The 72,089-nt window shown below is 33.8% G+C and overlaps 5 protein-coding genes across 5 annotated transcripts in view; 3 read left to right on the top strand and 2 right to left on the bottom strand.

The window, feature by feature from the left end:
• Positions 1–10,470, bottom strand: part of itcha (itchy E3 ubiquitin protein ligase a) — a 28,912-nt gene extending 18,442 nt beyond the window's left edge. Inside the window, exons 1-4 of the mRNA XM_062038094.1 lie at positions 10,319–10,470; positions 5,373–5,426; positions 5,136–5,277; positions 2,602–2,726 (exon numbers count right to left, since the gene is read on the bottom strand). Of these exons, the coding sequence (XP_061894078.1) occupies positions 2,602–2,726; positions 5,136–5,277; positions 5,373–5,397 (292 nt within the window). The 5' untranslated portion in view covers positions 5,398–5,426; positions 10,319–10,470. The remainder of the gene's footprint in view (positions 1–2,601; positions 2,727–5,135; positions 5,278–5,372; positions 5,427–10,318) is intronic.
• Positions 10,471–15,536: 5,066 nt separating this feature from the next.
• On the top strand, positions 15,537–21,262 carry bloc1s1 (biogenesis of lysosomal organelles complex-1, subunit 1). The gene is made up of 4 exons (XM_062038308.1): positions 15,537–15,743; positions 17,128–17,200; positions 17,314–17,446; positions 20,825–21,262. Exons 1-4 carry the CDS (start codon positions 15,683–15,685, stop codon positions 20,933–20,935), a joined length of 378 nt encoding a protein of 125 aa, XP_061894292.1. The 5' UTR covers positions 15,537–15,682; the 3' UTR covers positions 20,936–21,262.
• A 2,492-nt stretch (positions 21,263–23,754) lies between these two features.
• Positions 23,755–44,283, top strand: rdh5 (retinol dehydrogenase 5 (11-cis/9-cis)). Its single transcript, XM_062038260.1, has 6 exons — positions 23,755–23,916; positions 24,556–24,624; positions 33,423–33,745; positions 40,156–40,414; positions 41,468–41,631; positions 43,835–44,283. Exons 2-6 carry the CDS (start codon positions 24,599–24,601, stop codon positions 44,053–44,055), a joined length of 993 nt encoding a protein of 330 aa, XP_061894244.1. The 5' UTR covers positions 23,755–23,916; positions 24,556–24,598; the 3' UTR covers positions 44,056–44,283.
• Positions 44,284–46,618: 2,335 nt separating this feature from the next.
• On the bottom strand, positions 46,619–58,731 carry LOC133643123 (elastase-1-like). Its single transcript, XM_062037534.1, has 8 exons — positions 58,601–58,731; positions 58,408–58,511; positions 53,724–53,824; positions 51,883–52,008; positions 51,640–51,776; positions 47,183–47,325; positions 46,815–46,964; positions 46,619–46,676 (listed from the first exon to the last, which is right to left on the bottom strand). Exons 1-8 carry the CDS (start codon positions 58,674–58,676, stop codon positions 46,665–46,667), a joined length of 849 nt encoding a protein of 282 aa, XP_061893518.1. The 5' UTR covers positions 58,677–58,731; the 3' UTR covers positions 46,619–46,664.
• A 3,232-nt stretch (positions 58,732–61,963) lies between these two features.
• LOC133643375 (actin-related protein 2/3 complex subunit 4) overlaps positions 61,964–72,089 on the top strand; it is a 10,986-nt gene continuing 860 nt past the window's right edge. The window contains exons 1-4 of the mRNA XM_062037894.1: positions 61,964–62,066; positions 67,560–67,678; positions 67,753–67,864; positions 67,946–68,041. Of these exons, the coding sequence (XP_061893878.1) occupies positions 62,064–62,066; positions 67,560–67,678; positions 67,753–67,864; positions 67,946–68,041 (330 nt within the window). The 5' untranslated portion in view covers positions 61,964–62,063. The remainder of the gene's footprint in view (positions 62,067–67,559; positions 67,679–67,752; positions 67,865–67,945; positions 68,042–72,089) is intronic.

The raw sequence follows: 72,089 nt of genomic DNA, 5'->3' as shown, positions 1-72,089 counted from the left end.
TAATTCCATATTTACTTGTGGAAAACTTAGTTAAAAAAAATTGACAGTGGGAAGTTAATCATTTTTTCCCCACACTGTTCATCCACTGGAAAATAAATTAACTGGTCTACGATTTTAATGGAAAGTTACAAAAACAATGCAAAGAATCCTAATGACAATCTAGAGAAATAAAATAAACAGTTGTTTTGGCAATCTTGAGGAAATCCTGACATTACAAAAAAAAAAGCTATTTCTAATGTGAATGCAGTCTGACCCGCATGCGGACATGACGTCTGCTCGCTATTTCGAGTTTGTGGCTCAACAGCAACTGACGCCATTACATTTCCCCCACGCTACAGAAGGGCCCGAGGGTCAAAAAGGTGCTATCGTAATGTAACGGCGCTGTCTGTGTTAGTATTATTAATTTATGATGGCATTCTGTTTGTATTGGATAAGTTTCACAAATTCCTCAGTAAACTCACCAAGACGTCACCGTGGAGTTATTCGGTCTGTTTAGCTGATTGGATAGCCAGCTTCTGCAGCTGGTGGGTCCATGGCGAAGACTTCAATTTTGTTTGATCTGCCTTTTTACTGCGGTTTTACAGGCACCGTTTGGAAACAATTAAGGTATGTAAAACAATTACAGAATGTTTCTATGTAAATAATTCATTTCGCAACGTACATATTTGCGGCTTAGAGTCTGGTGCAGGTAATATATACAAAAATATTGTTTTCTTCTAAAATTTAGTAGGTGTATCTTATGGTGCGCTTTATAATCCGGAAAAATTGGTATACCATTTTTTTCTGATTATAAATCGCTCCGGAGTATAAATCGCACAGGCCGAATATGCATAATAAAGAAGGAAAAAACATATATAAGTCGCACTAGAGTATAAGTCGCATTTTTGGGGAAATTTATTTGATAAAATCCAACACCAAGAATAGACATTTGAAAGGCAATTTAAAATAAATAAAGAATAGTGAACAACAGGCTGAATAAGTGTACGTTATATGATGCATAAATAACCAACTGAGAACGTGCCTGGTATGTTAACGTAACATATTAAGGTAAGAGTCATTCAAATAACTATAACATATAGAACATGCTATACGTTTACCAAACAATCTGTCACTCCTAATCGCTAAATCCCATGAAATCTTCTTCCTCGGTGTCGCTTCTAAACAACTCTGCCAACTCCAAAGGTAAACAATGCGCCGCTTCCTCTTCTATCGGTACGTCTAGTCTCTTACGTGAATGAGATAAATACAATTATTTGATATTTTACGGTAATGTGTTAATAATTTCACACATAAGTCGCACTATCAAACAGTCAAACAATGAAAAAAACTGCGATTCATAATCCGAAAAATACAAACATACAGTTTATACTGTATATACGTACACACACCTTCACACAAACATACAGGTAAAAGCCAGTAAATTAGAATATTTTAAAAAACTTGATTTATTTCAGTAATTGCATTCAAAAGGTGTAACTTGTACATTATATTTATTCATTGCACACAGACTGATGCATCCAAATGTTTATTTCATTTAATTTTTTGCCTCAATTACTGCGTTAATGCGGCGTGGCATGGAGTCGATGAGGCAAAAGGAGCTCCAACCAAGTATTGAGTATTGTACATGCTCATATTTTTCATTTTCATACTTTTCAGTTGGCCAACATTTCTAAAAATCCCTTTTTTGTATTAGCCTTAAGTAATATTCTAATTTTGTGACACACGGAATTTTGGATTTTCATTTGTTGCCACTTCAAATCATCAAAATTAAATGAAATAAACATTTGGATGCATCAGTCTGTGTGCAATGAATAAATATAATGTACAAGTTACACCTTTTGAATGCAATTACTGAAATAAATAAAGTTTTTCAAAATATTCTAATTTACTGGCTTTTACCTGTATATACATATAGTACTTGTATGGCATTTAGCGTTCACCTTGCTATGAACCCATAATAAAGAAGTAATGGTTAGCTTGACTTTTCTAGCTGGATGTTCAAGAACAGAGACTGTCTGTTCCTCTCTTTGAAAGTACTCCTACGCAGGATGCGGATAGATCTTTATTAACTCATGACTTTAAACTCTGGAAAAACATTTTTGCTTGCACCTGGCTCTTTTTCCGTTTTTGTATGACGTGTCCATGTCCAACTCTTGCGGTATGGATCCCATTGCTCTGTATTCTGCCAATTGTCTTTTTGTGCAGATTGGAATACACAAAAATACTTTATATTTGTCTCTAAACAGTTGTATTCCTTCTTTCTATCTTGTGTTGACAAAATGTCCCACAACAACAAAAAACAAAGACATGTGTAGACACATTTACTGGATGAGTTATCTCAGGGTAATTATATCAGCATAATAAAACACTGCCTTAACTAACAGAGGACTCTTACATAAAAAGTGTGCGCCGTCACATATGGCAAAGAGCAAAGGATAAGCTGCTGATAGACACAGTGGTGAGAAAGTGCCAGCCAGTGGGATGACACAAAACTTAAGTCTAAGCGTGTTCCTTTCACCTCTGTGGGAATGTGTGACACGTGGAATATTCCCTCAAACACAGAGAAACAGATACGGTGTAATAATAGAGCATGACACTAACATTTCAAGTCGTTAGCCTTCAGCGTCTCCTGGATCTCCAGAGTGGCCATTCCTAACAGGATGTCTGCCTTCAGCGTCTGGTAGCTCCAAACACGGAATATCAGCTTGCTGAGAGGAGTCACGATCCTGTGGGCAAAGAAACGTGTCAATCAGACTATAGCATCATTAGCTTTATAAAGACAGATTGTTTGTCGTATTGGATCGACCAAATATTGTTAATGGCAAACAAATGTATATTAAGGGATGTCCCGATTACCATTTTTCCAATTTTCCAGCCCAGATTCCATTCGATACTTTGACAATAGATTATAGAACTGAAAATGTTGTATAGCAATTAACCAAAGTAAAGACATATTTATAAAGCAAATCTTATTACATTTAGAATTTGCTAGTATTGTTGTAAATCAGATTATGTAAAAAACAAATGTGTGGCATTAAATGCTACATACAATTGTTTTAACCAAATAAAGTGATTAGTGCACAGTAAATAAACAAAAGCAAACAGAGATATTGTCTCCAATTTGAATGCCCTCAAAGCCTTCCTGTATCCGGGCACTTATTCCCTGAGTTTGCAAACAAGAACAACTTTTTTTTTTTTTATAATTAAAACAAGAAAAATAAAAAATATTTATCTAATCACTTTAGTATCGTTTATATACTGATACTACCATAAGTATCGACATTTATGTCGATCACCCCTACTTTACATTGAACCTTTAGCGGTTAGCTTCTTGTCTTGTCTTGAGTATAACATTCTAAGCCATTCATTTTCCTCTATTCCTCCAGTGATAAAGACACTTGTAAAGAAACTGAGTTTAGTTTCTCTGCCCTTGTGGTGAGGATTAGTATCTTAGAAGTGGATTTGCACTGTGGATAGACTTGCAGTTGGCTCGCAAATTCGAGCCGGTGTTCTAGCAAGACATGCACCCTCCTGGAATTCATGCAACTAAAGGAATGCGTAAATGTAATTGTGTCTGCCTGAGCGTGCATCCCTTTTGAAGGAATCTTTCACAAGAGTACAATCTTTAGCTAGGTACACACTAGCACACAGCTGTGGTAAAGATCGGCTGGGCTCGGCAACTGATCACCAATCAGTTAAAAAAGGAAACTGTTATGCCCTGATCTGATCCAATGATTGGGATCAGGACAGCTCTAATATTAATGCAAATAAAGTCATCCAATGAAATTTAAAAACTGTACATATCCAGTCTTTTACAGAGATTAGTAAAGGTGGGAATCTGTGGGTATCTCACCATTTAACTACGATTCAGGGGCTACAATTCGATTATAAATTAATCATTATACATACAGACCAAAAGTTTGGGCACACCTTCTCATTCAATGTGTTTTCTTTATTTTCATGACTATTCACATTGTAGATGGTCACTGAAGGCATCAAAACTATGAATGAAGACGTGGAGTTATGTACTTAACATAAAAAGGTGAAATAACCGAAAACATGTTTTATATTCTAGTTTCTTCAAAATAGCCACCCTTTGCTCTGATTACTGCTTTGCACACTCTTGGCATTCTCTCGATGAGCTTCAAGAGGTAGTCACCTGAAATGCTTTTCACTTCACAGGTGTCATAGTTTTGATGCCTTCAGTGACAATCCACAATGTAAATAGTCATGAAAATAAAGAAAACGCATTGAAATGAGAAGGTGTGTCTAAACGTTTGGCCTGTACTGTATATAATTATCAAATTGTATTTTGTTATTAAAATATTGTACATTGTTAATAGATCATATATATAATGACGGCGTGGCGAAGTTGGTAGAGTGGCCGTGCCAGCAATCGGAGAGTTGCTGGTTACTGGGGTTCAATCCCCACCTTCTACCATCATAGTCACGTCCGTTGTGTCCTTGGGCAAGACACTTCACCCTTGCTCCTGATGAGTGCTGGTTAGCGCCTTGCATGGCAGCTCCCGCCATCAGTGTGTGAATGTGTGTGTGAATGGGTGAATGTGGAAATAGTGTCAAAGCGCTTTGAGTACCTTGAAGGTAGAAAAGCGCTATACAAGTATAACCCATTTATCATTTATTATATATTCTAAATGTATTACATCTCATTTAAAAATGTTTTAATAATATAGCTATAAAACTCATTCTTTGGCTACTGACGTATGCGGTATTGCGTAATTTTGCAAAAAGCATGAAAACCGTAGTAGCCTTCTAAATGAACAAATAAATAAAAAGTCCCTACTTGGGGAGCAGACATCCTTGATTTAATTGTTGTGCCTTCTAAAACAACAGAATGTTCAGAAAATGTGGCCCCGGTCGACATAAACTCGCAGCTCAAAGACGTGTGTCGTCTATCTCATATTGTAACATTCCAAGGAATGGAGGCTCACCCCTGATTTCCACAGTGCCCATCACGCCCACGTTGCATTATAATCATCAATTGATGTTTGGACATTTATTCATGAATCGCCCACATTCTAATCACGATGCATCGGAGAGTCGATTATTTTTCCCACCTCTAGAGATTCGAGTGCACCAAAAAGGCAGCAATCAGGTTGAACATGTGTACTTACACGGTGAGCGCCTGCTTCCATTTTGGACTGTGTGTGTTGTTGCACTTCTCGGTCCGCTTTGACTGGCCATCCACGGCTACTTCCACATATGGACTGGGGCCGAACCAGTTCTTTTTGTTTTCCTTCAGCTTGGCTGAAAGCACTGGAGGAGATACACATATAAACAAAACATATTAGCAAAACACCACGTTAAAATAACAGTTTGGTAAATAGCAATTATGTACTATGTGATTTTACCTGTGACTTGTAATTGGGCCTTCATGGTTCATCCATAACACTGCCAAGAACCACCTAGTTAAAACAATTGGGGAAACAAAAGAAGCACAATTTAATCTAAATTATGAAAACTACAATATGTCTATTACAGGCATGTTAACACAGAAAATAATGTGTGTGTTGTGTGTGATAAAAAGGTAAAAGTAATGTTTAATGTTCATTTATCCATTTAATTCGTCATGTATACAGCGCAGCCGAAAAGTATTCATGGCGCTTACCTTTTTCCACATGCTATGTTACAGCCTTTTTCCAAAATGGAATACATTTATTTTTGCCCTCAAAATTCTACACACAATAAATAAGGTGAAAGGGTTTTTTTTATATATTTTTTGCAAATGTAAAAAAAAACAAAGAAACAAATCCCGCCTTTGTTCAATACTTTGTTGATGCACCTTTGGCAGCAAGTTAAGTTAAAGTTAAAGTACCAATGATTGTCACACACACACTAGGTGTGGCGAAATTATTCTCTGCATTTGACCCATCACCCTTGATCACCCCCTGGGAGGTGAGGGGAGCAGTGGGCAGCAGCGGTGGCCGCGCCCGGAAACATTTTTGGTGATTTAACCCCCAATTCCAACCCTTGATGCTAAATGCCAAGCAGGGAGGTAATGGGTCCCATTTTTGATAGTCTTTGGTATGACTCGGCCGGGGTTTGAACTCACAACCTACCGATCTCAGGGCGGACACTCTAACCACTAGGCCACTGAGTAAGTACAACCTCAGGTTTTTTTTAATACGATGCCACAAGTTTGCCACACCTATATTTAGGCAGATTCGCCCATTCCCTCTTTGCATCACCTTTCAAGCTCCATCAGGTTGGATGGGAAGCACATTTTCAGATCTCTCCCGAGAAGTTCATAGTCTGGGCTACGGCCACTCAAGACATTTACAGAGTTGTCCTGAAGCCATTCCTTTGATATATTGGCTGTGTGCTTAGGGTCGTTGTCCTGCTGAAAGATGAACCGTCGCACCAGTCTGATTTCAGGTGTGCTCTGGAGCAGGTTTTCCTCCAATAAGTTCTCTGTACATTGCTGCATTCATCTTACTCTCTATCCCGACTAGTCTCCCAGTTCCTGCCGCTGGAAAACATCCCCGCAGCATGATGCTGCCACACCATGCCGTGCCTGGTTTCCTCCAAACATGACTCCTGGCATTCATGCCAAAGAGTTTAATCTTTGTCTCATCACACCAGATATTTTTTTTTCTCATGGTCTGAGATTCTTTAAGGGGTATTTTGCCAAACTTTACAAAGGAATGGCTTTTGTCTGGCCACTATACCATACACGATTGCTGCAGAGGTAAATGGTTGTCCTTCTGGAAAGCTATCCTCTCTCCACAGAGGAATACTGTAGCTCTGGCAAAGTGACTATCGGGTTCTTGGTCACCTCCCTTCTTCCGCGATGGCTCAGTTTGGACAGCCGGTCAGCTGTAGGAAGAGTCCTAGTTTTTCCAAACGTCTTCCATTTACGGAGGCTACCGTGCTCATTGGGGCTTCTTCTTCTTCTTCTGTACGCTTCCCCAGATTTGTGCCTCGAGACAATACTGTCTCAGAGGTCTGCAGACCATTCCTTCGACTTCATGCTTGGTTTGTGCTCTGCCATGCACTGTCAAGTGTGGGACCTTGTTTATACTGTAGACAGGTGTGTGCCTTTCCAAATCATGTCCAACTAACTTAATTTGCCACAGGTGGACTCCAATTAAACTGTTGGAACATCTCAAAGATCCATCCATCCCTCCATCTTCAACCGGGACGCGGGCATCTCAAAGATGATTAGTAGAAACAGGATGCAAATGAGCTCACATTTTAGCTTCATGGCAAAGGCTGCGAATTCTTATGTACATGTGATTTTTTTTTTTCCAGCTTTAATACATTTGCAAACATTTTTAAGGAAAAAAAACGTTTTCACATTGCCATTATGGGGTATCGTGTGTAGAATTTTGAGGACAAAAATGAATGTATTCCATTTTGGAATAAGGCTTTAACATAAAATGTGAAGCGCTGTGAGTACGTTCCAGATGCACTGTATGCATTTTACATTGTTTTATGCATTTAAAACTATAATTATTCCGTGTAAAATGTGTTTTGTGGTTATATTTTTGGGCGTCTGGAAGAGATTAATTGGATATACATTATTTATTTTGGGAAAAATGGCATAATTTTTTGTACGATTCGTGTGTTGGCCCTGCCTTGCCCAGGTTGTACTCTGCCTTCCGCCCGAGTGCAGCTGGGATAGGCTCCAGCCACCCCGCGACCCAAAGAGGGACAAGCAGTAGAACATGGGTGGATGGATGGACGGTTTTCAGCTGACTTTTTGGAACCCATTAATAACAAAAAAACTACCACTGTATTCACAATGGCATTGTACTGTATACACGTGTGCCATTCAAATTAAATTACTTGTGTAGGAGTGTTTATTTTGTTTTGTATTTTCAGTTTTACTGGCCATGACCAAAACAAGTAAACAAGTAAAAGGGACGGTAAAAATATGCGTGTCACTAATGCACATCAAACCACACTATTATCTTCTTTCCAGAAAACAAACTCCAGGTATAGTAAGCCAATATTGATTTAATGTGCACAGTGATTACGTTTGATGTTTGGCTTTTTTTATGTTCAGCAATAGCATTATATAACACTAAACCGCCGGTCCATGAGCATAAAACGGCCGGTACCACTTTTTAAAAATAACAAAAGTGATTAGTGACTACAACCCCCATAGAACACAAAGCAACAGAGCTAATGGACTCGCTATTTGGCAAGCCAATTGCTGTTTTGTGTCAACACCAATGCATAAACAATTTTCAAACCCTTGGGCACCCATTGGAAGTTGGTGCCTGTTTATTCAACCAAACGGTCTCTCTTCAGACTTAAAACTTAGACTTCCTTTTATTGTCATTCAAATTTGAACTTTACAGTACAGATAAGAACAAAATTTCGTTGCATTAGCTCGTTGTAGTGCAGGATAAAAGAGCAATAAGGTGCAGATATAAATAAATAGACAACTGTATAGTAAAATGTATTGCACTTTTGCATATGCATCAATACAGACGTATTTATTTAAAGACAAAACTTTGTGTAAGCTTTGCGTTGTAGGCAAGTATATTATCATTAATAATTAGTGTCAAAATTGCATCTTTTTCACATTGCATTACATCTTTTTTCTTATATTTTTACGAATTTTCCTGTAGGAAAATAATAATGGTAATGATAATAACAATAGTAATAACATTACGATTAACGTTGTTACCCTAGGGTAAACTGGGTAACACATGGCACACTGACAAAGCTTAACCTATTGTTCCTATAACAATCTACAAGGTTAATATAGCTGGCTTCTCTTTCTTCCCCTCCATTTTTCTGCTTTCTTTTGTATCTCTAGTTATCATTACGTATATGTATTGTTGCATTTGAACAACAATTATTGGTATTATTCATTATCAATAGCGCTATTTCTATTGGTATTTGTATTGCTCCATTTGTAGTGTAATAATATTCATTGTCATTTCTGTATTATTATTTATTTCACTAACTGCTTCTTTGCTATCACTTTTACCATCATATTTGCACATATCCTATTTGCTGATGTTGTTCTATTGTTGTTGTTATTGCCATTGTTGTGTTTGCTGTTGTTGTTTTTGTCTCTCTGTCTTATCCCCGAAATTTCCCCCTCTGTCTTCCTTTTTTTCTCTTTCTATGCCCTCCTGCTCCGGCCCGGCTGCACCAAATGATAATATAAATACATTTTAATAAAGTCAAATAAAAATAAGGCAACAAGAGAAGTATCCCACACTTCTCTTTTGTAAAGTAAATGTGTACAGCCGATATGGGCATCCACATCAACTATATGATTTGCCTGAGAAGCTGGACAGGACAAAAAAATAATAATAATAATATTACGATTGTGTAATTGCACAACCCCCGGTGGCTTTAAAAATGCTGCTTTACTTAAATATTAGTGTTCAGTTATACTTTTAACAGTGTTTCTTATTGTAGGTATGTACAATTGCTGTACATATCCGACCAAGTCAGTCCTACACTGTTTCAATGTCCATTTCTCTGATGATGCAATTGTTGATGACTGAAGTGTTGATATCAACCAAACCTAACCCCCACCCCTCCACATCCCACACCCCGGATTGTAAATAATTCAAAGTATATACTCTGATGATTATCTTGTGTGATGACTGTATTATGATGATGATATATATATATAATATATATAGTATATGTACTGTACTGTGCAATCTACTAATAAAAGAATCAATCAATCAATCAGGTGTAGTAATCTTTCAAATTCACCAGTTAATAGTGTTGTTTTGTTTATTTTATTTTTGTGAAGGGGTTCCATTACATTTTCTATGGGATTTCAGCGGGCAGGTGTTCCAAATACATTGACCTTTTTTTTCCACATTGTCCTCATAGGAGGTTTTTTTTCTAGGTTACGTAAGTAGGTAGTTAATCTTGGGCTATTTCAAGAAGGTAGCCTCTACAACAGAGAAAATCCCAACCTGGGTGGAAATTCTAATCTGGCCTACAGATTCTATTTAAACAGCAGTTTTCAGGGAATGTGTTTATTTGGTCTTCCCTTATTGTTTATATATTCCTAAACGTAACCAATATGGTAACTACATGTTTCTATAATAATCTATTAAGTAATGTATTTATTTATTAAGCTACACCGATCCAACACTACATACTGGGTCAATTTTAACCTAAATACACTGCACTTGTGACAATACTGTTGCTATTAGCGAACCCGTGAACGCAACTTGATTAATACACTGCGCTACCGACAAACTGTTGCCTTTAGCGAACCTTTGAACGCAACATGAATGCTAACGTCAACCGGCTCCCCGCGTACGTCGCAGCTTCCACCGTCAAAGGAAAAGTCACCGCAGGACTGTACCTGACATTGACTGACGATAAAAGGACACAGCGGCTGCTTTCCTCCTAACGCTGTGGCGACGTTGTTGTCACGTAATAATTAATAACACCGCCTGACATCATAGCCAAGCTGGCCCGACATACTAGCTAGCGAGGGCCACCATGGAGGCTGTTCCGGTGGGAGGATTTTCACAGTAAGAGCCGCATGTTCGTCACATAGAGTGCATAGAAAGGGGTGTCCTAACTTTTTCCTCAACAAATCAAAGTATGCAGGGCCCTGATTATGATGTTTTTATTTGAAAAACTACAGACGTAATTATTTAAAGACACAACTTTGGGTTATAGGTGAGTATATTATCATTAATAATTAGTGTCAAAATTGCATATTTTTCACATCTTTTTGCTCTATTTTCTTAGATTTTCCCCTAGCAATATAGTATGGGCCTTTTTCCTGTAGGAAAATAATGGTAACGATAATAACAATAGTAATAGTATTACGATTGTGTAATTGCACATTCTTTGGTAGCTTTAAAACATGTTGCTTTACGAAAATATTTGTTGATATATATATATATATATATATATATATATATATATATATATATATATATATATATATATATATATATATATATATATATATATATATATATATGTTTTCTTTATTTTATTTTTTAAGTGACTACTTTTTAATTACGAGAGCTTTTAATATTTTGGATCAGGGGTGTCCAAACTTTTTGTAAAATATTTTAATTAATAATTAGTGTCAAAATTGCATCGTTTTCACATTGCATGACATCTTTTTGTTCTTTTTATTTTTATTTTTACGGGGGTTTTCCCAGCAGTATAGTGTGGGACTTTTCCTGTAGGAAAATAATAATGGTAATGATAATAACAATAGTAATAATATTACGATTGTGTAATTGTAATTTTGTAGCTTTAAAAATGCTGCTTTACGAAAATAATTAGTGTTCCGTTATACTTTTAACAGTGTTTCTTATTGTAGATGTTATAATTTTTCAAATTCATCAGTTAACAGTGTTTTGTTTATTTTATTTTTTAAGTGACTACTTAGTTTATATTTTTATTTCATTTTTTATTTCCATCCATCCATCCATTTTCTACTGCTTGTCCAGTTCGGGATCGCGAGAGCTTTTAATATTTTGGATCAGGGGTGTCCAAACTTTTTGTAAAATATTATCATTAATAATTAGTGTCAAAATTGCATCTTTTTCACATTGCATGACATCTTTTTGCTTTTTTATCTTAAATTTTTACACATTTTTTGCAGCAATATAAAGTGGGCCTTTTCCTGTAGGAAAATAATAGTAATGATAATAACAATAGTAATAATATTACGATTGTGTAATTGCACATTCTTTGGTAGCTTTAAAACATGTTGCTTTACGAAAATATTAGTGTTGTTATAATTTTAACAGTGTTTGTTATTGTAGATGTTGTAATTTTTCAAATTCATCAGTTAATCGTGTTTTGTTTATTTTATTTTTTTAAGTGACGACTTAATTTATATTTGTATTTATTTTATTTTGAGAGCTTTTAATATTTTGGATCAGGGGTGTCCAAACTTTTTGTAAAATATTATCATTAATAATTAGTGTCAAAATTGCATCGTTTTCACATTACATGTGAAAACGTTGTTTTGCTCTTTTTTCTTACATTTTTACAGGTTTTTTCCCAGCAATATAGTGTGGGCCTTTTCCTGTAGGAAATTAATAATGGTAACGATAATAACAATAGTAATAATATTACGATTGTGTAATTGCACAACCTCTGGTAGCTATAAAACATGTTGCTTTACGAAAATATTAGTGTTCAGTTATACTTTTAACAGTGTTTCTTATTGTAGATGTTGTAATTTTTCAAATTCATCAGTTAATAGTGTTTTGTTTATTAAATTTTTTAAGTGACGACTTAGTTTATATTTTTATTTCATTTTTTATTTCGAGAGCTTTTAATATTTTGGATCAAGGGTGTCCAAACTTTTTGTAAAATATTATCATTAATAATTACTGTCAAAATTGCATCGTTTTCACATTGCATGACATCTTTTTGTTCTTTTTATTTTTATTTTTACGGGTTTTTTCCCAGCAATATAGCTTAGGCCTTTTCCTGTAGGAAAATATTAATGGTAATGATAATAACAATAGTAATAATATTACAATTTTGTAATTGCACAACCTCTGGTAGCTTTAAAACATGTTGCTCTACGAAAATATTAGTGTTCAGTTATACTTTTAACAGTGTTTCTTATTGTAGATGTTGTAATTTTTCAAATTCATCAGTTAATAGTGTTTTGTTTATTCTATTTTTTAAGTGACTACTTAGTTCATATTTTATATTTCATTTTTTATTTCGAGAGCTTTTTATATTTTGGATCAGGGGTGTCCAAACTTTTTGTAAAATATTATCATTAATAATTAGTATCAAAATTGCATCGTTTTCACATTGCATGACATAGTTTTGCTCTTTTTTCTTACATTTTTACAGGTTTTTTCCCAGCAATATAGCGTGGGCCTTTTCCTGTAGGAAAATAATAATGGTAATGATAATAACAATAGTAATAATATTACGATTGTGTAATTGCACAACCTCTGGTAGCTTTAAAACATGTTGCTTTACGAAAATATTAGTGTTCAGTTATACTTTTAACAGTGTTTCTTATTGTAGATGTTGTTATTTTTCAAACTAATCAGTTAATAGTGTTTTGTTTATTTTATTTTTTAAGTGACTACTTAGTTTATATTTTTATTTCATTTTTTATTTCGGGAGCTTTTAATATTTTGGATGAGGAGTGTCCAAACTTTTTGTAAAATATTATTGTTAATAATTAGTGTCAAAATTGCATCGTTTTCACATTGCATGATATCTTTTTGCTTTTTTCCCAGCAATATGACGTGGGACTTTTCCTGTAGGAAAATAATAATGGTAATGATAATAACAATAGTAATAATATTACGATTGTGTAATTGCACAACCTCCGGTAGCTTTAAAACATGTTGCTTTACAAAAATATTAGTGTTCAGTTATACTTTTAACAGTGTTTCTTACTATAGATGTTATAATTTTTTTAATTTATCAGTTAATCGTGTTTTGTTTATTTTATTTTTTAAGTGACTACTTAGTTTATATTTTTATTTCATTTTTTATTTCGAGAGCTTTTAATATTTTGGATCAGGGGTGTCCAAACTTTTTGTAAAATACTATCATTAATAATTAGTGTCAAAATTGCATATTTTTCACATTGCATGACATCTTTTTGTTTTTTTATTTTAAATTTTTACGCGTTTTTTGCAGCAATATAAAGTGGGCCTTTCTGTAGGAAAATAATAGTAATGATAATAATAATAGTAATAATATTACAATTGTGTAATTGCACATCCTTTGGTAGCTTTAAAACATGTTGCTTTACGAAAATATTAGTGTTCAGTTATAATTTTAACAGTGTTTGTTATTGTAGATGTTGTAATTTTTCAAATTCATCAGTTAATAGTGTTTTGTTTATTTTATTTTTTTAAGTGACGACTTAATTTATATTTGTATTTATTTTGTTTCGAGAGCTTTTAATATTTTGGATCAGGGGTGTCCAAACTTTTTGTAAAATATTATCATTAATAATTAGTGTCAAAATTGCATCGTTTTCACATTACATGTGAAAACGTTGTTTTGCTCTTTTTTCTTACATTTTTACAGGTTTTTTCCCAGCAATATAGTGTGGGCCTTTTCCTGTAGGAAATTAATAATGGTAACGATAATAACAATAGTCTGTAATGAGGTGGCGACTTGTCCAGGGTGTACACTGCCTTCCGCCCGAATGCAGCTGAGATAGGCTCCAGCACCCCCCCATGACCCCAAAAGGCACAAGCGGTAGAAAAAGGATGGATGTAATAACAATAGTAATAATATTACGATTGTGTAATTGCACAACCTCCGGTAGCTTTAAAACATGTTGCTTTACGAAAATATTAGTGTTCAGTTATACTTTTAACTGTGTTTCTTATTGTAGATGTTGTAATTTTTCAAATTCATCAGTTAATAGTGTTGTTTTGTTTATTTTATTTTTTAAGTGACGACTCAGTTTATATTTTTATTTCGAGAGGTTTTAATACTTTGGATCATGGGTGTCCAAACTTTTTGTAAATAATTATCATTAATAATTAGTGTCAAAATTGCATCTTTTTCACATTGCATGACATCTTTTTGCTTTTTTTTCTTACATTTTTACTGTTTTTTTTCCCAGCAATATATTGTGGATAATCTCCCAGACTATCTAACGACACACTAATGTGTCGCGGCACAGTGGTTGAAAAACACTGATTTATAGTATGCAACATTTACATACAATCAAGAAATAACAATAATCAAAACAAGTTCAGATCTGTACAAAACGGTACAAAACAGCGGCAGGGGGTTGTAGACTCAATAAAGTAACTAAAATAGAATGCAAAATATGTATATATATATATATATATATATGTATATATATATATATATATATATATATATATATATATATATATATATATGTATATATATATATATATATGTATATATATATATATATGTATATATATATATATATGTATATATATATATATATATATATGTATATATATATATATATATATATATATATATATATATATATATATATATATATATATATATATATATATATATATATATATATATATATATATATATATATATATATATATATATATATATATATATATATATATATATATATATATATATATATATTGCCGCATGTCTCAACAGCAAGCGAGGACGACAACGTCACTACCGGAAAAAGGTAGGACTTCAAAATAAAATGAAAAATGCTCCCAAAACGAACTATTTGCTGCAAAAATAAAAAAATAAAAGTGACAATGAATAACAATAGAGCAATAAAATAAAACGTGGGGGAATTTTGATGGAATGCATACAATATATCTTATATAGCTGCTACATAAACACTAATCAGAAGTTATAATAACGGATATTATAGAAGAAGACGTCATTGTTTACATCCAGAGCAGCCATCTTTGAAACAAACTCCGGGGTGGTGAAGGCAGCCATGATTCGTGCGGTACAAACAAAAACACACACATATAAATAAATTACATGACATGACTAAAATTGGCACAAAAATCAATTGTGATATCATTTAATCATATAAAAAGAAAAAATACAAAAATTGACTTATTTCAGCGTCAGCGTGGACGCGCCCATTTATGACGTCATCACACCGAACCTCGTGACAGGTTGTCATTTGTGAGCGTCCGTGTTTGTTCTATTGTGTTACGACGTTTTTGTTCTCGTTAATGCGAGCTTTCGAACACTCCCGACGGCCAGCTGAGTGAAGATGTTGTCTCGCCTGCTGAAGGAGCACCAAGCGAAGCAAAACGAGCGAAAGGAGCAACAGGGTAAGCGAGCGAGACGAGGCGCCGGGTAGCCGTTATGCTAGCTAATGGTAATGCTAAAAACACAAAGTTAACATGGAGCATTTTGAAACGTAAATGCATGATTTGATTAAACCTGAGTACCTGTTACTCCAAATATTAAGATTATTTGACATATTTGGTAGATATGTCCGATAATGGCTTTTTTGCCAATATCCCGATATTGTCCAACTCTTAGTTACCGATTCCGATATCAACCGATACCGATATATACAGTCGTGGAATTAACACATTATTATGCCTAATTTGGACAACCAGGTATGGTGAAGATAAGGTCCTTTTTTTTTAAAAATTAATAAAATAAAATAAGATAAATAAATTAAAAACATTTTCTTGAATAAAAAAGAAAGTAAAACAATATAAAAACAGTTACATAGAAACTAGTAATTAATGAAAATGAGTCAAATTAACTGTTAAAGGTTAGTACTATTAGTGGACCAGCAGCACGCACAATCATGTGTGCTGACGGACTGTATCCCTTGCAGACTGTATTGATATATAATGTAGGAACCAGAATATTAATAACAGAAAGAAACAACCCTTTTGTGTGAATGAGTGTGAATGAGTGTAAATGGGGGAGGGAGTTTTTTGGGGTTGGTGCACTAATTGTAAGTGTATCTTGTGTTTTTTATGTTGATCCAGTGATGCCCCGCTGGATGCATTAAACAATGTAACAAGGTTTTCCAAAATAAATCAACTCAAATTATGGGAAAACGTGCCAACATGGCACTGCCATATTTATTATTGAAGTCACAAAGTGCATTTTTTTTTTTTAACATGCCTCAAAACAGCATCTTGGAATTTGGGGACATGCTCTCCCTGAGAGAGCATTAGGAGGTTGAGGGGGGGGCAGAGGTAGTGTGCTGCAAGGGGTTCTGGGTATTTGTTCTGTTGTGTTTATGTTGTGTTACGGTGCGGATGTTCTTCCCAAATGTTTTTGTCATTCTTGTTTGGTGTGAGTTCACAGTGTGGCGCATATTTGTAACAGTGTTAATGTTGTTTATACGGCCACCCTCAGTGTGATCTGTATGGCTGTTGACCAAGTATGCTTGGCATTCACTTGTGTGTGTGTGTGTGTGTGAAAAGCCGTAGATATTAAGTGACTGGGCCGGCACGCAAAGGAAGTGCCTTTAAGGTTTATTGGCGCTCTGTACCGCTCCCTACGTCCATGTACACAGCGGCGGATAATAAGTCATAAATTTTACTTTTTGAAGCCGATAACGATAATTTTGAAACCGATACCGATAATTTCCGATATTACATTTTAAAGCATTTATCAGCCGATATTATCGGACATCACTAATATTTGGGTGTAGGTTTAATTTGGCATATCTCTTGCTTTTTACAGAGCGGCGCAGGCGTGAAGCAATTTCCGCAGCCACCTGTCTTACGGAAGCCCTGGTGGACCATCTCAACGTCGGGTATGAATCTCCTCATTGTGTTACATCTTACACAGAACCTAACCGTCTCCAAACGATCAATGCATTTAGTTAGTTTGATCTACTGTACAATCAATCATATTTCTCGTTTTCAGAGTTGCACAGGCGTATGTAAACCAGCGCAAGCTTGACCATGAGGTGAAAACACTCCAAGTGCAGGCTGGTCAGTTTTCCAAGCAAACTGCACAATGGATCAGCATGGTGGAGGGTTTCAATCAGGCCCTGAAGGTGAGACGTGTTCGCACAGGTGTGAAAGGCACCCTGAAAACCCTCTTTATTTTATTGTATGTTAAATACATTTACATATCTAATAAAATTGAATACAATTATTTCTTACAATTTACAAATATTGTTGTGCTAAAATAAATAATTTATAAGTAAATCAATAATAGAGAAAACCAACAATAATCATCATATACAGTTGTGCTCATAAGTTTACATACCCTGGGAGAATTTATGATTTCTAGGCCATTCTTCAGAGAATATGAATGATAACACAAAAACCTTTCTTCCATTCATGCTTAATGGTTGTGTGAAGCTATTTATTGGCCAAAAAGTTCAATTTTGGTCTCATCCCTCCAAATTACTTCGTTCCAGAAGTTTTGAGGCTTGTCTCTGTGCTGTTTGGCGTAATGTAAGCGGGATACTTTGTGACATTTGCGCAGAAATGGCTTTTTTCTGGCGGCTCGACCATGCAGCCCATTTTTCTTTAAGTGCCTCCTTATTGTGCATCTTGAAACAGCCACACCACAATTTTTCAGAGAGTCCTGTATTTCAGCTGAAGTTATTTGTGGATTTTTCTTTGCATCTCGAACAATTTTCCTGGCAGTTGTGGCTGAAATCTTTGCTGGTCTACCTGAATCCCTCATTTTCCGCTTCTTAATCAGCGTTTGAACACTGCTGATTGGCATTCTCAATTCCTTGGATATCTTTTTATACCCCTTTCCTGTTTTATGCAGTTCAATGACCTTTTCTCGCAGATCCTTTGACAATTCTTGTGCCTTCCCATGACTCAGAATCCAGAAACATCTGTGCTGCACTGGATGAAAGATGCAATGGTCTGTCAGAAGCCCAGAAACCCACTGACCTTTTATACACACATTAATTACAAACAAACAGGTCACAGGTGAGGATTGGAACCTTGATTAGCCATTCAAACCTGTTTGTGTCAACTTTTGTGCATGTTATCAGATCAAAGTCACTAGGGTATGTAAACTTTTGATCAGGGTCATTTGGGTACGTTCTTTTGTCATTTTGATTTAAAAAGAGTAAACACAGTTGTTTGCCAATAAATAGCTTCACACAACCATTAAGCATGAGTGGAAGAAAGGTTTTTGTGTTATCATTCATATTCTCTGAAGAATGGCCAAGAAATCATAAATTCTCCCAGGGTATGTAAACTTATGAGCAAGACTGTATCATCGATAATCTTGTCATATGTTTCTTAAATAAACTGTCAATAAAATAAAAGTGCAAATTAAAATACAACTTCACCACTTAAGTCATCATTTTTGCGCTTAAGAAACTTCTAAATGACATTCGCGCCAAACTTCTTCTGTTTGCTTGATACTGTCATTACCGCCACAATTGGTGAAAAAGTGTATTACAACTAGGTACCACTGCGGCCTGTACGGATCACAGCTGAGAAACAGATATTACTTGGCGGCCCAATAATGGTCCTATGGTTAAGAAACACTGATCTCGAGCTCCGGTGTGAGAAGGCAGCTCACCAGCCGATGATGTCAACACAGCAGCAACAAGCTAAGTAGCGCTCTTGTGACAATGCGCCGCTAAAAATAGTTTGTCTGCGTCAGCGCCTGCAATAACAAAATCACTAATACTTGGTGAAAATTCAGGTCGTGAAATGTAAATGGAGTATTGTTGCCGCTTTTTGGATGTTTTTTAGAGGGCTTTATGAGCGGGGAAAAGGACCTCTCATTGACTCTGTTGTAAGCAGACTTTAATTTACGAGTTAGAGTGCATTAAAAAGATATATATACATCCGTCTTCTTGTTTCTCATTATGATTGTAACGATAGGCAAAATATAAAAAAAACAGGAACAAAGTACTTATTTACCCATGGGTGCACTAGTGAGAGTAATAAAGACGTGTCTTACAAGCAGAGGTGGGTAGAGTTTGGACAGGTTGGAAAACTAGGTGGGGATCTCAGGCACAGTTTTAAGCTGGTTCAAGTCATATCTACAAGGTAGGAACTATTTTGTTTCCATTGGTGACTTTGTATCAGAACCAACCAACGTAACGTGTGGAGTCCCCCGAGGTTCAATCTTGGGGCCGACTTTATTTAACATCTATATGCTCCCACTAGGACAAATCATGCAAAATAATAACATTGACCATCATTGCTATGCCGATGACACCCAAATCTATGTAGGGCTATCACCAAATGACTATCGCCCCATAGATCTTCTGTGCCAGTGCATTGAGCAAGTCAAACACTGGATGTGCCAACATTTCCTACAACTAAATGAAGATAAAACTGAGATAATTGTTTTTGGTGCTAAAAAAGAAAGGTTTACAGTCGTCCAACACCTTCAATCACTGTCCCTGAAAACCTCAAATAAAGCCAGAAATCTTGGGGTTATTTTAGATTCTGATTTACATTTCGACAGTCACATCAAATCAGTAACAAAATCGGCCTACTATCAGCTCAAAAATGTAAAAAAACTTGTACATGCCTTTATTACCAGTAGGCTAGACTATTGTAATGGTCTCCTTGCAGGTCTTCCCAAAAAAACTGTCAGGCAGCTACAGCTTGTTCAGAACGCTGCTGCTAGAGTTCTAACAAAGACCAAAAAATGTGAGCACATTACACCAATTCTTAAATCCTTACATTGGCTCCCTGTACATCAGAGAATTGATTTCAAAATCCTCCTGCTCACATATAAATCCCTACATGGTCTAGGGCCGAATTATATTACTGATATGCTCCCACTATATAAGCCCTCTAGATCACTAAGATCTTCTGAGACCAATCTGTTAGCGGTTCCCAGAGTAAACTCAAATCAAGGGAGAGCATCATTCAGTCACTATGCAACAAATAGCTGGAATAAACTTCCTGAAGATGTCAGACTTTCCCCAACTCTGACTACTTTTAAAACTAGACTGAAGACTTTTATGTTCACCTTAGCTTTCAGCTAAATCTTTTAACGTCTGCACTGTTTTTATTTTTATTGTCTGCATTTTAATTTTGCTTTTATTTTCTTTCATTTCACTTTGTTGTCTGTGAAGCACTTTGAGTCTGCCTTGTGTATGAAAAGCGCTATACAAATAAAGTTGCCTTGCCTTGCCTTGCCTAGAGTAGCCAGAAATTGTACTCAAATAAGGGTACTGTTACTTTAGAGATTTATTACTCAAGTAAAAGTAAGGAGTAGTCACCCAAATATTTACTTGAGTAAAAGTAAAAAGTATGTTGTGAAAAAACTACTCAAGTACTGAGTAACTGATGAGTAACCTGTTCGTTTAATGATGACGTGTGTAAATGGGTGAATGTGATGAATCATGTAAAGCGCTTGGGGTATCTTTCCAGGCACAATAAAGGGCTGCATGAATACAAACCAGTTACCATTTTACCTTGTTTTGCAACAGGAAATTGGCGATGTGGAGAACTGGGCCCGCAGTATTGAGATGGACATGAGGACCATCGCTACAGCTCTGGAGTACGTACACAAGGGTCAGCTTCAGCCGGCTACCTCATAGACGCTTTTGGAGATGTCCTTTGGAAGAGTTGGATTGACTCAAAGAACTGTAAAACAGGAAAGCGCCGAGGGGTCTGCAGAGAAATATCGTAGTGTGAACACAAAATGTGGTGAGGATACCTGCTTATTTATAAATATAACTGAAAAACCGCACTAACTATTGTGTCTGCTTATGCTTTAAATACATCTACTCCGGAATCATGGTTATCAGTATTAAGGAATTGTTAATGTATAATATCAGTTGTAAAGTTTGTGCTGTGATTATTATGTTTTAATTTTAGAAAAAGAAAATAGCGAAAATAAATTTGGCTTTGTTACTCAACTAAAATGTGTTCATTTCATTAAAATCTTATTCACAGAAGCTAAAAAAGCTTAGTCGTCAATTTGTGGAATGTGCAGAAAAAAGTTTACTGCACACAAAGCTGTTGAGTTGCCTGAGTGAGAGGTATTTGTGTGGCTGTAAGACTTGATGTATTCTTACATCTTACTCAGAACTTATAATTGACTGTGGGTTATAGAAAATTTTTTTTAACTTTACATACACTACCGTTCAAAAGTTTGGGGTCACCCAAACAATTTTGTGGAATAGCCTTCATTTCTAAGAACAACAATAGACTGTCGAGTTTCAGATGAAAGTTCTCTTTTTCTGGCCATTTTGAGTGTTTAATTGACCCCACAAATGTGATGCTCCAGAAACTCAATCTGCTCAAAGGAAGGTCAGTTTTGTAGCTTCTGTAACGAGCTAAACTGTTTTCAGATGTGTGAACATGATTGCACAAGGGTTTTCTAATCATCAATTAGCTTTCTGAGCCAATGAGCAAACACATTGTACCATTAGAACACTGGAGTGATAGTTGCTGGAAATGGGCCTCTATACACCTATGTAGATATTGCACCAAAAAGCAGACATTTGCAGCTAGAATAGTCATTTACCACATTAGCAATGTATAGAGTATTTCTTTAAAGTTAAGACTAGTTTAAAGTTATCTTCATTGAAAAGTACAGTGCTTTTCCTTCAAAAATAAGGACATTTCAATGTGACCCCAAACTTTTGAACGGTAGTGTACTTGAAAATTAGTTGGTTAGTTTTTTTTAAATGCTGTGGAGACACTCTAGAGCATGGGGGTCAAACGTACGGCCTGAGGGCCGGATCAGGCCCGCAAACAGGTTTTATCCGGCCCGCGGGATGAGTTTGCTAGTATAAAGATGAGCCGAAATTTTTGAACCGCTGTTCTTAATGTGTCCAGTAGATGTCGCAATAGCAATCCTTTGTATCTTTGTAGATCAGACCTGGGCAAATTAAGGCCCGGGGGCCACATGCGGCCTGTTAAGCTTTTCAATCAGGCCCGCCGGACATTCCCCCAAAAAATTTTTCCGATCTTTAAGATGGAAAGTGTAGCTGCCATTATGATGTGCAGTCATGTTTTCAAATGACCGTAAGTCTTGAACTATACAAAGTATTTCAATGGTTGAAATCTGCACTTTTGCATGATATTCTACTTACTATGGTAATCTAAGTCACAGCAGGCACCAAGCAGTGTGGGTGGAGGAGCGTTTCCACAGAGTGTTTCCAGAGTGTCAGCCTGAAATGCACGTGTCAGGGACAGACGCGGAAGGAGATTTTCACAACAAAGTTTTAAAGCTTAGTTATATATCAGATAGTAGGTGGGTTTATTTGTACCCCTTCGCGTTCATATTTCGCTGTTTTGTTGCATTTCGCTTGATTGTAAAATACGTCGACAGAGAGTGGGTGTGACGTTCATATGTTGTCAATATTCAGTGTTTTATCGTTCATAGTTAATATTGTAACGATATATTGTACATTCTTTATTTTCATGTACATTCTGGGTGTCTCATTCAGTAAAAAAATTTAAAATTCCATTCCTTTTTTTAAGGCGGTCTGTCATAACGTTTTTAGCATTCAATCAGACATTATTGTTCCTATTATAGTGTTCCTAAAAATAGATATACCGGCCCCCAGTCACATTTTTTTTCTCTAAATTTGGCCCCTGAGCCCTGAGTCAAAATAATTGCCAAAGCCTGTTGTAGATTATGCTACATATGTAAAAAAAAAACACATGATGTTAGTGCACCAGTTGAGGAAAATGAGAAAACTACATAAATAACATCCTGTAATTTGATTTTGATATTTTTTTATCTTGATAGATTGAAAATTAACACCAATGAGTTGACTGAACGTTATAACATAATTTATTCAGAAAGTATAAATAACGACAAATAGAGATAGAATACTATTAACCGCAACATTATGATTTGTACATTTTCAGAATGTGCTTGTTCTATTTTTAAACAAAGAAAACAATCTGAAGTTGTCTTTATTTTTAAGTTATCGTGCCGTGATTTTACCACTTGGGAGTAGATTTTTCTCCATGTGGCCCCTGATCTAAAATGAGTTTGACACCCCTGCTTTAGAGGAAAAAGACAGTATTACTATCCAAATATTTACAGTACAGGTGTGCTTAGTTTTTAGTAGGATTTCCTACAAAACTACTGGGATTGAATTTTTGAAAACTAAATTCAGCCATCGTTATTTATAGAATAATTGCAAACAAACTGCAATAATATCCCCTCTTTACATCAGGCTTAAGAATTAATCCTTTATAAAAGGCTTTATTAACACGTAGGATTACATTAAGTTTGTTTTATCAAAAAGCCTTATTGTGTTTGTTCACATAAAAAGAAAACTTTACTGAGCCCGCAGTTATTTAAAAGTAATGCAACGCAGTGAGAAGTTGGCTTATCTTGCTCATTCTCACTTTTCTTTTTCTCAAGGTGCACACGTGCACAAACCAAATGCTTATGGATTTGGGATTACTAATTGCGGACTTGTCCTAAGGGATAAAGCGCGGCCAGCGGGAGTGAAAGCCTCTTTTTTCAGCGGCCTCCTTTGAGCAAGGACCCAAGGAAAACCGCAGTGGGAAAGGCAACATAAAAACGTCCAACTTCAAGTAGATGAAAAAGGTAGGATGAAATTATTACTCATACACTTGCTAATGTTATTTGTTGGACTTTTTGCTTATTGACCACCTTGATTCAAAATATTACACATTACCTGTAATTAAATGAAGTCATTAATTTATTTTAAAAAACACAAAACATTTTCTTCATTTTTTTTCCCAATGTTTTTAAGTAATTTTAACCATTATTTACAATGATATAGAATAAGTAAAATCCAGTTAAAGTGGGCTAAAATAGTACAGCATAATAAGACTCAATCGATCAATTAAATACTAACCAGAGCCTATAAAATGAAAGTTTTTCTCTGAATAATAAAGGCTGGAAAGTAATCGGTTTCCAGCAGCATGTACTGTAAGCAGCTCCGTCACGGGCATTAATTATGTTTATACTTGCCAACAATGCAGGCCCCCATCTCCCTGGCTCTCCATCCCTCACAAATGCCTTTCTGTCTTTCCTAATAGTATTAGGCAAATATTTCTCATGTGGCCCAAGCTGAAATGTACAACTACGATCCTCCACTAAGAGGACTGGCTTCTGTGCAACGTCACAAAATCAATCAAGACTATGATTAACTCATTGATTTATTGCAGTTTTTCCCAACTCATTTCTGATTTGGCAACTTCTTTTTTCCCCCACTAACAGTCCTCCAGGTGACCGCACGTCTACTTCAGACCCTGGAGGCAACATGGAGTTTGTTTATGATCTTTTAGGGTAAGAAACGTTGAATATAATAAAGGGAATATTTTGCAGTGGCTAAACTGGAGCAGTACCTTACCAAATCCAGTAGATGGTGCTGTGGTGAAAAAAAAAATAAGGAAACATATTTTACATGTAATACTGAGTAATGTTTCAACGATGCCTTACATTTTTTATAATATTTGTAGACATGTTTCTGGATAGACTACAAACTGTAATGCAGAGTGAGTCAACTAAACCAGTGTCTTTTAACCATAGGGCCTGGGCCCATTGTTGGGCCCAAGCGCCCCCTCGAGGGCGGCCAAAAAATATCTGTTTCTCAGCTGTGATCCGTATGGGACGCAGTGGTACTTAGTTGTAATACACTTTTTCACCATTTGTGGCAGTAATGACAGTATCAAGCAAACAGAAGAAGTTTAGCGCTAAAGTCATGTAGAAGTTTCTTAAGCGCAAAAAATTATGACTAAAGTGGTCAAGCTGTGTTTTCATTTGCACTTTAATTTTATTGACAGTTTATTTAGGAACATTTATCATGATTATTATTATCTATTATTAATTTTGTTAGAACTTATTTATTTTAGCAAAACATAATTTGTCAATTGTAATAATCATATTCAATTTAACAGATATGTCAATTAATTTTTAAGCAGTTTCAATGAGTTTGTATGATTATGTTTATTTAAGAAACATATATCATGGTTATCATTATTATCTATTATTAATTTAGTTAGAATTTATTGATTTTAGCACAACATAATTTGTAAATTGTAATAATCGTATTCAATTTGAACACATGTCGATTTATTATTCATCGGTTTCAATGAGTTTATATAATGATGTTTATTTAAGAAACATCATAATTATTAGTATTTTTATCTAATATTAATTTAGTTAGAATTTATTGATTTTAGCACAACATGATTTGTAAATTGTACTAATTGTATTAAATTTTGATATGTCATTTTATTTTTCATCAGTTTCATTGAGTTTATATGATCATGTTTATTTAAGAAACACATATCATTATTATCTATTATTAGTTTAGTTAGAATTTATTGATTTTAGCTCAACATAATTTGTAAATTGTAATAATCGTATTAAATTTAACAGATACGTCAATTTATTTTTCATCGGTTTCAATGAGTTTATATGATAACGTTTATTTAAGGATCACACCATGATTATCATTATTATCTATTATTAATTTAGTTAGAATTTATTGATTGTAGCACAACATAATTTGTAAATTGTAATAATTGTGTTAAATTTTAATAGATATGTATTTTTTTCCCATCAGTTTTAATGAGTACATATGCTGATGTTTATTTAAGAAACATATAATATTATTTATTATTAATTTAGTTAGAATTTATTTAGTTAAGCACTGTGTCATTGTGTGTAAATTTATATTTCATCAGTTTTTATAAATCCCTTCTTTTGCTGTATAGTTGATGGGTATTTATTTTGTAATCAGCCTGACCTAAGCCTTGATAATTAACACATGATTTTATATCATTTGACAAGGTTGTAAACTGTAAGTAAGCTAGATATGATTATTGAATACAATTTTGAGTTAATATTTGTTTGGGCTTCTGTAGTAGAAAAGTTGGGCCCCAAGGTCAAAAAGGTTAAGAACCCCTGAATTAAACTGTTTTCCCAGAGAGTGAAGTAACCCCATTATTATGCGTTTATGAACTTAACAAAAGCATTTTATACAATTAACCATAATATCTTACAAACGTTTATATTTAAAAAAAACATTGGAACAGTATGGCATCAAAGGGCTGATTGTGAGTGCCAGGTCCTTGGTAAGAAGCTACTTAACCAACAGGAAGCAATACGTGTAACTAGGCAAATTTTGCACATATTGCAGCTTTAAATATATCATGCGGCGTACCCCAGGGATCAACACTGGGACCAAAATTGTTTAAATTCTATGTAAACAACATTTCCAAGTTACAAAATGACTTAAAATTAGCACAATTTGAAGACAATACAACCACATTTTGTTTAGGAGAGAACACTGAACAAAATAATACTATTAACAGAAGAAATTAATAAATCAAAGATATGCTTTGATAAATACAGACTATCCTTGTTTAAAACCCCTGGCTAGAGTTATGGAATCACCAGACTTGGAGGATGTTCACTCAGTTTACAGGCATGACAGAAAACACAAGTCATTTCAAATGGCAACTTTCTGGCTTTAAGAAACACTAAAATAAATCAAGAAAATAAATTGTGGTACTATGTAATAGTTTCATTTGTTGATCAAGCACAGTGGAAATTATGGAATCACTCAATTCTGAGGAGAGAAAGTAAGGAATCACCCTGTAAATTTTGATTTTCAAAGCTAACACCTACACTACCGTTCAAAAGTTTGGGGTCACATTGAAATGTCCTTATTTTTGAAGGAAAAGCACTGTACTTTTCAATGAAGATAACTTTAAACTAGTCTTAACTTGAAAGAAATACACTCTATACATTGCTAATGTGGTAAATGACTATTCTAGCTGCAAATGTCTGGTTTTTGGTGCAATATCTCCATAGGTGTATAGAGGCCCATTTCCAGCAACTATCACTCCAGTGTTCTAATGGTACAATGTGTTTGCTCATTGGCTCAGAAGGCTAATTGATGATTAGAAAACCCTTGTGCAATCATGTTCACACATCTGAAAACAGTTTAGCTCATTACAGAAGCTACAAAACTGACCTTCCTTTGAGCAGATTGAGTTTCTGGAGCATCACATTTGTGGGGTCAATTAAACGCTCAAAATGGCCAGAAAAAGAGAACTTTCATCTGAAACTCGACAGTCTATTCTTGTTCTTAGAAATGAAGGCTATTCCACAAAATTTTTTGGGTGACCCCAAACTTTTGAACGGTAGTGTATATCAGATTGAACCTGTTGATTAGTATGCAGTTAAAAAGGAGTGTTGACAGCTGTTGCACCAGGTGGATTGACACGAATCATGGCTCCAACACAAGAGTTGTCAATTGTAACAAATGAGAAGATTACCGAACTTTTTGAAGAAGGTAAACCATCACCCAATGTTGCAAAATATTTTGATTGTTCACAGTATTCTGTGTCTAAAACCTGGACCAAGTACAAACAACATGGGAAGGCTGTAAAAGGCAAGCATACTGGTAGACCAAGGACAACATCAAAGCGTCAATACGGAAAGCTTAAAGCGATAAGTCTTGAAAACAGAAAATTCACAGCAAACAAATGAAGAACAAAGACGCGGAAACTGGACTCAACATCTGTGACCAAACTGGGATTTAAATACAGAAAAGCTCAACTAAAGCCGTCAATAACACCCAAACATAAAAAACAAGGTTCCAATGGGCAAAGAAAAAACGATAGTAGACTACAGATGACTGAATAAAAGTCGTATTTAGTGATGTATTGTGAATCGGCATTAGGCAAAGTGATGATGCAGGTACTTTTGTTTGGAATTTATGAAGACGACTGCCTGAAGAAAACATGCACATTTCCACAGTCATTAATGATATGGGGCTGCATGTCTGATAATGCACAAGTTTACATTGACTTTTTGGACACTTATTTCATCAATGGAAAGGGTGTTTGGGGTGATGACATCATTTTTCAAGATGATTATGCAGTTCACCATAGAGCAAAAACTGGACAAACCTTCCCTGAAGAAGGACACATAAGGTCAATGTCATGGCCTGCAATTAGTCTGGATCTCAATCCAATGTAAAATATGTGGTGGAAATAGAAGAAAATGGTCCATGACAAGACTCCAACCTGCAAAGCTGATCTGACAACAGCAATCAGATCAAGTTGAAGCAAGATTGACGAAGAGTTCTGTTTGTCACTCGTTAAGTCCATGCCTCAAGAGACTGCACGCTGTTAGAAAAGCCAGAGGTGGTGCAACAAAGTCAGCACCTCCAAGTCCGAGTCCATGGTTCTCGCCCGGAAAAGGGTGGAGTGCCATCTCCGGGTTGGGGAGGAGACCTTGCCCCAAGTGGAGGAGTTCAAGTACCTCGGAGTCTTGTTCACGAGTGAGGGAAGAGTGGATGGTGAGATCGACAGGCGGATCGGTGCGGCGTCTTCAGTAATGCGGACGCTGTATCGGTCTGTTGGGGTGAAGAAGGAGCTGAGCCGCAAGGCAAAGCTCTCAATCTACCGGTCGATCTACGTTCCCATCCTCACCTATGGTCATGAGCTTTGGGTTGTGACCGAAAGGACAAGATCACGGGTACAAGCGGCCGAAATGAGTTTCCTCCGCCGGGTGGCGGGTCTCTCCCTTAGAGATAGGGTGAGAAGCTCTGCCATCCGGGAGGAGCTCAAAGTAAAGCCACTGCTCCTCCACATCGAGAGGAGCCAGATGAGGTGGTTCGGGAATCTGGTCAGGATGCCACCCGAACGCCTCCTTAGGGAGGTGTTTAGGGCACGTCCGACCGGTAAGAGGCCACAGGGAAGACCCAGGACACGTTGGGAAGACTATGGGAACGCCTCGGGATCCCCCGGGAAGAAGTGGCTGGGGGAGAGGGAAGTCTGGGCTTCCGTGCTTAGGCTGCTGCCCCCGCGACCCGACCTCGGATAAGCGGAGGAAGATGGATGGATGGATGGATGGATGTTTGAGTGATTCCATTTTTTTTTTACTCTGCTTAATTTAACAATGAATTTGTGACTGACTACTACATTTTATATTTGTCACGGACGGCTTAGCCATAGTAGGAGAAACAGAAAACGCACACAAATGATGTGGAGAGGAAACTGTTAACACTACACGGCAGCGATGGGGCAAAGCCACAGGAACGAGAAGCGGGAGTGGAGCCACAGCAGAGGAAATGAACACGACTGTAAGGGTGAACCATCAGGACTCTAATGGCGCCGAGTGAATAGACTGGAGAGTTTAAGTAGTCAGGAAAAAATGAGTATCAGGCCCGTGACCCAGGAACCAGAGCTGCCAGATCATGACAATATTCTAGATTTATTTTAGTGTTTCTTAAAGCCAGAAAGCTACCATTTGAAATGACTACAAATTTGTGTCACGTCTGTTATCTTCTTTGTTCTACAAAATGAATCGACCGAATGAACATCCTTCAAAGACCGGTGATTCCATACTTCTTTCTCACTGCAAAAACTGAAATCTAAGTAAGATTAAATATCTCAAATAAGGGTTATATTTGCTTATTTTCTGTCTGATAAGATAATTCTTCTCACTAAGCAGATTTTTAATGTTAGTGTTTTACTTGTTTTAAGGGTTTTGGTCCTAAATGATGTCAGTAAGATATTACAGCTTGTTGCTGAGATTTGATGAGCTATATTGAGTAAAACATGCTTGAAACTAGAATATCAACTGTTGCAAAGCTGTGTCATTAACACTCACAAGTAGGGATGTCCGATAATGGCTTTTTGCCAATATTCCGATATTGTCCAACTCTTTAATTACCGATACCGATATCAACCGATACCGATATATACAGTCGTGGAATTAACACATTATTATGCCTAATTTGGACAACCAGGTATGGTGAAGATAAGGTCCTTTTAAAAAATAATAATAAAATAAGATAAATAAGTTAAAAACATTTTCTTGAATAAAAAAGAAAGTAAAACAATATAACATCAGTTACATAGAAACTAGTAATTAATGAAAATGAGTAAAATTAACTGTTAAAGGTTAGTACTATTAGTGGAGCAGCAGCACGCACAATCATGTGTGCTTACGGACTGTATCCCTTGCAGACTGTATTGATATATATTGATATATAATGTAGGAACCAGAATATTAATAACAGAAAGAAACAACCCTTTTGTGTGAATGAGTGTATTGGGGGGGGGGGGGGGGGGGTTGGGTTGGTGCACTAATTGTAAGTGTATCTTGTGTTTTTTATGTTGATTTAATAAAAAATAAAAAAACAACATAAAAAAAACCCAAAAACGATACCGATAATAAAAAAACGATACCGATAATTTCCGATATTACATTTTACAGCATTTATAATTTCTTACTTCAAGCATGAAAAAAAAAAATCATGATGCCGAGCGCATATCATTATGTCAAGATAATGGCACTAGCATTTATTTAAGAATATTTTTCAACATATTGAGCAAAAAGGTCTCTTTTTTTTCTACCAAGAAAAGTGCACTTGTTGTTAGTGAGAATATACTTATTTTAAGGTATTTTTGGGTTCATTGAGGTTAGCTAATTTTACTTGTTTTGGAAAGTCTTGACAAGACGAATTTTCTTGTTCTATTGGCAGATAATTTTGCTTAGTTCAAATAAAATACCCCTCATTTTTAAAAAAAAATTCAAATTGTTTTTGTATACTGACTTTTTGCGGTGCTGGGGTTGTATAAGTAAAACTAAAAGTACACAGCTCTGGTAATGGGTACATTCGCACCCACCTGCACAAATGTACTTCAAAATGTAACAATCAAAATAAATGTGACTTTTTTTGTTATTTATTAGGGCATGCATGTATAATATGCATTCGTTTGACCATTTAAAATCAACGATAATAAAAAGTAGATACTTGGAAATAGCATAAAAATGCCCCAAAAACTTGGAAAAACGCGATTCATAGCGTTACTTTTTGGTGTAACCATCATGAGCGTTCTATTCAGGTATATTTCCTTTATATTTTGATAAATCATCATATTTATGTATTACTAAATTTAAATAGGTATTGATCAATATTCAAGCTGTGTGTATTTGATTTCAGTTTGCTTTTGACATCTTATTTAGAATTGTAGTTGAAACTTTTACAACCTTGTGTTGCGCTCATGATGGCGTAACCAAACTAGATTTCCTTTAATGATCTTATTTTGAATATTTATTCCCTTTTTTACATTTAGTATATTTAAATATTCATTTCTAAACATTGAATACATTTCAATTATCCATAAAATGCAATTGCCTTCATCTTATAGGGTAATGTTTAGTTACACCAAGTCATGAGCGTAACACTAAGCTTCATCACTTTGACTTGTAATATCTCTAATTCTGGTGGTGTTTTATGCTTTTTTCTTTTTGGAACATGTACTATACATATAATACAATAAAGTCCCATATAAAATTATGTTTCTAGCAATACTTTAATTTTGCCTTTGAAAGTAACACTCCAATGTCCATTAGTGGAGCTGTACACTAAAATAAAAACAAACAGGACAATGACCCCAAACACACGTCAAAAGTGGTAAAGGAATGGCTAAATCAGGCTAGAATGAAGGTTTTAGAATGGCCTTCCCAAAGTCCTGACTTAAACGTGTGGACAATGCTGAAGAAACAAGTCCATGTCAGAAAACCAACAAATTTAGCCGAACTGCACCAATTTTGTCAAGAGGAGTGGTCAGAAATTCAAGCAGAAGCTTGTGGATGGCTACCAAAAGCGCCTTATTGCAGTGAAACATGCAAAGGGACATGTAAGCAAATATTAACATTGCTGTATGTATACTTTTGACCCAGCAGATTTGCTCACATTTTCAGTAGACCCATAATAAATTCATAAAAGAACCAAACTTCATGAATGTTTTTTGTGACCAACAAGTATGTGCTCCAATCACTACATCACAGGGGTCACCAACCTTTTTGAACCCAAGGGCTACTTCTTGGGTACTGATTAATGCGAAGGGCTACCAGTTTGATACACACTTAAATAAATTGCCAGAAATAGCCAATTTGCTCAATTTACCTTTAACGCTACGTTATTATTAATAATTAATGATATTTACACTTAATTGAACGGTTTAAAAGAGGAGAAAACACGAAAAAAATGACAATTAAATTTTGAAACATAGTTTATCTTCAATTTCGACTCTTTAAAATTCAAAATTCAACCGAAAAAAAGAAGAGTAAGACTTACAAAAAATAATTTCTGGAACATCATTAGTAATTTTTCCTGATTAAGATTAATTTTAGAATTTTGATGACATGTTTTAAATAGGTTAAAATCCAATCTAAACTTTGTTAGAATATATAACAAATTGGACCAAGCTATATTTCTAACAAAGACAAATCATTATTTCTTTTAGATTTTCCAGAACAAAAATTTTAAAAGAAATTCAAAAGACTTTGAAATAAGATTTAAATTTGATTCTACAGATTTTCTAGATTTGCCAGAATAATTTTTTTGAATTTTAATCATAATAAGTTTGAAGAAATATTTCACAAATATTCTTCGTCGAAAAAACAAGAAGCTAAAATGAAGAATTAAATTAAAATTTATTTATTATTCTTTATAATAAAAAAAAAAATTTACTTGAACATTGATTTAAATTGTCAGGAAAGAAGAGGAAGGAATTCAAAAGGTAAAACGGTATATGTGTTTAAAAATCCTGAAATAATTTTTAATGTTGTCTTTTTTCTCTAAAATTGTCTTTCTGAAAGTTATAAGAAGCAAAGTAAAAACATTTATGAATTTATTTAAACAAGTGAAGACCAAGTCTTTAAAATATTTTCTTGGATTTTCAAATTCTATTTGAGTTTTGTCTCTCTTAGAATTAAAAATGTCGGGCAAAGCGAGACCAGCTTGCTAGTAAATAAATAACATTTAAAAAATAGAGGCAGCTCACTGGTAAGTGCTGCTATTTGAGCTATTTTTAGAACAGGCCGGCGGGCGACTCATCTGGTCCTTACGGGCTACCTGGTGCCCGCGGGCACCGCGTTGGTGACCCCTGAAATATCACAAAAAAATAAGAGTTGTAGAAATGATTGGATACCCAAGACAGCCATGACATTATGTTTTTTACAAGTGTATGTCAACTTTTGACCGCGACTGTACGTAATATAATCATATGTGTGGTAAATATTTGTCGCATCCGTGTCTTCTCCTGCAGGGACAATGCTTGGCTGTACATCCTTGGCACCCTCACAGTGATATGGGTGGCAGTGTGGCTGTACAGAGACAGCCTGGAGATCGAAGACTTGGCCGACAAATACGTCTTTGTGACCGGCTGCGACTCGGGCTTTGGTAACCTGCTGTGTAGGAAACTGGACCGAAAAGGTTTCCGCGTGCTGGCCGGTTGCCTCACGGAGAAGGGAGCTGACGAACTGAGAAGCATGACGGGATCGTACTTGAAGACGGTCCTGCTGGACGTGACCAGTCAGGACAGCATCCAGAAAGCCATGGAGTGGACCAAGGAAGAGGTTGGCGATAATGGTGAGGTGTTATTTGGAGATTCACTCGTCACCTGTTGCCAGGTAGAGTTCGTAGGGCTCAATATAGGGCCCTAAACAGAACTTTATTAAAAATGTAAAATTATTTCAAAGTGCAAAACAAACCATTTATTTTAATTTTGCAAACCTGACACAGTTCCAACCGCGGCTTAAAACCTAGTACCACCGCCTTACAAGACCAACATTAACGCTGCACACCATCATATTCTTATCAGTGGCGGAGCAGGAAGGGGCTAGTAGTATGTTTACACAACAGAGCACAGAGCTCCACCAAGGCCTATCGATCCTTATATGCATCAATGTAAAAAAAAAAAAAAAAAAAGTAAAAAATGCTTCCAGAGCGCAGCCACCGCTCCTGCTCACTGCTCCCCTCACCTCCCAAGGGGTGGAACAAGGAGATGGGTCAAATGCAGAGGGTCATTTCCTATACCACACCAAGTGTGTGTGTGACTATCAGTGGTACTTTTAGAGACTCAGATTCACTCATCACCTGTTGCCAGGTAGAGTTCGTAGGGCTCAATATAGGGCCCTAAATAGAACTTTATTAAAAATGTAAAATTATTTCAAAAAAATTTTTTAAGAAAAAAAAAATTTAATCATTTGTTTTTTAGTGCAAAACAAACAATTTATTTTAATTTTCCAAACCTTACACATTTCCAACCGCGGCTTAAAAACTAGTACCACTGCCTTACAAGACCAACATTAACGCTGCACACCATCCTATTCTTATCAGTGGCGGAGCAGGAAGGGGCTAGGAGTATGAGCACAGAGCTCCACCAAGGCCTATCGATCCTTATATGCATCAACGTAAAAAAAAAATAAAAAAAGTAAAAAATGCTTCCCGAGCTCGGCCACCGCTCCTGCTCACTGCTCCCCTCACCTCCCAAGGGGTGGAACAAGGAGATGGGTCAAATGCAGAGGGTCATTTCCTATACCACACCAAGTGTGTGTGTGACTATCAGTGGTACTTTTAGAGACTCAGATTCACTCATCACCTGTTGCCAGGTAGAGTTCGTAGGGCTCAATATAGGGCCCTAAACAGAACTTTATTAAAAATGTAAAATTATTTCCAAAAAAAAATGTAAGAAAAAAAAAGTTTAATCATTTGTTTTTTAGTGCAAAACAAACAATTTATTTTAATTTTGCAAACCTTACACATTTCCAACCGCGGCTTAAAAACTAGTACCACTGCCTTACAAGACCAACATTAACGCTGCACACCATCCTATTCTCATCAGTGGCAGAGCAGGAAGGGGCTAGGAGTATGAGCACAGAGCTCCACCAAGGCCTATCGATCCTTATATGCATCAATATTAAAAAAAAAAAAAGTAAAAAGTGCTTCCCGAGCTCGGCCACCGCTGCTGCTAACTGCTCCCCTCACTTGGGGACGGCGTGGCGCGGTTGGGAGAGTGGCTGTGCCAGCAACCTGAGGGTTCCTGGTTCAATCCCCACCTTCTACCATCCTAATCACGTTCGTTGTGTCCTTGAGCAAGACACTTCACCCTTGCTCCTGATGGGTCGTGGTTAGCGCTTTGCATGGCAGCTCCCGCCATCAGTGTGTGTGTGAGTGGGTGAATGTGGAAATAGTGTCAAAGCGCTTTGAGTTCCTTAAAAAGGTAGAAAAGCGCTATACAAGAATAACCCATTTACCATTTACCTCCCAGGGGGTGGAACAAGGAGATGGGTCAAACGCAGAGGGTCATTTCACCACACCAAGTGTGTGTGTGACTATCAGTGGTACTTTTACTTTCACTTTAATACAGGAAATTGGATTGAAGAGATACTCTTATTTTCACTATCTATTTTTAACCTCCTATCATGTGCAAAATCTCCTCAATACACGCATGTTAAAAAAAATTTAAACGTCCAGTTGATTAGAATGTTCTAGATTATGATTGTTTTTTTCTCGCAATTGTCATTTCTAAAAATACCATGCACATAAAAAGGGTAGATTTTTCATCAGTATTGCTGACATAACTTAAATGTGCCGTTTCCACCTAGAACAGGCGTGTCAAACTCGTTTTTATTCAAGGCCACATCACAGTTATGGTTGCCCTAAGAGGGCCGCTTCTAGCTCATTTTTGAATAAATCGCGATTTTTATTCTATTAAAAAAAAATATATACATTTTTTAAATTAATTAATGAATTTTTTTAATAAACTTGTCCTGTCCAGCCACTCAGGCAAATCATGTTGTTGATGTAGATCACAGGTGTCAAACTCAAGGCCTGGCCCTCAACGTCATTTTATATGGCCCACAAAAGCCAGGAAATAATTTGTGTCAATAAAATACCAATAAAATACTATATTTTCTTTCTTTACTTTTTTTTTTTTTTTTTTACTAAAGTTATTAGTTTTTTTCTCCATTTTGACAGGGGAAAAAATAGTGTCCAATATTGCAACAAATATTAAATTATCAAACTTTTTTATTAAAAATTCAAATAAATCTGCTTAACTTAGCAAGTTATCCATCCAATTGTACACTATAAAAGTGACCAATAGATTTTACTGTAGAATTTACAGAGGTTTATACTAGGGATGTCCGATAATGGCTTTTTGCCGATATCCGATATGCCGATATTGTCCAACTCTTTAATTACCGATACCGATATCAACCGATACCGATATCAACCGATATATACAGTCGTGGAATTAACACATTATTATGCCTAATTTGGACAACCAGGTATGGTGTAGATAAGGTACTTTTTAAAAAAATGAATAAAATAAAATAATATAAATAAATTAAAAACATTTTCTTGAATAAAAAAGAAAGTAAAACAATATAAAAACAGTTACATAGAAACTAGTAATTAATGAACATTTGTCAAATTAACTGTTAAAGGTTAGTACTATTAGTGGAGCAGCAGCACGCACAATCATGTGTGCTTACGGACTGTATCCCTTGCAGACTGTATCGATATATATTGATATATAATGTAGGAACCAGAATATTAATAACAGAAAGAAACAACCCTTTTGTGTGAATGAGGGGAGGGAGGTTTTTTTGGGTTAGTGCACTAATTGTAAGTGTATCTTGTGTTTTTTATGTGGATTTAATAAAAAAAAAAAAACAAAACAAAAAAAAACCCGATACTGATAATAAAAAAAACGATACCGATAATTTCCGATATTACATTTTAACGCATTTATCGGCCGATAATATCGTCAGACCGATATTATCGGACATCTCTAGTTTATACTGCACGTTACTGTACGTTGAAAAAAAAACAACCAAGGTTTGGTTTTTTTTACAGTAAAATTCTGTCGACTGAGCTGTCAGTTTATTTTTTTTCACTGTAAAATCCACGATGGATGTTTTTACGGTGTATTAATGTAAATGGAATAACGGTACCACATTTTATTATGGTAAAAAACTGGCAGCTGAGTTGCCAAAATACAATTTAAAAATGTTTTCCATTTACAGTAATATGTTTAAAAAAAAAACAAAAAAAAAAAACACCATATATTTTACAGTAAAAGTCTGGCAATTAAGCTGCCAGTTTTTTCCGTAAAAAAGGGTGGTAAAATCCACAGACTTTTTTTACACTGAAATTTAATTATTTTTTAAAATAATCTAATTCATAGGCAAATTCATTAATTATTTACTGTTACAAGCGGCCCTCTAATGGCAGCCATGACTGCGGTGTGGCCCTCAATGAAAACAAGTTTGACACCCCTGATGTAGATGATCATATCTGCTGTACAGATTTACTTTAGAAAAGAGAAGTGTTGGATACTTCTTTGTATACTTATTTGTATACTTATTTGTATTTGTATACTTATTTGTATTTGACTTTTTTAAATGTTTGGGTAGAATTTTAAACAAAAACATGTTTCTTTTTAGTAGCATAGAAATGTATCATCAGAGCTGTTTATATGTTTTAAGAAGGAATGTAGTTCATCATAAAACTGCCAGCCAATGATATTAAAAAGTATTGGTTTTGAATCAAGAATCGATTTGAATCAAATCGCCAACCCCAAGAATCGAATTGAATCGAATGGTGCCGAAAGATTCACAGCCCTACTTCTAACAGTGAATAATATATGAATATAAATGTATGTATAATACATGTGTACAATTGATTATTATTTTCTTTTTTACGTGCGCTATGAAAAAAATCTTTAGATATTTCTGTTAAAAACTGGCAGCTCAGGCGCAAAAATTTTACTGTAAATTTTTTAATTTTTTTTATACAGCATATTACTGTTAATGGAATGGAGAAACCTTACCACTGTTTTTTTTACTGTACAATTCATGCAACAGAGCTGCCAGGTTTTTGTTTTGTTGTTTTTATAGTGTGTTACTGTATGTGGAAAGACACTACCAAAGTTGTTTTTACGGTTAAAAAAACAAAACTGGCCTGATGTACAGCTTTAAGTTGTTCAACAGTCCGGGGGTCTCCGTTGTGGTATTTTAGGCTTCATAATGCGCCACACATTTTCAATGGGAGACAGGTCTGGACTACAGGCAGGCCAGTCTAGTACCCGCACTCTTTTACTATGAAGCCACGCTGATGTAACACGTGGCTTGGCATTCTCTTGCTGAAATAAGCAGGGGCGTCCATGGTAACGTTGCTTGGATGGCAACATATGTTGCTCCAAAAGCTGTATGTACCTTTCAGCATTAATGGTGCCTTCACAGATGTGTAAGTTACCCATGTCTTGGGCACTAATACACCCCCATACCATCACACATGCTGCCTTTTCAACTTTGCGCCAAAAAAAATCCGGATGGTTCTTTTCCTCTTTGGTCCGGAGGACACGACGTCCACAGTTTCCAAAAACAATTTTAAATGTGGACTCGTCAGACCACATAACACTTTTCCACTTTGTATCAGTCCATCTTGGATGAGCTCAGGCCCAGCGAAGCCGACGGCGTTTCTGGGTGTTGTTGATAAACGGTTTTCGCCTTGCATAGGAGAGTTTTAACTTGCACTTACAGATGTAGCGACCAACTGTAGTTACTGACAGTGGGTTTCTGAAGTGTTCCTGAGCCCATGTGGTGATATCCTTTACACACTGATGTGGCTTGTTGATGCAGTACAGCCTGAGGGATGGAAGGTCACGGGCTTAGCTGCTTACGTGCAGTGATTTCTCCAGATTCTCTGAACCCTTTGATGATATTACGGAGCGTAGATGGTGAAATCCCTAAATTCCTTGCAATAGCTGGTTGAGAAAGGTTTTTCTTAAACTGTTCAACAATTTGCTCACGCATTTGTTGACAAAGTGGTGACCCTCAACCCCATCCTTGTTTGTGAAAGACTGAGCATTTCATGGAATCTACTTTTATACCCAATCATGGCACCCACCTGTTCCCAATTTGCCTGTTCACCTGTGGGATGTTCCAAATAAGTGTTTGATGAGCATTCCTCAACTTTATCAGTATTTATTGCCACCTTTCCCAACTTCTTTGTCACGTGTTGCTGCCATCAAATTCTAAAGTTAATGATTATTTGCAAAAAAAAAAAAGTTTATCAGTTTGAACATCAAATATGTTGTCTTTGTAGCATATTCAACTGAATATGGGTTGAAAAGGATTTGCAAATCATTGTATTCCGTTTATATTTACATCTAACACAATTTCCCAACTCATATGGAAACGGGGTTTGTAAATAAAAGTACATAAAGTACTTTTTAACTTTTATTTTTATTATATTGAGTTTTTTAAAGTCATGTAGAAGTTTCTTAAGTGCAAAAATTATGTCTAAAGGGGTGAAGCTGTATTTTTATTTGCACTTTAATTTAATAGACATATATCATGATTATTATTATTTATTATTGATTTAGTTTGAACTTATGTATTTTAGCACAACATAATTTGTAAATTGTAATAAATAATTGTATTAGATTAAATGTATTTTTCATCAGTTTTAATGAGTCTAAATGATGATGTTTATTTAAGAAGCATATACAGTACAGGCCAAAAGTAAGGACATCCCTTCTCATTTCAATGTGTTTTCTTTATTTTCATGACTATTTACCTCGTAGATAGTCACTGAAGGCATCAAAACTATGACACCTGTGAAGTGAAAACCCTTTCAGGTGACTGACTATACCTCTTTAAGCTCATCGAGAGAATGCCAAGAGTGTGCAAAACAGTAATCAGAGCAAAGGGTGGCTATTTTGAAGAAACTAGAATATAAATATCAGTTTTTTCACCTTTTGTTGTATATTTTGTCGATATTTAAGTATTTATTTACATACACAAAGTTGGAATGTATGATATATAATATTTTGTTTGTTTATTAGACTATATTAAAAGATATGCAGTTGCATTCAGTACATGTATTTTTTAAATGTCAAAATGGAAAGAACAAATACATTTAGTAAGAAAAGATAAAAGTACTTTTTAATGCATATTATTATTATATTAAGTTTCTTCTTCACTTAGGACTCTGGGGTATCGTGAACAACGCTGGCCGCTCATTACCCATGGGCCCCACCGAGTGGATGAAAGTGGAGGACTTCCACAGCACGCTCAAGGTCAACATGAACGGCACCATCGCCATGACGATGACCTTCCTGCCCCTGGTCAAGAAGGGCCGCGGGCGCGTGGTGAACGTGGCGTCGGTGCTGGGCAGGGTGGCGGCCAACGGCGGCGGTTACTGCATCTCCAAGTTTGCTGTGGAGTCTTTCTCCGACTGCCTCAGGTGAGAAAGGGCCTCAGCGTGTGACCGGGGATTAAGGTTCTTTGAAAGGATCTCTGGGCCAGGAACAATGGCTCTTTGTTGTGTAGCCCTAATAACAAAGCTGTTGGTATTTAACTTTGTTGTAATTCAATTTAAAGGGGAACTGCACTTTTTATTTTTTATTTTGCCTATCGTTCACAATCGTTATGAAAGATGAAAAGACCAAGGTTTTTGTGTTTTTTCACGTTCTAATTTGTAATAATCGGCTCGTTTTAGGTGGCTGGCGGTGCAGCTAATGGGAGCAATCCATTCTACCTCGAAATCACTCTGAAAATGCATCGAAAAACCACCAAAAATACTTAATTTACGTTCCGTAACCTGAATAATAACCAAGCTGTAGCAACATGAACAATCACATTACAGCAGGGGTGTCAAACTCATTTTAGATCGGGGGCCACATGGAGAAAAATCTACTCCCAAGTGGGCCGGACTGGTAAAATCACGGCACGATAACTTAAAAATAAAGACAACTTCGGATTGTTTTCTTTGTTTAAAAATAGAACAAGCACTTTTTGAAAATGTACAAATCATAATGTTGTTGGTGTTTCTTTACACTTACATGTTGTGGTTAATAGTATTAACCACAACGCCTTCACCACTGCTTAATTCCTCCGGGGTTGTGGGGGCTGAGTAGCGCTTTAATAGCGGCAGCCGGCCTCCAGGGCCCCAACTCTCCCCTCCTCTGTTGCGAGTTGTTTTGATTACATGTACCATGTTTATGTGTGCCATGCTATGTGAGGTTTTTTCCTCGGACTCAGTCTGGACCACTCCTGAGGGTCCAGCCTCAGACTGATATTTTTTTTTACTCTTCCCCCTTTCCCAATGTCACCTTTTTCCCACCTTTTTAAGGAGCGCTGTAAGTGGCTGATCCGTTGGCGGTCCCGTCTTGTCCCCCTGTAACGTATGTCTGCTCTTAGCGGGATTGTGCCGAAAATGTAGTTTCAGTTCTTATGTGTCTTGCACATGTTAAGAATGGACAAAATAAAGCTGCTGTCTGTCTATTTTTGTGCACAGGAGAGACATCAACTACTTCGGGGTGAAAGTGTGCATCATCGAACCGGGCTTTTTCAAGACCGCCGTGACCAACCTGGATCCCATCGAGAGAGAGCTGCATCGCTTGTGGGACCAGCTCAGCCCGGAAGTGCAAGCCAGCTATGGAGACAAGTACCTTGATAAGTGTAAGTGTGCATAACACATTGTATGTGTAGAAAACAATTGTCTGTAGCTTCACCTTTCCTTTGCCTGTACCAGACCTGGGCAAATGAAGGCCCGTTAAGCTTTTCAATCTGGCCCGCCAGACATTTCTAAATATATATATAATATATATAGTTGTAGTACACTTGCTCACCATCTGTGGCAGTAATGACAATATCAAGCAAACAGAAGAAGTTTGACGCTAAAGTCATGTAGAAGTTTCTTAAGCGCAAAAATTATGACTAAAGGGGTGAAGCTGTATTTTATTTGCCTTTTTAATTTATTTAATAAACATATGTCATGATTATTATTATTTATTATTAATTTAGTTAGAATGTACTGTATGTATTTTAGCACAATATAATTTGTAAATTGTAATAAATAATTGTATTACATTAAATGTATTTTTCATCAGTTTTATTGTATTTTTGTATTTTATTGACAGTTTATTTAAGAAACATTTACCATGATGATTATTATTATCAATTATTAATTTAGTTAGAATTTATTGATTTTAACACAACATAATTTGCAAATTGTAATAATTGTATTAAATTTTAACAGATATGTCAATTTATATTTCATCAGTTTCAATGAGTTTATATGATGATGTTTATTTAAGAAACATTTATCATGATTATCATTATCACCTATTATTAATTTAGATAGAATTTATTGATTTTAGCACAACATAATTTGCAAATTGTCATAATTGTATTACATTTTGACAGATATGTAATTTTTTTTCATTAGTTTTAATGAGTCTATATGGTGATGTTTATTTAAGAAACATATATCATGATTATCATTATTATCTGTTATTAATTTCGTTGGAATTTATTGATTTTAGCACTACATAATTTGTAAATTGTAATAAATAATTGTATTAGATTAAATGTATTTTTCATCAGTTTTATTTAATTTATTTTTTTATTGACTGTTTATTTAAGAAACATTTATCATGATGATTATTATTATCTATTATTAATTTTGTTAGAATTTATTGATTTTGGCACAACATAATTTGCAAATTGTAATAATTGTATTAAATTTTAACAGATATGTTGTTGTTTTTTAATCAGTTTTAATGAGTCTATATGGTGATGTTTATTTAAGAAACATATATCATGATTATCATTATTATCTGTTATTAATTTTGTTAGAATTTATTGATTTTAGCACTACATAATTTGCAAATTGTCATAATTGTATTACATTTTGACAGATATGTAATTTTTTTTCATCAGTTTTAATGAGTCTATATGGTGATGTTTATTTAAGAAACATATATCATGATTATCATTATTATCTGTTATTAATTTCGTTGGAATTTATTGATTTTAGCACTACATAATTTGTAAATTGTAATAAATAATTGTATTAGATTAAATGTATTTTTCATCAGTTTTATTTAATTTATTTTTTTATTGACAGTTTATTTAAGAAACATTTATCATGATGAATATTATTATCTATTATTAATTTTGTTAGAATTGATTGATTTTGGCACAACATAATTTGCAAATTGTAATAATTGTATTAAATTTGAACAGATATGTTATTTTTTTTAAATCAGTTTTAATGAGTCTATATGGTGATGTTTATTTAAGAAACATATATCATGATTATCATTATTATCTGTTATTAATTTTGTTAGAATTTATTGATTTTAGCACTACATAATTTGTAAATTGTAATAATTTTGAATTAATACATTTTAATAGATATGTAATTTTTTTTCATTAGCTTTAATGAGTCTAAATGATGTTTATTTTTAAGAAACTTATATATTATTATTTATTATTAATTCATATATAATTTATCTATTTAAGCACTGTGTAATTGTATGTAAATGTATTTTCCATGAGTTTTTATGAATCACTTCTTTTGCTGTATATTTGATTGGGGTTTATTTTTGTAATCAGCCTGACCTAAGCCTTTATAATTTACACATGGTTTTATATCGTTTGACTAGGTTTTAAACTATACGTAAATTAGATGTGATTATTAAATACGATTAGAGAGTAAGATTCTTCATTTAGAGTCAATATTTGTGTGGGCCCCGGGGTCAAAAAGGTTAAGAACCCCTGAGCTAGAGAAGGTAACAGCAACAGTGCAATCTAACTCAAAGTCTAAACCGAGACTGTTCCACGTGTGTAATCGAACGATGACGTTTTGATGTTGCAGACATCAGGATCCAGCGGTTCATCATGAACGCCATCTGCGACGCCGACCTCACCAAGGTGACCACCTGCATGGAGCACGCCCTGACCGCCGTGTACCCGCGCACACGCTACAGCGCCGGCTGGGACGCCAAGCTGCTCTGGATCCCGCTCTCGTACATGCCGTCCTGCGTGGTCGACATCGGGCTCAAGCTGGTTCTGCCCCGTCCGTCCAAAAGTGTGTGACTCCCCCCTCCATTCATGGGAGAGAGTTAGTTGTGGTAACTTATAATAATTACTGATGTATTCATAAGTTAGGTGTGTAATCTTTCTTGTCAAAATATATTTCCTTAATTCATTTAGTTTAAAAAAAAAAAGGTGCAATTTACTGTTCATTTTGACTGTGATGTGCCTTTTTTTTGCCATACTCGGCCTATTTATGCTCCTTCAGCTTGAGGAATGAGCTTAGTCAAAACCAGAAAAATAAACGTAATTTATTTCAACACTTTATTTTTATTTTTCCATTATTTCTGTCATGTTTCCTGGATGGCTGAAATATTGCGTAAATTATTTTAAATCGTGTTTTGGTCGAGTCCTAAATTACAGAATGATTAGCAGGCTGAGTATTACATTTTAATAATAAATAGAGAAGGTTAAAACATTTTAAATTTTCATTAAAAGCGCGTTTGTCCCTTTTGTGTTTACCTTTTTGAAAAGAGCATAATTTCATAAACACGTTTCAATAAAGAGAAATTAATTGTCCATTCGTGCGGTTAAAACTTGAAAATGATTGGTATAGGGTACACTTATTAAAGACGAAAATTATATCTATATGCAATTAATCGCTATTACTTTTGAGTTAACTATGAACAAAATGCGATTATCGTGATTAAATATCTTAATTATATATTTTATATTTCAATATTTCAATCGTTTGACAGCCCTAATATACAAATATATATATATATATATATATATATATATATATATATATATATATATATATATATATATATATATATATATATATATATATATGTATATGTATACATATATATGTATATGTATGTATATATATAATATATATATATATATATATATATATATATATATGTATATATATATATATATATATATGTATATGTATACATATATATGTATATGTATATATATATATATATATATATATATATATATATATATATATACATATATATATATATATACATATATATATATATATATATATATATATATATATACATATATATATATATACATATATATATATATATATCTATATATATATATAGATAGATATATTCATAGTTAACTCAAAAGTAATAGCGATTAATTGCATATAGATATAATTTTCGTCTTTAATTATATATATATATATATATATATATATATATATATATATATATATATATATATATATATATATATATATATATATATATATACTGTACATACGTTAGGTCAGGAAAAAACACAGAAGCTAATTCATCCCTACAAGCCTGTTTCGCAGGTTTCTCTGCTCTTCAGGGGATTTTATAGTAAATAGTGAATACCCTGAAGAGCAGCGAAACCTGCGAAACAGGCTTGTTTCTCTGCTCTGGTATAGGGTACACTTATTAAAGACGAAAGTTATATCTATATGCAATTAATCGCTATTATTTTTGAGTTAACTATAAACAAAATGCGATTATCGCAATTAAATATCTTAATTATATATTTTATATTTTAATATTTCAATCGTTTGACAGCCCTAATATACATATATATATATATATATATATATATATATATATATATATATATATATATATATATATATATATATATATATATATATATATATATATATATATATATATATATATATATATATATGTATATGTATATATATATGTATATGTATATATATATGTACATATGTATATATATATATATATATGTATATATATAAATATATATGTATACGTATATATATATATACATATATATATATATATATGTACATATATATATATATATATATATATATATATATATGTACATATATATATATATATATATATATATATATATATATATATATATATATATATATATATATATATATATATATGTATATATATATATATATATATATGTACATATATATATATATATATATATATATATATATATATATATATATATATATATATATATATATATATATATATATATATACTGTACATACGTTAGGTCAGGAAAAAACATATATATACGTTAGGTCAGGAAAAAACACAGAAGCTAATTCATCCCTACAAGCCTGTTTCGCAGGTTTCTCTGCTCTTCAGGGGATTTTATAGTAAATAGTAAATCCCCTGAAGAGCAGTGAAACCTGCGAAACAGGCTTGTTTCTCTGCTCTTCAGGGGATTTTATAGTAAACAGTAAATCCCCTGAAGAGCAGGGAAACCTGCGAAACAGGCTTGTTTCTCTGCTCTTCAGGGGATTTTATAGTAAATAGTATATCCCCTAAAGAGCAGGGAAACCTTCGAAACAGTCTTGTAGGGATGAAATAGCCTCTGTTTTTTTTTCCTGACCTGACGTATATTTCGCTCTACCCCGATATTGAGCACTGTATAACGAATAAACCACAGAAACCTCGACTATGTACATATACATATGTATATATGTACATATACATATATGTATATATGTACATATACATATATATGTACATATACATACATGCAAGCCTATGCTAGCTAGCAAAGTGGACTAACATGGAGGCAAATGAGGAGTAAAGGCAAATGGATGTTATAGAACATTTTATTCTGATGGTTTGTGAAGATGCTTTTCAAGCCATTATCTGCAAAAAGAGAAGAGAAATTAGTCATTGTCAGTTAAAATGCCGAAAAATGGTATGTGCAATGTACCCTTCACTGCATGTCGTATGACAAAGTGAAACCAAGAATTAAAACTTCATTAAGTCTCGTTAAATACTGACGCTGTCCATCCAGCTGATGTAATCAGAGACGCGGGTAAAGACGGTGGGCTTCCTGTAGGCGTTGCAGCCAGAGGACGACACGAAGCTGGTCACGCCGTGCACGACCCACTTGCCGTTGACGCTGCAGTTCAGGGGGCCGCCAGAGTCGCCCTGCAGAATCACACAAAACCACTCATAACTTCTCTTTTCTTTGCAGTTTGATGCAAAACCTCCCAGTTCCCACATAGATGCAAGTCTGTGCAAGTCCCTGTGCTGTTTATGGACAAGTTGGGAACACTGTGGATGACATGTAGGGGGCGACAACATGGATAAACTTCAAATCGGGGGGTGGGGGGGGGGACTTGGTTGAAACATGCTGAGTCTGTCACCTGGCAACCGGATTCGCTGCCGCCTCCGGCACACACCATGGAGTTCTTCACCGTGCTACCCCACCATCCGTAGCTGGAGCACGTCCTGTGGTCCACCACTGGCAGGGAGGCCTGCTTCAGCTGGGCAGATATCTGTCCGCCCGCTGGACAACGCAGTAGAAAAATAATCATTCATTTAAAAGGAAATCGTAGGAAAATGTCAACGCTGTATTACAAACCAGCAACAAGACACTTGAAAAAAAATGTTCTCAATCTGATGCAACAAACCGCACTAACTTGCGGACGAGTAATGTGCGATACCACTGATTTTCTTACAGATCCCATACCAAGTAAAAATTAGGCTGGTATGGGTGATACCGATTGGATACTTAGTGCAAATATACCTAACGTGTCTGTTAAAATGTAAAAAGTAGAGATGTCCGATGTTATCGGCCGATAAATGCTTTAAAATGTAATATCGGAAATTATTCGCATCGTTTTTTTTATTATCGGTATCGTTTTTGTTTTTGTTTTATTAAATCCACATAAAAAACACAAGATACACTTACAATTAGTGCACCAACCCAAAAAATCTCCCTCCCCCATCTACACTCATTCACACAAAAGGGTTGTTTCTTTCTGTTATTAATATTCTGCTTCCTACATTATATATCAATATATATCAATACAGTCTGCAAGGGATACAGTCCGTAAGCACACATGATTGCGCGTGCTGCTGCTCCACTAATAGTACTAACCTTTAACAGTTAATTTTACTCATTTTCATTCATTACTAGTTTCTATGTAACTGTTTTTATATTGTTTTACTTTATTTTTTATTCAAGAAAATGTTTTTAATTTATTTATCTTATTTTATTTTATTATTATTTTTAAAATGACGTTATCTTCACCATACCTGGTTGTCCAAATTAGGCATAATAATGTGTTAACTCCAGGACTGTATATATCGGTTGATATCGGTATCGGTAATTAAGAGTTGGATAATATCGGAATATTGGATATCGGCAAAAAAGCCATTATCGGACATCCCTAGTAAAAAGTTGTGTATTTTTAAATAATATATACATTAAACATCAGTATAAATGTATGAAAAAAGAGCAAAAAAAAAATTGAATTTAATGACATAAAGCTGAAAGTTTTAAACTATTAATAATATTTAATATACTTAGTCACCTACAACACAAAGTTGTGTCTTTAAATACAGACACACACACACACACACATGCACACACATTTATGTGTATATATATATGTTTATGTATGTATTTATGTATGTATATATGTGTATATATATATATATATATATATATATATATATATATATATATATATATATATATATATATATATATATACTGTACATACGTTAGGTCAGGAAAAAACACAGAAGCTAATTAATCCCTACAAGCCTGTTTCGCAGGTTTCTCTGCTCTTCAGGGGATTTTATAGTAAATAGTAAATACCCTGAAGAGCAGCAAAACCTGCAAAACAGGCTTGTTTCTCTGCTCTGGTATAGGGTACACTTATTAAAGACGAAAATTATATCTATATGCAATTAATCGCTATTATTTTTGAGTTAACTATGAACAAAATGCGATTATCGCGGTTAAATATCTTAATTATGTATTTTATATTTCAATATTTCAATCGTTTGACAGCCCTAATATACATATATATATATATATATATATATATATATATATATATATATATATATATATATATATATATATATATATATATATGTATATATATATATATATATATATATATATATATATATATATATATATGTATATATATATATATATATACATATATATATATATATATATATATATATATATATATATATATATATATATATATATATATATATATATATATATATATATATATATATATATATATATATATATATGTATGTGTGTATATTTGTTTTAGCATTTTTTTTTAAATAAAAAAATGTCAAAGTATGTGGCCTTTGGTGGAAAAGCACCCCTTTTCTAAAATATTAGAAGCTCTCAATATGAAAATAAAATATACTTAATGTATAAACAAAGTTTAGTTAGTTAGTTAATTAAAAAAGAAAATAATACTAACTGTTTGAAAATGACAACAGCCATAATAAACACAGTTAAATGAACAACTGAACATTATTATTTTCATACAGGCAGAATTTCTGACACACTAGCTTATGCAGTTACACTATTGTATTATTAATATGTTTATTCTATTCTTAAATGAGAAAAAAAACATCAGTAAAAAGGTAGGAAAAAATGACCAAAAAAAATGCTATGTAACGAGAAAAAGCTGACATTTTCTTACTAATAATTAATAATAATATACCTAGTCACCTGTAATACAAAGCTGACACAATAAAATAATGTCTATATGGCCCCTGCATACTTTGACTTTTCAGTATGTGGCCTTTGGTGGAAAGAGTTTAGACACCCCTCAACTAAAGTATCAAAAGTTGAAACATTTTGATTTGAGAATCGATATCAGAGCATAAAGATCTGGTATTGGTGGTATCGATATTTCATTAATACAGCGTTTTTCAACCACTGTGCCGTGAGATACAGTCTGGTATGCCATGGGAGATTATCTAATTTCACCTATTTGGGTTAAAAATATTTTTTGCAAACCAGTAATTATAGTCTACAAATGATGTGTTGTTGTTGAGTGTCGGTGCTGTCTAGAGCTCGGCAGAGTAACCGTGTAATACTCTTCCATATCAGTAGGTGGCAGCCGGTAGCTAATTGCTTTGTCGATGTCGGAAACAGCGAGAGGCAGTGAGTGCCCCTAAGAAAAGGCATTGAAGCTTAGGGAAGGCTATGCAGAAAGAAACTAAAACTGAACTGGCTACAAAGTAAACAAAAACAGAATGCTGGACGACAGCAAAGACTTACTGTGGAGCAAAGACGGCGTCCACAATGTACATCCGAACATGACATGACAATCAACAATGTCTTTGAAATCTAACGAGAAAAAGTTGCAATGTTGACACAAAAGCTGCCATGCAGGCTGTTTTTTTCTTTTGTCTTTCTTCATTTTTCTTTTTTTTGCCATTGCTCCAAAAAAAAAAAATAATGACAAAAAATCCATGTTATAATGAATTATTTTCGGGGCTCCAATTACTTCAAATATTTCACTTTAAATTTGTTTTATGTGGTAAATATTGCATATATTGTGTAGTAGCCATATAAAAACATAAAAGTTTTCTTTGACAAAAGCGCATAAAACAAACAAAAATAATAGTTCCAGCATAAAATGGACAGATATATCTGAAGTTGATCTCGTAACTTAAGTGTTGAAAGTAAAAGAAAAACCTAATGAAAATGTATCACTTTATGAGTGGGGCACCTTTTGGATCACAAATATATTTAGTGATTTTTTATTTATCTTTTCACTGTGATTACTCAAAAATATAAAATAATTAAAATCAATGGTGTCCTGCATTATTGATATTTTAGGGCTCTAACTACTAAATAATGCATATTTCAGTTTTACTATGAAAAAACTAAGTTGTTTTTGACAGAAAAGCCATAAAACTTTTTTTTTTAATTTGTATTACTTTATATCAACTTGAAGTTGATATAGAGATTTACTGTAAGCGTTAAATAATTTAAAAAACCTAATAAAAATGTATCACTTTATGAGTGGGGCACCTTTTGGATCCCAAATATATTTAGTGATTTTTTATTTATCTTTTCACTGTGATTACTCAAAAATATAAAAGAATTAAAATCAATGGTGTCCTGCATTGTTGATCTTTTAGGGCTCTAATTACTAAATACTGCATATTTCAGTTTTACTATAAAAAAACTAAGTTGTTTTTGACAGAAAAGCCATAAAACATTTTTTTTAATTTGTATTACTTTATATCAACTTGAAGTTGATATAGAGATTTACTGTAAGCGTTAAATAATTAAAAAAAAAAAAAAAAATGTATCACTTTATGAGTGGGGCACCTTTTGGATCCCAAATATATTTAGTGATTTTTTATTTATCTTTTCACTGTGATTACTCAAAAATATGAAATAATTAAAATCAATGGTGTCCTGCATTATTGATCTTTTAGGGCTCTAATTACCAAATACTGCATATTTCAGTTTTACTGTAAAAAAACTAAGTTGTTTTTGACAGAAAAGCCATAAAACATTTTTTTTAATTTGTATTACTTTATATCAACTTGAAGTTGATATAGAGATTTACTGTAAACGTTAAATAATTTATAAAAAAAATAATAATCTGACTTATTTTTAACATTTAACGGGCCTTAATAAAGAAATACAAATAATAATAAATAATCTCCCAACCCTAAGGAATATTTGAAAAATAAATTTAAAAAAATCTTAATAAATCAACCATATTGATCACAATAAAAGGGTAATTTTTCATTTATCTTTATTGTATTTAAAAAAAAATAACTAAAGAAAACAAAGCTGACTCACTCTGTGTGCGTCCCCATCCGGTGATGTAACAGGGGTTGTTGTGGGGCAGGACCTGGCCAGAGGGTGGGAGGGCACCCAGCTGGACGTAGCTGTTGAGGGACGCGTCAGAGGACAGGCGCAGGAGAGCGATGTCCCACCTAACGCAGATAACCCACATTACCCAGCGAAACAAAATGTGTCACGTAAACAGTAAAGCATTGGCATGGTGCGTTCAAGGGACTTCCTAAAAATCAGCCTACTGACCCTCCAGCAACATTGTTTGGGTTCCACCTGGGGTGCAGGTGGACACGACTCACGCTCATGTACTGCTCTCTGCCCTCCTGGCTGTTGATGTTGTGATCTCCCAGAACCACGCGCCAAGTCCTGGAGCTGGGGCGGAGCGGATACAAAACAAAGGTTCAGGGATAGCCCAAACCAGTTTTTCGTGTTTTAGGCGCCGTCGGAAGAGCGGCCGTGCCAGCAACTTGAGGGTTCCCCGGTTCGATCCCCGCCTTCTACCAACCTCGTCACGGCCGTTGTGTCCTCGAGCGAGACATGTCACCCTTGCTCCTGATGGGTGGTGGTTAGGGCCTTGTGTGGCAGCTCCCGCCATCAGTGTGTGAATGTGTGTGTGAATGTGGAAACGGTGTCAAAGCGCTTTGAGTACCTTGAAGGTAGAAAAGCGCTATACAAGTATAACCCATTGTGGAGGATGCATGTATGTTTAAGAGTTATTTCTCTATTCATAGCCATAGTACTTTTCCTTTGTATATTCTACCAGTCTCTCTTTGTCTTCAGATTAGTGTCTTAACCCTTGGAATGATGGGGGTTTTCTTTGTGTGCAAAGGAGTTGGCATTTCCGTTGGAATGCCAGATCAACTAGAGTAGCCGATATGAATGTATTGGTTAAGTTGATCTCCTAAAGCTTCAGTAAAACTTGAAAATATTCCAATTCTGTCTTGGTGGTCCTTCTTTCTCAGCATATATGTCATCGAAAGAATTTGGGATTGACCAGTAACTTAGATTCCCTGGGAGGGAGAGCTGGTCGACGCAACACCATTTACCATTTTAGACTGATACTGCTCAACTGTTGGTTCGACATTGATACCAACCTTGTTTTCTCCTTTCCTTGTCACGGTAATTCGTATGCATGTACTTTGCTTGATGCAAAAAACATGTTCGAAGTGTAAAATTCTGATTCGCTGAATGAAGAAATTTAAATTATAAAATTTTTATTATATTAATCGTCACTTTAAGTTATGCAATACTGCAGCAGGGATGTACGGTATACCGGTACAGATAAAGTACCGCAGTACTAATGAATTAAAAACGGTACTGTACTGCTTCTGAAAAATTCCGGTATTTTTTTTTTCCGGACATGTCGGCGCGCCGTCGTCACGCCGTGACATTGCTAGGGAAACGAGCAAGAGACGTACACGCGCGGAGTACTTACAAGCACTCTCTGAGGAGAGTATTTGGCAAGCACCGTTTTGTCCTACTAATTTCAGCGATCCTTGAGCTCATCGTGGTTTGTTTACATGTACAACTTTCTCCGACGCTGCCACAGAAATCCGTGTTTCATGCCACCCCTTCTTTGTCTCATTTTGTCCACCAAACGTTTTACACTGTGCGTGAATGCACGAACGTGAGCTTTGTTGATGTTATTGACTTGCTGGAGTGCTTATCAGGGATATTTGGTCAATCCATGACTGCAAGCTAATCGATGCTAACATGCTATTTAGGCTACCTGTATGTACATATTGCATCATTATGCCTCGTTTGTAGGTATATTTGAGCTCATTTAGTTTGCTTTGCTTATGTCCTCTGTGTATTTAATTTATTTGTGCATGTCTCATGACACGTTATCTGTATGTAATATTGATAGTTGTTTGTGTGCCATGTTGTTCCAGACCACAGTAAATATTACCCAGCTTACATAACTTTTTGGCTTTATCTTTTAGATATTTTTTAAATAAGTAACTACGTGATAGTTTGGGTTTTTGGATCGGAAATTGAGTTTTTGTTTTTTCCCAATGCCCAATTAGATCCCTAGTTTACGATTTTAAGATGATGATGATGATGATGATTTTGCTCGGAGCTCTCACCGGTCGACACAGTGAGCGGCGGTCATGACCCATCCTCTTTTGATGAGAGTTCCTCCGCAGGTGTGGTGGAAGTTGCTGCCAGATTTGTACTGAAGAGAGATCTGATGAAACAGTGATAGATTTGGGTTACAGAGCGCTTTGCAGGATGCCAGGATGCTAATTATTAAAGGAACCAAAGCTGCGGCCGGTGGATTTTTATGGGGGTTAATTGGTGTCTTTATTGCGAAAGCTTTTTATTTTATTTTTTACACTGAATTTATTTAACTGAATTTTGTGAACTGAATTTTTTTTTTTTACAACAAATTACACTGACAATTTAATTGAAAATAAATTGTTAGCAACATGCATGTGTTTAAAAATTCAGTGTGTAAAAAAATCAGTGTAAAAATTCATTGTTTGAAAATTCCGTTTTTTGAAATTCAATGTTTAAAATTCAGTTTTAAAAATGTTGTAAAGGAATTCAGTGTGAAAATGTTATTGTTGAAAAATTCAGTTTTTTTAAATTCAAGGTTTATAATTCAGTTTTTAAAATTTCAAATTCAGTGTAAAAAAAAAATCATTGTTTAAAAAATGCGTGTTTTAAAATTCAATGTTTAAAATGTTATGTATGAAAAATCAGGGTTTAAAAATTCAATGTTTAAAATTCAGTTTTAAAAATGTTGTAAAGGAATTCAGTGTGAAAATGTTTTCGTTTAGAAATTCAGTTTTTAAAAATTCAAGGTTCATAATTCAGTTTTTAAAATTTCAAATTCTGTGTAAAAAAAAATCATTGTTTAAAAAATGTGTGTTTTAAAATTCAATGTTTAAAATGTTATGTATGAAAAATCAGTGTTTAAAAATTCAATGTTTAAAATTCAGTTTTAAAAATGTAAAGGAATTCAGTGTGAAAATGTTCTCATTTAAAAATTCTGTTTTTAAAAATTCAAGGTTCATAATTCAGTTTTTAAAATTTCAAATTCTGTGTAAAAAAAATCATTGTTTAAAAAATGTGTGTTTTAAAATTCAATGTTTAAAATGTTATGTATGAAAAATCAGTGTTTAAAAATTCAATGTTTAAAATTCAGTTTTAAAAATGTTGTAAAGGAATTCAGTGTGAAAATGTTCTCGTTTAAAAATTCAGTTTTTAAAAATTCAAGGTTCATAATTCAGTTTTTAAAATTTCAAATTCTGTGTAAAAAAAAATCATTTTTAAAAAAACGTGTGTTTTAAAATTCAATGTTTAAAATTTTATGTATGAAAAATCAGTGTTTAAAAATTAAATGTTTAAAATTCAGTTTTAAAAATGTTGTAAAGGAATTCAGTGTGAAGATGTTATCGTTTAAAAATTCAGTTTTTTTTAATTCAAGGTTCATAATTCAGTTTTTAAAATTTCAAATTCTGTGTAAAAAAAAATCATTGTTTAAAAAATGTGTGTTTTAAAATTCAATGTTTAAAATGTTATGTATGAAAAATCAGTGTTTAAAAATTCAATGTTTAAAATTCAGTTTTAAAAATGTTGTAAAGGAATTCAGTGTGAAAATGTTCTCGTTTAAAAATTCAGTTTTTAAAAATTCAAGGTTCATAATTCAGTTTTTAAAATTTCAAATTCTGTGTAAAAAAATCATTTTTAAAAAATGTGTGTTTTAAAATTCAATGTTTAAAATGTTATGTATGAAAAATCAGTGTTTAAAAATTCAATGTTTAAAATTCAGTATTAAAAATGTTGTAAAGGAATTCAGTGTGAAAATGTTCTCGTTTAAAAATTCAGTTTTTAAAAATTCAAGGTTCATAATTCAGTTTTTAAAATTTCAAATTCTGTGTAAAAAAAATCATTGTTTAAAAAATGTGTGTTTTAAAATTCAATGTTTAAAATGTTATGTATGAAAAATCAGTGTTTAAAAATTCAATGTTTAAAATTCAGTTTTAAAAATGTAAAGGAATTCAGTGTGAAAATGTTCTCGTTTAAAAATTCCGTTTTTAAAAATTCAAGGTTCATAATTCAGTTTTTAAAATTTCAAATTCTGTGTAAAAAAATCATTGTTTAAAAAATGTGTGTTTTAAAATTCAATGTTTAAAATGTTATGTATGAAAAATCAGTGTTTAAAAATTCAATGTTTAAAATTCAGTTTTAAAAATGTTGTAAAGGAATTCAGTGTGAAAATGTTCTCGTTTAAAAATTCAGTTTTTAAAAATTCAAGGTTCATAGTTCAGTTTTTAAAATTTCAAATTCTGTGTAAAAAAAAATCATTGTTTAAAAAATGTGTGTTTTAAAATTCAATGTTTAAAATGTTATGTATGAAAAATCAGTGTTTAAAAATTGAATGTTTAAAATTCAGTTTTAAAAATGTTGTAAAGGAATTCAGTGTGAAAATGTTGTCGTTTAAAAATTAAGTTTTTAAAAAATTCAAGGTTCGTAATTCAGTTTTTAAAATTTCAAATTCTGTGTAAAAAAAAATCATTGTTTAAAAAATGTGTTTTTTAAAATTCAATGTTTAAAATGCTACGTATGAAAAATCAGTGTTTAAAAATTCAATGTTTAAAATTCAGTTTTAAAAATGTTGTAAAGGAATTCAGTGTGAAAATGTTCTCGTTTAAAAATTCAGTTTTTAAAAATTCAAGGTTCATAATTCAGTTTTTAATATTTCAAATTCTGTGTAAAAAAAAATCATTGTTTAAAAAATGTGTGTTTTAAAATTCAATGTTTAAAATTTTATGTATGAAAAATCAGTGTTAAAAAATTTGCTGCTTCAAAAAGAAAGGCTCACTTCCGTTTAATTAAAACTGAAGCAATCGATCGTGTCTCAGAACCAACCAATGAGGTGTCAAGTTTGAAGTCACGTGACAAGGGTCTTGCAAAACTGCATACAAAAGGCAGTTAACTGGGCTTGCTGGGCATAATACAACATAATTAACATTTCAATGCGGTCCGCCGGATATTTTTAAACCATAGACATGATTCTAATGGTTAAAATCTGCACTTGGGGGCGGGGCTTGTTTACACAGCAGCAAGCCCGCTACACGAGTGTCAGATGGAGGCAGATTTCTACAACAAAGTTCTGCAGAAAAGTGATATTAATATCAAATTTGTGAATGTTTTTTACCCTTTACGTTCATATTTAGCCGTGTTTTTGTTGCTCTTGCTCGATTATAAAAAATGTTGATCAACTTTCATATATTCTCAATATTCAGTGTTTTATTGTCCATAGTAAATTTAGTAAATCCTACATTCTGTATTTTCATGTACATTCTGAGCATCATAGTCAGTAAAAAAGCTACAATTTAATTTTGTTTTTGAGATGGTCTGTTATGTTTCAATATCAATCATTATTGTGTTAGTGATTGTACCATCGTGTGATCAGTTTCTATTCTTTTTTGCGGAGTCTTGGGATTTTTTTCCACTAATGCACAGCAATCTCCACTGTTTAAAATGTTTATAAAAATGGATCCAAGCACATACATCAGATTAAATGGCGTGTAACCTGCCTTTTTCTACAAACCCGTGTCACGTGACTTCAAACTTGACACCTCATTGGCTGGCGCTGAGGCAGGATCGATCGCTTCAGTCTTAATTTACAGGAAGTGGGTCTTGCATTTTGAAGCAGTGAATTTTTATATTGTGAATTTTTTAAACACTGAATTTTTTGCATCAAATTAATTGAAAAAAAAATTGTTTGCAAAATGCACGTGTTTCAAAATTCAGTGTCTTAAAATTGAGTGTAAAAAAAGTCAGTGTTTCACAAATGAGTGTATAAAAATTCAGTGTAAAAAAATTCAGTGTTTAAAAAAATCAGTGTAAAAAAATCAGCCTGAAAAAATTCAGTGTTTAAAAAAATCAGTCTAAAAAAATTCAGTGTTTAAAAATTTACAGTATAAAAATTTGCTGCTTCAGTGGGTTTTGCATTTTGAAGCAGCAAAATTCAGTGTAAAAAAATTCAGTGTTTAAAAAAATCAGTGTAAAAAAAATCAGCCTAAAAAACTTCAGTGTTTAAAAAAATCAGTCTAAAGAAATTCAGTGTTTAAAAATTCACAGTATAAAAATTTGCTATACTTTTTATACTGTGAATTTTTAAACACTGAATTTTTTTACACGGATTTTTTTTAAACACCGAATTTTTTCAGGCTGATTTTTTTTACACTGATTTTTTTAAACACTGAATTTTTTTCGCACTGAATTTTTATACACTCATTTGTGAAAGACTGAATTTTTTTACACTGAATTTTAAAACACTGAATTTTGAAACACATTCATTTTGCAAGCACTTTTTTTTTTTTTATTACATTTTTTGTATAATTTGATGCAAAAAAATTCAGCTCACAAAATTAAATCGCAAAAAATTCAGTAACATACATTCAGTGTCCAAAAAAAGCTTTTGAAATAAAAACACAAATTAATTAAAATTAAATTTAATTAATTAATTTGATTTTCCTTTGTGGCACTGACACTACTGAATATTAGTTTATATATCCACATGCTTGAATAACGTCATTTTTTATATTAAACAAAAACAAAGTGAGGAAGGGGCCATTTTCAAGAATGGAGTGTTAAAAATGTGTAATGGGGCCAAAATCCTAAAACGTAAACAAACAAATTCGTGGCCCCATGACTGAACCTAGTGGGACACCACCCATTCAATCCAAATGGAGCCAGCAATATTGTTCTACGTACTGTTTTATTTTGTCCTAAAAAAAAAAAAAAAAATCTTACCTGCCAGGGCCAAGAGTTAGGTCTGGCCACTTCTCCTCCAACAACTCTCTCCTCGGCCTCGTCTTCCTCCAAGAACCTGGGCTGGGGCTCCAGCTCAGCCAGCACTAATCCCAAGCAAAGGAACACCAAGCCGTAAAGTCAGCCATCATGTATTCAAATGAGGTTAAAACAGGAAGAAGTGGACGAATCTTACCAAGGGCGGCGAGCGACGTCAGCAACAGAAACCTAAGCATGTCTGCAGTCCCCAAAAAGCAATGTACACTTCCCATTTTTTGGTCCTCCACTTCTTTTATACTCACAGGACGTCCTGTCCAAACAACACCTGTGTGCATCTCACACTTATCGCTACACAAGCGGGACATGCGGACTCATTTATCGAAAAGCTGACTCAGTTTTTCCACTTGTTGCCACATAATATTCAACCTTTGTGGTGGAAAAAATATTTAGAGTGCAGAATATTGAGAAATGTTAGCATTAACAAAATAGCATGAAAATAATCTTTAATTCTCAATTAGACAAAAACATATTCTGAATGCCTATTTTATGTTTTCATACCCCTTTTTATTTTTATTTTTTTTTTTTTTTGCCTGTTCACCTTCTCAGGCAAACCATATAGTTGATGTAGATCAGGGGTCACCAACCTTTTTGAAAGCAAGAGCTACTTCTTGGGTACTGATTAATGCGAAGGGCTACCAGTTTGATACACACTTAAATAAATTGCCAGAAATAGCCAATTTGCTCAATTTACCTTTAACTCTCTGTTATTATTAATAATCAATGATATTTACACTTAATTGAACAGGTTAAAAGAGGAGAAAACACAGAAAAAATGACAATTCAATTTTGAAACATAGTTTACCTTCAATTTCGACTCTTTAAAATTCAAAATTCAACCGAAAAAAAGAAGAGAAAAACTTACAAAAAAGAATTTATGGAACATCATTAGTAATTTTTCCTGATTAAGATTAATTTTAGAATTTTGATGACATGTTTTAAATAGGTTAAAATCCAATCTACACTTTGTTAGAATATATAACAAATTGGACCAAGCTATATTTCTAACAAAGACAAATCATTATTTCTTCTAGAATTTCCAGAACAAAAATTTTAAAAGAAATTCAAAAGACTTTGAAATAAGATTTAAATTTGATTCTACAGATGTTCTAGATTTGACAGAATCATTTTTTTGAATTTTAATCATAATAAGTTTGAAGAAATATTTCACAAATATTCTTCGTCGAAAAAAGACATATTATTATTTGGTGCAGGAGGGGATAGAAAGAGAGAAAAAAGGAAGACAGAGGGGTAAATTGTGGGCACAAGAGGGGGATAAGACAGAGAGACAAAAACAACAACAGGAAACACAACAATAACAATAACAATAACAACAACAATAGAACAACATCGGCAAATAGGATATGCACAAATATGATGGTAAAAGTGATAGCAAAGAAGCAGTTAGAGAAATAAATAATAATACAGAAATGACAATGAAAATTATTACACTACAAATGGAGCAATACAAATACCAATAGAAATAGCACTATTGATAATGAATAATAACAATAATTACCTCTATTATCAACAATACAGTTGTTCAAATGCAACAATACATATATGTAATGATAACTACAAATACTAAAGAAAGCAGATAAATGGAGGGGAAGAAAGAGAAGCCAACTATATTAACCTTGTAGATTGTTATAGTAACAATAAATTAAGCTTTGTCAGTGTGCCGTGTGTTTCCCAGTTTCTCGTGTGTTACCCAGTGTCATGTTTTCATGCCCTGAGCTGACCTTCAGTGGCACAGAGCCTGAGTTACAGCGTCCAAATACACCTGTTGATCTAAAAATCTGTCTCACGGCTTGCAATGAAGTGTTTCCGCTCTCGCAAACATCACGCTTTCATCGAAATTGAACGGACCGAACGTGACCTTCGTTAAGTTTTGTGCAAAGCGTTTCGCGACGACACACGTGCGGCCCGCGTTAAGCTTTTCAATCCGGTCCACCGGACATTCCCAAATAATTTTTTTAGATCTGAAAGTTAGAAAGTGTAGCTGCCATTATGATGTTTACACATGACTGTAAGTCTTGAACTATGTAAAGTATTTCAATGGTTGGAATCTGCGCTTTTGGATGCTATACCAGTTACTATGGTAATCTAATTAGTTACTACCACCCGAACGCCTCCCTAGGGAGGTGTTTAGGGCACTTCCGACCGGCAGGAGGCCACGGGGAAGACCCAGGACACGTTGGGAAGACTATCTCTCCCGGCTGGCCTGGGGACGCCTCGGGATCCCCCGGGAGGAGCTGGACGAAGTGGCTGGGGAGAGAGAAGTCTGGGCTTCTCTGCTTAGGCTACTGCCCCCGCGACCCCACCTCGGATAAGCGGAAGAAAATGGATGGATGGATGGATGGTAATCTAATTAGTTACTATGGTCATCTAATTAGTTACTATTAGGAATGTCCGATAATGGCTTTTTGCCGATATCCAATATTCCGATATTGACCAAACCCTTAATTACCGATACCGATATCAACCGATACCGATATATACAGTCGTGGAATTAACACATTATTATGGCTAATTTGGACAACCAGGTATGGTGAAGATAAGGTCCTTTTTTTTCAAATTAAAAAAATTAAATAAATTAAAAACATTTTCTTGAATAAAAAAGAAAGTAAAACAATATAAAAACAGTTACATAGAAACTAGTAATTCATGAAAATGAGTAAAATGAACTGTTAAAGGTTAGTACTATTAGTGGACCAGCAGCACGCACAATCATGTGTGCTTACGGACTGTATCCCTTGCAGACTGTATTGATATATATTGATATATAATGTAGGAAGCAGAATATTAATAACAGAAAGAAACAACCCTTTTGTGTGAATTAATGGGGGAGGGAGTTTTTTGGGTTGGTGCACTAATTGTAAGTGTATCTTGTGTTTTTTATGTTGATTTAATTAAAAAAACAAACAAACAAAAAACGATACCGATAATAAAAAAAAACAATACTGATAATTTCCGATATTACATTTTAAAGCATTTATCGGCATCTCTAGTTAATATGGTAATCTACATCACAGCAGCTCAGACGAGGCACCAAGCAGTGTGGGCGGGAAGCGTTTCCACAGGAGATTTTCACAACAAAGTTCTAAAGCTTAGTGATATATCAGATATGTCAGATTGTAGGTGGATTTATTTTGTACCCTTCGCGTTCATATTCCACTGTTGCATTTTTGTTGCATCGAAATATGTCGATCGAAAGGGGGTGTGACGTTCATATTAGGTCAATATTCAGTGTTTTATCCTTCATAGAAAAATTTAAAATTTCCATTAACGTTTTTTAAGGCGGTCTGTCATAACGTTTTTAGCATTCAATCAGACATTATTGTGAAGTTTTGTATTAGTGTCCCTAAAAATAGATATACCGGCCCGCAGACACATTTTTTTCTCTAAATGTGGCCCCCAGAGTCAAAATAATTGCCCTGGCCTGGACTGACACTATTTGTTTTTATATATGAAAATAAAAACATACCATTCATATCCGGAGGGTGGCGGTAATGCACTAACTTAGTTGGCAACCGCCGTGAACAACCACGAAGAAGAAGAAGAAGCTACTTCCGCCTGTAGCTACCTCTCCTCACACAAAAATGGTAAGCTAAGTTCGACATGTATTACTATTTAGTGACTATTTGGTAGTTTATTAGTAATTAAATGTGTGTTTTGATGGACATAAAAGTGAATTTATCCACTGGTCTTATTAAAACATGCTGGTAAGGTAGCAAGCTAACACTTTAGCTAGACGGCCCTCTATTAGTCGCATTCATTCATTCATTCATTCATTCATTAGTCAAAATACTTTACATTCACAAATGGTCTATATTTGCCTTTCGTGGGTTATAATGTTCTATACAGTAAAGTTTGATAACGTCGTGGTCCGTTTGCTGCCGGGAAAGAGGAAGAGTCAATGCAAGCTAAAGCTAACAGCTGCTTTAGTAGCCAGCTGTCAGTTTCCTGCTTTGATTGCAACACCTCTGATTAATGTTCATCAAACTACATTTAACTCTTATCTTGATAAATAAGTTGAGTTGAGTTTGTTTGGAACATGCATGCATGCATACAACATGATGCGTCACAATTTCCAGTTTCTCTATTCAACATGTTCGAAAAGGAGTAGGAAGAAGCAGAGTTTATTTAATCCTGCCCCTTTTTCCTTTTACATAGCAGTTGCTAACACTTTTGTTCACTTCCTGTTCTCAATTTATTCACAATATACTCCATAAGTAAGAACAATAAAAATAAATAAATAATTGGTGAAGTGAGTTATATTCCATACGGTGAGATGAGTGAGATTATCTAGAAAATGAATGGATGGATGAAATTAATTCAGAATGTTTATCATGGTTCTTCTTCTTTGTACTTTATAAACACTTTAAGTTTGAAGAGTTTCTTGAAGTGGATCATATTAATACATTGTATGATATATATCATATATATATATATATATATATATATATATATATATATATATATATATATATATATATATATATATATATATATAACAGGGGCCGTACTTATCAAGCTTCTTAGAATTACTCCTAAGAAGTCTGCTAAGAGTTGACTTAAGAGTAAATAAATTCTTCGCTGAAAGCTGCACTTAAAAGTTAGTTATCAAGCGTCTTACTCACACTTTCAGCGAAGTGTAGGACTGAATCTTAAGTGTCACACTCAGAGCTGAATTACGACATTACTATGTGCCGTAAACGGAATTTTAGGTGACGTCATTTCTGTGTCCATAGAAATGACCAATCACGGAAGGGAATCCGTTGTCTAAGAATAAAGAAATATCTTGGAAATATTTAATTGGACAATGGGAGTGTATATTTTGACAATAAACTGCAAAATAATACAAAACAAACTAGTCCCCGCCGGCACTCACGCTACCGCTCCCTCTCTTCTCTCGCCCACACACTCACTGACGTCACTCACCTCACGGCCACACACATACGCTACTGTCGTAACATTTTCTTTCCAATTCATTAATTAGGCAACTAATTTGAAACTGGTGTAGGTGGCTCTATATATACTAGCCCACTGCAGCCACATGCAGAAATCAACAAGGAATGGAAAAGTATTAAATCTGTGACAAAAATAATATCCGCTCTGTCTAAACGATACTGTTTGATCAGCTGCTCGTCATCAAAAAAAACAAACATTGTTCTGTTCCCTGAACGTTCGCGCACATCTCTCTCGCCTCAGTGCCATCCCCTGCTGGCAACTCCTAACCACTTAAGACACCTCTGAAGGTCTCTTAAATATCGTGGAGAGTAGGAGTGATTCTTAGACTTAAGAACGTTGATAAAAAGCTTTTATTCTTAAGTTTGAGAGTAGGACTAAATTTCGCAAATTCTCAGGACTTAAGTGTAAAATGGCACTCTAAGAAGCTTGATAAGTACGGCCCCAGATTTAAAAAAATCTGATATATATATATATATATATATATATATATATATATATATATATATATATATATATATATATATATATATATATATATAACTGAAATTTTCAGGATTTTTTAAAATCAGATTTTTAAAAATCTGTTCTATATATATATATATATATATATATATATAACTGAAATTTTCAGGATTTTTTAAAATCAGATTTTTAAAAATCTGTTCTATATATATATATATATATATATATATATATATCCTGAAAATTTCAGTTATATATATATATATATATTTATACAGTGGGGCAAAAAAGTATTTAGTCAGCCACCCATTGACAATCAATGGGTGGCTGACTAAATACTTTTTTGCCCCACTGTATATAACTGAAATTTTCAGGATTTTTTTAAATCAGATTTTTTAAAATCTGTTCTATATATATATATATATATATATATATATATATATATATATATATATATATATATATATATATATATATATATATATATATATATATATATATATATATATATATATATATATATATATATATATATATATATATATATATATATATATATATATATAGAACAGATTTTTAAAAAATCTGATTTTGAAAAATCCTGAAAATTTCAGTTATATATATATATATATATATATATATATACATATATATGTATATATATATATATATATATATATATATATATATATATACATATATATGTATATATATATATATATATATATATATATATATATATATATATATATATATATATATATATATATATATATATATATATATATGTGTATATATATATATATGTGTATATATATATATATATATATACATATATATATATATATATACACATATATATATATATATATATATATATATATATATATATATATATATATATATATATATATATATATATATATATATATACATATATATGTATATATATATATATATATACATATATATATATATATATACATATATATATATATATATATATATATATATATATATATATATATATATGTATATATATATATATATATATGTATATATATATATATATATACATATATATGTATATATATATATATATATATATATATATATATATATATATATATATATATATATATATATATATATATATATGTGTATATATATATATATATATATACGTATATATGTATATGTATATATATATATATGTATATATATACGTATATATATATATATACATATATATGTATATACAGGTAAAAGCCAGTAAATTAGAATATTTTGAAAAACTTGATTTATTTCAGTAATTGCATTCAAAAGGTGTAACTTGTACATTATATTTATTCATTGCACACAGACTGATGCATTCAAATGTTTATTTCATTTCATTTTGATGATTTGAAGTGGCAACAAATGAAAATCCAAAATTCCGTGTGTCACAAAATTAGAATATTACTTAAGGCTAATACAAAAAAGGGATTTTTAGAAATGTTGGCCAACTGAAAAGTATGAAAATGAAAAATATGAGCATGTACAATACTCAATACTTGGTTGGAGCTCCTTTTGCCTCAATTACTGCGTTAATGCGGCGTGGCATGGAGTCGATGAGTTTCTGGCACTGCTCAGGTGTTATGAGAGCCCAGGTTGCTCTGATAGTGGCCTTCAACTCTTCTGCGTTTTTGGGTCTGGCATTCTGCATCTTCCTTTTCACAATACCCCACAGATTTTCTATGGGGCTAAGGTCAGGGGAGTTGGCGGGCCAATTTAGAACAGAAATACCATGGTCCGTAAACCAGGCACGGGTAGATTTTGCGCTGTGTGCAGGCGCCAAGTCCTGTTGGAACTTGAAATCTCCATCTCCATAGAGCAGGTCAGCAGCAGGAAGCATGAAGTGCTCTAAAACTTGCTGGTAGACGGCTGCGTTGACCCTGGATCTCAGGAAACAGAGTGGACCGACACCCGCAGATGACATGGCACCCCAAACCATCACTGATGGTGGAAACTTTACACTAGACTTCAGGCAACATGGATCCTGTGCCTCTCCTGTCTTCCTCCAGACTCTGGGACCTCGATTTCCAAAGGAAATGCAAAATTTGCTTTCGTCAGAAAACATGACTTTGGACCACTCAGCAGCAGTCCAGCTCTTTTTTCCAGGGTCAACGCAGCCGTCTACCAGCAAGTTTTAGAGCACTTCATGCTTCCTGCTGCTGACCTGCTCTATGGAGATGGAGATTTCAAGTTCCAACAGGACTTGGCGCCTGCACACAGCGCAAAATCTACCTGTGCCTGGTTTACGGACCATGGTATTTCTGTTCTAAATTGGCCCGCCAACTCCCCTGACCTTAGCCCCATAGAAAATCTGTGGGGTATTGTGAAAAGGAAGATGCAGAATGCCAGACCCAAAAACGCAGAACAGTTGAAGGCCACTATCAGAGCAACCTGGGCTCTCATAACACCTGAGCAGTGCCAGAAACTCATCGACTCCATGCCACGCCGCATTAACGCAGTAATTGAGGCAAAAGGAGCTCCAACCAAGTATTGAGTATTGTACATGCTCATATTTTTCATTTTCATACTTTTCAGTTGGCCAACATTTCTAAAAATCCCTTTTTTGTATTAGCCTTAAGTAATATTCTAATTTTGTGACACACGGAATTTTGGATTTTCATTTGTTGCCACTTCAAATCATCAAAATTAAATGAAATAAACATTTGAATGCATCAGTCTGTGTGCAATGAATAAATATAATGTACAAGTTACACCTTTTGAATGCAATTACTGAAATAAATCAAGTTTTTCAAAATATTCTAATTTACTGGCTTTTACCTGTATGTATGTATATATATATATATGTATATATATATATATATATACATATATATATATATATACATATATATGTATATACATATATATATATATACATATATACGTATATATATACATATATACGTATATATACATATATATGTATATATATATATATATATATATACATATATATATATATATACATATATATATATATATATGTATGTATGTATGTATGTATGTATGTATGTATGTATGTATGTATATATATAAAACAGATTTAAAAATCCTGAAAATTTCAGTTTTTAAATAACTAAAAAAGAAAATCAAACCCAACAATTAAAAACATAATATTAACCGATTTTTTAATATATGTGGTGGTCTATTAAATATTATGTATTTTTATAAATATATATTAATATTAATTATATACAAGTGTATATTATTATCATTATGTCTAATGCTATTAAATATATATATTTTTTAAATATATATTTTGTCACACATACACGCTCACACTTACAAAAAAAAGAAAAGAATGTCATTCATGTATTGGTTGAGAAGGAATCAACAGCGCCCTCTGCTGGCTGTTGCCAAGTAGTGCAGTCTATTAAAGACAGAAGAAAGAAATGATGAAAAGTTGTATGTTTATCATGAGCATTGTCTGGTCATCAGTGTTGTTCCAATGTTTTATTCTTATAGCCAGACATGTGTGTTTATTTGTATATATTTATAGCCGAAACTGTCAGGTACAGAAATAAACATACAAGAATAAAGAATTGCATAATTATTTGAAGACCTAATGAACCTAATTGGACTAATCAGTGTTATCTGTCCTCCCTTAGACGGCCACTTTGCGACCCTATCTGAACGCTGTGCGGGCCACCCTGCAGGCCGCCTTGTGCCTGGAGAACTTCTCCTCCCAGGTGGTGGAGAGACACAACAAGCCTGAGGTGGAAGTGCGGTGAGTCTCATGCTTCTGGGAGGTGCCATGAACAAACAACACAACATTCAACCCTCCCCGATGTCCTCCTCCAGGAGTAGTAAAGAACTCCTCCTGCAGCCTGTCGTCATCAGCCGCAACGACAAGGAGAAAGTTCTGATCGAGGGCTCCATCAACTCGGTCCGAGTCAGCATCGCCGTCAAGCAGGTGAGCATCAACCCAAACGGCTTTAAAAAAAAATGTGTACGTGTGTCACCATGACGACAAGTATCTCCACGACACAACCAGGCAGACGAGATTGAGAAGATTCTGTGCCACAAATTCATGCGCTTCATGATGATGAGAGCCGAGAACTTCTTTATCCTCAGGAGGAAACCAGTGGAGGTGAGGAGATCTCAACTTATCTTTACAACATTCAACCCCTCGTTTGTCGCTCTTAATTGGTTTCCAGCCTGACCGTGGTAAATTAATTTTCGTGAAGTAGAAATTATTCATTATAAATCAAATATTGTCCTAAAAAACTGTTTACGACTCCCTAAATGGATGTTCACGTTATAAAAGCCCTTTAGATGAGAAATAACACCCACATGTCACCTTTGTACCGCTTTAATCCAGTATAGTAACATAGACAGAACACGCGCTAGGTTAGGTTACGTTACTTTATTAGTACTCGAAGGTAAACTTGTTTTGCAACCAGCAAGATCAGGCTATCCATTTTAACATACAAAGAAAGTAACATCTTAGATATGCAATACAAAGACCGACCACATAACAAGCATCACAAACATTGCCAAGATCACAAAATAGTACCGGTACATGTACCGGTACTCAAAAGTTCCCCATAAAAAGGAATAAAACATTTAAAATCCCACTCAGATAAAATTTGGGACAAGCTAAAATAAAACACCATTTTTATTTATTTGTAATTTTTTTATTTACAGACAAACATAGTTTTGTATTTCATTATTGTTTCTTTTGTTAATATCAGAGTCTGTTCTGCAAAACCTTCCCCCCAAAATGGATTAACTCGCTGGAATAAAAAGACAATGTAACATACATCCAAAAACGTGGATGCATATGTAAAAGTGCAATATATTTATCTGTACAGTAATCTATTTATTTATACATGCACCTTATTGCTTTTTTTATCCTGCACTACCATGAGCTAATGCAACGAAATTTCGTTCTTATCTGTACTGTAAAGTTCAAATTTGAATGACCAAAAAAATGAAGTCTAAGTCTAAAAAAGGTCATCCCTAGAAGCACACAGCTTATGGACAGGGACCCGCAGTTAAAATATACATCATCATACAATACATTTCAAAATCTACCCACCAAATACCCATTTACAATGTCATTTATTTTATTTTTATTGACATACAGCATTAGACATTCCTATCCATTACATCATATTCACATACATCATATATCTGTTGTATGCCCTAAATGTCAAAATATTTTTGGTTTATATCCCAACCATACCACCCACCGCCCCCCCCAAAAAGGAAAGAAACTGCAAAAAAACAAAGTATTATCTACAAATACATCAATTAAATAAACAAAAAATAAATAATAATACATTAATAATAATAATAATGATAATCAGAAATAAAATATAAACAGATATATATATATATATATATATATATATATATATATATATATATATATATATATATATATATATATATATATATATATATATATATATATATGTGTATATGTATATATATATATATATATGTGTATATGTATATATATATATGTGTATATGTATATATATATATATATATATATATATGTGTATATGTATATATATATATATATGTGTATATGTATATATATATATGTGTATATGTATATATATATATATATATATATATATATATATGTATATATATATATATATATATATATATACATACATACATACATATACTCATATAGGGAGTACGGGTAATCCTTTTTTTTTTTTAAAAGCAGTACAATCCCTAATTTGAAAAATTAAAGTCAGGCTTATGGGGCGTGACATAGTTGACCCAGTTTACCCAGTATGAAGTAAATTTCTCCAATGTATAATTAATAAAGGCAGTTATCTTCTTCTACAATGTCATTTATAAATAAAAAAGGAATCTTTAAATCCACCAAATCAGTCTCAATATCCTATTATTCAAATTTGATTAAAAGGTTGCATCTTGAAGATGTGCGATAATCTCATCACACATACAGAGGTCAAGACCAAAATTATGCGACGAATGTGAATTCCTCAACCATAAGGGGTGTGCTAAATGTACTAAGCATAACGTCGCAATAAATTTAGCTTAAAACGCTTTTTAAAAATGTTTAAAGAGTTTGATTCTTTTATAGAGCTGTCAATCTCATTCCAATCTCATCGGGCCTCTACAAGATGTACTAAAGCTTGCACACTTAGGATGACGATTTTATCCTCTTAATAAAGGTTTACTTCTAGTGTTATATCTGAGAAGTAGCGGTCACTGGAATGAGCTGGCACAGTCTAGAATTGAATCCATATACTACCTTATACATAATACAAGCACTGTGGAATATGTTGCACTCCGTAAGCCTGAGAAGATTGTAGCCGTAAAAAAGAGGATTTGAGGGAGCATTAAAGTTTGCCCATGATATACCGTATTTTTCGGACTATAAGTCGCAGTTTTTTTCATAGTTTGGGTGCGACTTATACTCAGGAGCGACTTATGTGTGAAATTAACAACACCTTAGCGTAAAATATGAAATATTATTTAGCTCATTCACATAAGAGACTAGACGTATAAGATTTCATGGGATTTAGCGATTAGGAGTGACAGATTGTTTGGTAAACGTATAGCATGTTCTATATGTTATAGTTATTTGAATGACTCTTATGTTACGTTAACATACCAGGCACTAGGGATGATACTCGAAACCGGTTTTCCCGGTTGTTCGATAAGAAAAGAACCGAGTCCTCGGACTCAAATCCCTTTTTGAGAACCGGTACCCGTTATCGAGACCACTATAGTAAAGAAAAAGAGTTGGTTCTTTATTCGAATCCCTCGGAACGAATCCCGTCCCGACCAGAAATGCTCCGTGTGACATCACAAGAAATGACGTCACGTAGCTCAGTCATTAGGCGCAGATAGGGAAAGCAGGAAAAAAATGGACGGGAAAAAGCGCTCCAAGGTGTAATAAAGTTCAAAACAAAAAGTATAATCCAATGAATAACTTTACTGAGAGATTTGAGCAGGGTACAAACACATTTACGACCAACCGGAAACATAGCAACCAGGCTAGCAACGCACCTCCTTTACGGCAGCTGTCGCAACGTTCTTAAAGCAACCGCAGCACATACATATATATACAACATATCTCCCTTTTTTAACTTTTGTTTTTCTTTCCTTGTAAACGTTACAAAATCACACTGTAGATGTGTTGTCTGTCTAATTATAAATAATGCAGACGAGGCGTGTTGGCTGAGTTCTTGACGTTTACTGTCACAGCGTGCTCTTAACCTCATTCTTAGCTGCCGGGTGACGACATACAACAACACTTTTCGGGGCTACCGCATGCTCGTCACTCCCGTTGCATGCTGGGTAGTGTAGTTGTTGTAATATTCCCTCGCTCATAACATCTTTCCCCCTATAAAGAAATAATGTTAACTCAATAAAGTGTATTTCTTTTTTGTTTAGCTTTAACTTTTCATTTTTTAGCATTGTAACCACATTTGCAAATAACTTTTCTCTTCATATAATTTTTTTTCAATAAATAAATAAAATAAAGTGCAAAAATGTCAAAGCATCATAACAAACAGTTATGTCAAATAGCAGCAGAATTGCACTTTTTGGAGAGCTGTATTATTTCCAGTTTTGTGCCCAAGGGACTGATTTTATTTAACACTATATTATTATTTATACACCTATAGTGATCACAGAGACAGCTTGTTTTTGTGTTACTGTATATATTTGTTTTTATGAAAAATCACACTTAATATACTTTGGGTAACAACAGTCAATATTTATTTATTTATTAGATTAAATTGTTTTCTTATATAATAAAAGTGAGCTTTTGTTAAACCAAATATTGTGTTTTTTTCCATATACAACAACCTATCTGGACTCCATAAGAGAATCGATAAGGAATCGGTTCGATAAGAGGATTCGATAATAGGCTGGAACTCGATAATTTCTTATCAAACATCATCCCTACCAGGCACGTTCTCAGTTGGTTATTTATGCCTCATATAACGTACACTTATTCAGCCTGTTGTTCACTATTCTTTATTTATTTTAAATTACCTTTCAAATGTCTATTCTTGCTGTTGGCTTTTATCAAATACATTTTCCCAAAAATTGCGACTTATACTCCAGTGCGACTTATATATGTTTTTTCCCTAATTTATTATGCATTTTCGGCCCGTGCGACTTATACTCCGGAG

The sequence above is a fragment of the Entelurus aequoreus genome, linkage group LG26 (genome assembly GCF_033978785.1).
Source record: "Entelurus aequoreus isolate RoL-2023_Sb linkage group LG26, RoL_Eaeq_v1.1, whole genome shotgun sequence".
NCBI classification, from domain to species: Eukaryota; Metazoa; Chordata; class Actinopteri; order Syngnathiformes; family Syngnathidae; genus Entelurus; species Entelurus aequoreus.
This window is presented reverse-complemented; position numbering and strand designations above follow the sequence as displayed.

Coding starts and splice junctions, on each gene's coding strand:
- bloc1s1 (XM_062038308.1), top strand. CDS start 15,683: ATGTTGTCTCGCCTGCTGAAGGAGCACCAAGCGAAGCAAAACGAGCGA. Junction 15,744..17,127: donor CGAGCGAAAGGAGCAACAGG/GTAAGCGAGCGA, acceptor TGCTTTTTACAG/AGCGGCGCAGGCGTGAAGCA. Junction 17,201..17,313: donor GTGGACCATCTCAACGTCGG/GTATGAATCTCC, acceptor TCTCGTTTTCAG/AGTTGCACAGGCGTATGTAA.
- rdh5 (XM_062038260.1), top strand. CDS start 24,599: ATGGAGTTTGTTTATGATCTTTTAGG. Junction 24,625..33,422: donor TTTGTTTATGATCTTTTAGG/GTAAGAAACGTT, acceptor CTTCTCCTGCAG/GGACAATGCTTGGCTGTACA. Junction 33,746..40,155: donor GGAAGAGGTTGGCGATAATG/GTGAGGTGTTAT, acceptor TTCTTCACTTAG/GACTCTGGGGTATCGTGAAC.
- LOC133643123 (XM_062037534.1), bottom strand. CDS start 58,676: ATGGGAAGTGTACATTGCTTTTTGGGGACTGCAGACATGCTTAGGTTT. Junction 52,009..53,723: donor GCCGCTCACTGTGTCGACCG/GTGAGAGCTCCG, acceptor GCTCCGCCCCAG/CTCCAGGACTTGGCGCGTGG. Junction 51,777..51,882: donor CCAAACAATGTTGCTGGAGG/GTCAGTAGGCTG, acceptor TATCTGCGTTAG/GTGGGACATCGCTCTCCTGC.